Source organism: Pyrus communis, chromosome 5, assembly GCF_963583255.1.
Source record: "Pyrus communis chromosome 5, drPyrComm1.1, whole genome shotgun sequence".
Taxonomy (NCBI): domain Eukaryota; kingdom Viridiplantae; phylum Streptophyta; class Magnoliopsida; order Rosales; family Rosaceae; genus Pyrus; species Pyrus communis.
The window spans coordinates 11,166,247-11,238,335 of record NC_084807.1 but is presented as its reverse complement, the minus strand read 5'-3'; the positions used below and the strand labels follow the sequence as shown (position 1 = coordinate 11,238,335).

At 37.6% G+C, this 72,089-nt stretch overlaps 2 protein-coding genes and 2 pseudogenes across 2 annotated transcripts; 1 reads left to right on the top strand and 3 right to left on the bottom strand.

Annotated features, from left to right (window-relative positions):
* Positions 1 to 15,875: 15,875 nt before the first annotated feature.
* On the top strand, positions 15,876 to 16,805 carry LOC137733208 (AT-hook motif nuclear-localized protein 22-like). The gene has a single exon (XM_068472364.1). The coding sequence runs from the start codon at positions 15,876 to 15,878 to the stop codon at positions 16,803 to 16,805; it is 930 nt and encodes a 309-aa protein (XP_068328465.1).
* Positions 16,806 to 22,316: 5,511 nt separating this feature from the next.
* LOC137733923 (kinesin-like protein KIN-UB) lies at positions 22,317 to 29,991 on the bottom strand (annotated as a pseudogene).
* A 14-nt stretch (positions 29,992 to 30,005) lies between these two features.
* LOC137733922 (kinesin-like protein KIN-UB) lies at positions 30,006 to 30,926 on the bottom strand. Its single transcript, XM_068473138.1, has 3 exons — positions 30,666 to 30,926; positions 30,373 to 30,473; positions 30,006 to 30,229 (listed from the first exon to the last, which is right to left on the bottom strand). Exons 1-3 carry the CDS (start codon positions 30,835 to 30,837, stop codon positions 30,080 to 30,082), a joined length of 423 nt encoding a protein of 140 aa, XP_068329239.1. The 5' UTR covers positions 30,838 to 30,926; the 3' UTR covers positions 30,006 to 30,079.
* Positions 30,927 to 34,709: 3,783 nt separating this feature from the next.
* Positions 34,710 to 34,827, bottom strand: LOC137735776 (5S ribosomal RNA; annotated as a pseudogene).
* Positions 34,828 to 72,089: the final 37,262 nt, after the last annotated feature.

Genomic DNA, 72,089 nt, shown 5'->3' with positions numbered 1-72,089 from the left:
ACACACTTCATTCATTTCATTGATTCACTCCCCATTCCATCTCTCCATTCGATTCACAACACTTCACACAACACAAACACAACCCTTGTGCTGCAAATCCCCTTCCATTTCTGTGCAGTTTTTCTCCTCCATTGCAGCCACTATCCAACCACTTCCCATCCCTCCAAAACACTTCACATAATCCCCAAAGCTCACCTTAGACCTTGTGCTACAACAACGAGGAAGAAAAGAGTGCCTAAACGTTCATACAATTCAAGTTTGAGTTGTTGGAATGTTTAGGGGTTTCTTTGATTTCAAAGTTATGAGGAACTAAACCCCCTTTAGCTAGGGGGTGATTCGAAACTATGTTTATATTTGCAATATGAATTGATTAACTTTCGTTGGAATTTCATAAGTTGTGGATTCAATTTGTTTAACCGTTTGACTGATAACTTATTTATGAATGTTTATTAAGAATGCGCGCTTAATTTACATGCATGAATATGACGCTAGAATATAAGTGAATTTCACCTAATCGTTATGAACTTATATTCACAAGTAGTGGAGGTTGCTTATAAACAATCGCGTTAAATGAATTCTTGGCACGAGTTTCATGCTCATCATAGTAACGAATGCCTCGTCAACACTTATAGTTTTCATAATGCTTAATGATCTTTGATTGTATCTTTATTGTGCTTTTCACGTAAAGGACTTTTGGAGAATGTGGTGAATTGCGTTGCGTTAACCCATCCAATTCATTAACTTAAGGAGAACTTGACGGTTAATTTAAGCGGACCTAATTAACCCGGAGTGTTGAGTTTCATAATTTATCGAAAGACCAACTGAGAATCAATCTTGTATGCAAGTGTAACATGTGTGGAGAAGAACCCCTTGGCTATTCCATCATCCATATTTTCATCACATTCATATTTACGTTTTGCCTTTAATTACAATTTGTCCATTTAATTTAATCTCGTCCAAACACAATCCCCCCCAATCTTTTGTTAAGTCTTAATCATTCGTATTTGTTTTATTTTTGTGTTTTCGAGTATTTGAAGTCTTGTGTACTTGTTTTGAGTTCTTGTTAAGTAAGTTAAGTGTTTTAAAAATTAGTTTTATTTATTTGAATCAAGTGTTTAGCACCCCTAGTTAATCCCCGGTTAGAACGATCCCTACTTACATCATTACTACAATTGTCACAAATAGGGTTTAGTTTGTGTGCGTATAATCTACGTATCACTAGTCGCCGAGATTAATTTCCACCTCTCTGTGAGCCATACTTATAGATTTTGGTGTCACAACAACAGGAAGATCCTGTGCCTGTGGCACATTACTTTGGACTGGACTCTGAACTATGGGTGGCAAATTGGTAATCGATTTACCTATAGTTGTTTTCTTTATACTGACCATGTTTCCACGCTCATGAACTTCGTAGCCTCAGTACTAGGTCCTACCGAGCGTGCCAAAATGTAGACCCTAAAAACTACTTAGCCTACGTGGCGCACATGCCGAGTAATTAATGAGTTAACTACGTCATTAGGTTAAATACGAGACGTGCCAATTCATCAACCGTGCTCCGCTAGGGAATGAATGAGTGTTAATGTGGCATTGGGCGCATTGATGACTTTTGAATCTTACAACTGCAGCCAAGGAAGGAACACGTCTCGGCCTTCAGGTTCTATAGCCTGAACACAAGGCTGCTAGTTCTGTAAAGTTCACAAATCGTCAACACCAAGTTCGGGGGCAGTAATTATATTTGAGAATATAAGTACGCTGAATCGGTACCAGAATGTAGGGACACAAGCACCCAAAAGAGATGTGTGTCTTAATTGTAAATGTGGTTCGGCTGTCTGAGTGCCGAACTCTAAAATGCATTTGTGAATATCCAATCATAAAATACGCTGGGCTTTCTGTGTGCCAAACGTTGTCGTAACTTGGTAACACCATACTTCATCGATTAGGCTAATAAGATGACCTCTTCCAACAAGGACATAGGAAATCCTTGCTGAACAAGACTTGGATAGATAACCAGTCGGTCGCGAAGCAGTTCTGTTTATCAAAACTGAAGATACTCCTCGGACGGTTGATTCTACGACTCCAGTGCTATTTATCCAAACTGAAGACGTTGCCCGTTGCCAATATAGTGTTGTTTATCTAAACTGAAGGTATATGGGCGGGAAAAAGGGTAAAATAAATATCTCAAGGTATTAGAGAGGTTTCGCGTAGAGCGAGAGTTTGCGTATGGCAGTTTTGTGTGTTAATTTGGGAAGAGCTTGAATGATGCACTCCCCTCTCTATTTATAGTAGCAATTCCTCATGGCCAAAGTAGAGTTGCATTCAGACTTCAATTCCTTGATCAAATTCAAATAAGCTTTGGCCAATCCTGGTCCATGTAGAATTCTGAATCTAGCTTTATTATCACCTAGATTCAACCCTTGATTATTGGCATCTTTCCTTATTCGAAGCATAACTAGTCTCTAAGGATTCCTTGTTATACTAGGGCTCGACCATTCCTTTTATTTTAATGAAATTGTCACCTAATAGGACTCGATCGAATTCCAATGAGCTGGGCTCTTCTTGGGAATATTCTAAGATTCCTGATGTCCTATACATTGGGTCGAGGTAGATTATGGGCTCAGCCGAGAAATGTTATTTTTGGATCTAAACAATACTCTACAAAACTAAAATTATTTCTTTTTTGCAAAACCTAGTTACGTTACTATAAGTTACTTAATCACAGAATAAGAGAAATAAATACAAAAAATGTGTATTTAGTTGACAAAAACTTTTGAACGATCCATGACTAAGTTACGAGAGATAAATATAAAGGAATTAATGCCACGAAGTATTTTTCTGAAAGTTCAGCTAGCTAGATAAGCTTCAAAAGCTCAAAAATTAAATTTTTGTTGGCGGCTACTAAGGCAAGAACTTAGTGAAGAAATCTCAGGCTCTCAGCTAGTGCATTTGTATAGTATAAGGTCATGTGTTCCTGATTCCATATAAATTAATTTCTGCATGGATCAATGAAAGTGATGTGTGTGTGTGTGTGTGTGTGTGTGTGTATGCAGACTGCACTGAGAAGAAACATATGTCTGTTATCTTCAGTTGTAAGATCCAATTACACATGATGAAAAGCTTATAGCTATGCAGTATTAATATTACATGTTAATTGGGTTGGAAATAAAAGATTGAATTGAGAATGGGTTAATTCGAGTTGAAAAGCTATAATTCTCGGTCCAGTAATGATCCTTCAGGCCTGTGGGTTTTCAACCTTGTAAGGATTGATTTGACCGAGTTCTCATAGAAGTAGGACTGTGAAAGTAGACCTAGCAATTTCTTACACGACCAGTTAACAAGACACAAAAGCGACACGAAAATAACAAGTTTCGGATGAACACGATAACTAATTGGGTAGTTATAGGTCACCCATTAAGAATCCGTTAATAACGGGTCCTTAATATGTTTACACATATGTGACATCCCACATCGCCCAGGGGAGTGATCCTTATATGTATATTCCTATCCCTATCTAGCACGAGGCCTTTTGGGAGCTCACTGGCTTCGGGTTCCTTAGGAACTCCGAAGTTAAGCGAGAAGGGGGCTAGAGCAATCCCATGATGGGTGACCCACTAGGAAGTTGCTCGTGAGTTCCCAAAAACAAAATCATGAGGGAATGGTAAGTCCAAAGTGGACAATATTGTGCTACGGTGATGGAGCGGGCCTGGGAAGTGATCCGCCCCGGGCCGGGATGTGACATTTGGTATCACAGCCTAACCCTGGCCATGGTGTGCCGACGAGGACGTCGGGCCCCTAAGGGGGGTGGATTGTGACATCCCACATCGCCCAGGGGAGTGATCCTTATATGTATATTCTCATCCTTACCTAGCACGAGGCCTTTTGGGAGCTCACTGGCTTCAGGTTCCATAGGAACTCCGAAGTTAAGCGAGAAGGGAGCTAGAGCAATCCCATGATGGGTGATCCACTGAGAAGTTGCTCGTGAGTTCCCAACAACAAAACTGTAAGGGAATGGTAAGCCCAAAGTGGACAATATCGTGCTACGGTGGTGGAGCGGGCCCGGGAAGTGATCCGCCCCGGACCGGGATGTGACACATAAGTAACTCATGGTTAACCCGTTTCGACTCGTTAAGGAAAAAATTATTTTGATGATTTTAAAGTTAACTACTAAAATATACAATAGTCATAGTGTATTAATATGTACTATTATATTATTATTTTACATGAGTAAAAAAAAAAAAAAAATCTTTATTTATTTATTTTTATTATGAGAGTTTCCTATTATCATTATTGGGATAAATTTTATTTGGCCTATTGTCCAAAATTCAAATCAACTGGTATAGTATTAGTATAAGTAAAAAAACAGACTTTCAATTTTAGAGTCAACGACCTAACAAAGTTTTTTACTCTCTCTCATATAGTCATACTCATAAATGCTTTAGCTTCTTAAAAGTGAGATTAAAAATTTACAAAACACATTAAAAAATAAAAATATCAAAGTAATTTCGACACAAAAAAAAATATTATAAAAATACCAAACACATTAAAAAAATTATAATAGTAATTTACAACTACGAAAAAATGTGAAAAAAAAATTGTGCAAACACTCGTAATCATATCCTCTACACTTTGAGATGGGTACATCGTCATTTAAATTTTTAGAACACTACAAACCCTCATGAATAGTATTTTAGGAGAGTTCAAAATAAATATAAATTCATAATAATTAAAGTACAAGTGTGATAAATGTGAAAGAATATATAAACACTCGTGATTGTATCCTCCACGGGTAGACGATGGTTACACCATCGTTTAGAGTTTTAAAATTCTCCAACCCCTCATGAATAGTATTTTTTTATTTGAGTGAAAAACTAATAAAATTCATAATAATTGTTGTAGAAGTGTGAAAAATGTAAAAAAAAATGTACAATCACTCGTAACGATAAACTTTACAACTTTCATAAAGGAGCCAACTCCATAATCTGACACTGTGATTCATAAACCTTAGATTAATATTTAACCATTGATTGTTGTTTACGCTTTATTCTTCTCACCGAATTTTGTTTCTTAGACTTTTTTTTTTTTTTTTTAAAACATGATCTTTGAATGGTTAGGATCGTTGATATCATGTTCCAATATTTACGGTTAACTGAAATATGAGATGATGTTATATAGTTTCTAGAGACTTTATAAACTCCGAGCAATATTTTCAATAACAGTAAGACTCTGATCGTAACATCAACGATCTGAACCATTCATCTTCCTGCATCCTCTAAAAGATAATCTAAAAAAAAAAAATTTGGTGAGAGGAATGGAGTGTAAATGTAAACGACAATCAGTAGTTAAATTTTGACCTATAGTTTATGTGATTATAATGGCGAATTTCGAAGTTGAGCCATTCACGAAAGTTGTAAAGTTTGTCATGACAAGCATGTATATATATTTTTCACTTGTACATTAATTACTATTTATATGATACTTGAAAGATAAATGTATTTTTATTTGTTAAGTAATATTTATGTGACAATGTGGTATTATGTACTAATTTAGTATTATGTTTTTCATTTGATTATTTATTGATTTAAAATATATTTCATTCTTTAACGGGTAACGGGTAGCGTCATATTACCTGTTAATATTAATGGGTCAATTTTGGGTTGAATCATATTACCCGTTTACTTTTACGAGTGTTATATAACATGACCCGTTAAGATATTGAGTATGGCACAAAAATGTCATGAACACTAAAACACGGCACAAATGTCAGGTCTAGTGAAAAGATAAAGTTCAAATGTGGCCCAATCAAGTCCTTAGTGAACTAAAATTGCCAAGAAACAAAATGGGCTCTACTTATGTGCGAATTATTCTAAGGATCATAATTCATTCTTAATCAGATGAGAATGAATTAACCGCATAAAGGGACTAAATTCAAAATCCTGGTTTTAAATCAAGAAGTCAAGACTTGATAAAGGTGAACTTTGGCTAGAAAGAGATAAAGACAAACAATTAGGTAAATGTCAAGTGACATAGTCCTATCACAGATCGTCAATCCCTATAAATAAAAGAGGTTCTACAACATGGAAAGCCCATTCAACTCAGCAAACAAACTCAAGACTATAAAAAGCCATCCCTCTATGAAGAATACTAACTATCCTAACCTTACCACCTCCTCCCTGTGAGGGTCAACACATTTTCAATTTGGATAAGTATACAACACTGGAGCTAGTAGAACTAGACGATTTAGCAGCACTTTCAATTTAGACAAGAAACAATATTGTTTGTTGTCGATTGGTTATCTATCCAAGTCTCGACCAATGAAGAATTCTTAATTCTTTTGCCCAACGATGTTACTTCATTAGCTTCTTTGTGAAGGAAGGTGTTACCAGGTTCTGTGTTTGGCACATTGAAATCCGAATCTTTTATTGAACTTCGCAGTGAAAGGCAACCTTGTCTTCAGGTTTCCAGAACCCAAGGCCAAGAATGTTCCTTCTTCTGCCGTAATCACTTAAGTGCAAAGAGTTAGCAGCGCATTCGACACTACCACCACATCTTTTCTACTCATCCAACAGAGCTCGGTTGCAATTTGACATGCTCGCATTCACACGAAGGACGTAGTTAGGTCAATAATTACTCGGCCTACATACCACATATAATTTTTAGAGTCAACAACTATATATATAAAAAAATAAAAAATAAACATCTGGTTTTAAATTTAATATATAAACTGAAACTACGGTATGTATATGCACAAGATGCATAACAGTGATGAAGCCTAAAGTTTTTATACATTGTTAATTCTTAAGAGCAGTGCCTTCGTCACTTTATGATTTGAAGAAGGCAAATTAATAAAGTAGCATGAAAATTGAAGGTACAAAGGTTTAACAAATATATAAGGGGAAAACGGTTATTAAATTTTCTTTTTAATTACAAGCTTCTTACAGATGAAAATATATAAGAAATTTGTAAATTTTGAAGAAGAAAATTATATGCTATTAGAGCATTTCCTACGGAGAAATGCAAATTGAGATGGAAAAATACATTTACATCTCACTAAAAATTCGGGAGATGTATATATGAGTTTTGCTACAATTGAAAGAGATAAATTTGGGATCTCGTTAATTTTTCTCTCTTGGAGAGTTTCCCAGCCAAGATAAAATAAATGTCCATTTCAAGGGCATGATGCTATGTTTTATATATATATATATATATATATATATATACACACGATATAATAATGTATACTAAATTCATCTAAACTTAGAAATAAAAGATTTGAACTTAAATATAAAGAGAAACAACAATAATTTGATTGAACAAAGAAGGAGAGACATTCTCTTCGTCAATTCATCATTTGGCAAACGTGAGCGTTTTATTCTTTAAAACGTGATAAATATATATTGATTAGGTGATACCACTAAAGCTACCAATTCATTACAAGTGAGATTATCTTACCGCGTTCTATTTAATTAATTAGGTTAATTTCAGTTTACTACCTTCAATTTTCTTGGTTTTGAACATTTGGTACATGAAATTTTTTCTATTCCAGAGTGGTACCTAAAGTTATAATTGTGGGACATTTGCATACATACATTAAGATTGTTGTTAAATCAGCCGTTAATTGGTGACGTGGCACCCACATGGACAATGACTGGGCACCACATATCAATATGGGCCCACCTAAATATTTAAAAATTTATAAATTAATAAAATGGGTTAAACTTTGTTTACTACCCTTATGTTTCATGGTTTTTAACATTTAGTACATCAAGTTTTTATCATTCCAGAGTCATACCTAAGTGTTAATTTTGGGACAGTCTCATACATTCGTTAGTCAAACTATTAGTTCTCCCGTTAAGTGATGACGTGGCACCCATGTGGACAATGATTGGGTGTCATGTGTCATTAAAAAATATTAAAATAATTAATTTAAAAAAAAAAAAAACCATCATTTCTCCCCCCCGCCCGCCCCCAACCAAGAAGAACAAGAAAAAAAAAAAAAACCGAATCTACAACCCAGAAGAAGAAGAAGAAGAAAACAAAAAAACCAAATCTGCAACCCAGAAGGAGGAAGAAGAAGAAGGAAAAAAAAAATACAAAAAAATCGAATCTGCAACCCAGAAGAAGAAGAAGAAGAAGAAGAAGAAATAAATAAAACAGAAAAACTGAATCTGCAACCCAGAAGAAGAAGAAGAAGAAAAAAAAAAAAAAAAAAACAAAACAGCAACCCAAACCCAATTCGTCCCCCCCTCCGCATTCCAAATCTGCAACCCAACCCAGAAGAAGAAGAAGAAGGAAAAAAAAAAAACCCGAATCTACAACCCAGAAGAAGAACAAGAAGGAAGAAGAAGTAAGAAGAAGAAGGAGGAAGAAGAAGAAGAAGAATAAGAATAAGAAAAAAAAAACAGCAACCTAAACCTAGCTCGTACCCCCTCCCCCCGCAACCCACCTGCCTTCCCCCACCCCCCCCCCCCCGGGCCTCGCGACCGAGAACACAAACCCAAACCATGAACTGGGTTTTTTTTTTCTTCTTCTTCTAGGTTGGGGGCACCGGGGGGGGGAAGGGAAGAAGGGATAGGTTTTTTTTTTTTTTTCAATTTAATTAATTATTTTAATATTTTTTTAATGACATGTGGTGTCTAGTCATTGTCCACATGGGCACCACGTCATCATTTAATGGAAGAACTAACAGTTTGACTAACGGATGTATGAGACTGTCCCAAAATTAACACTTTAGATGTGACTCTAGGATGAAAAAAACTTGATGTACTAAATGTTGAAAACCACGAAACATACCCGTAAACAGAGTTTAACCCTAATAAAATTTAAAAAAAAAAATAAAATATGGGGCGTCGTCTTCTACATCACCTCACCCGCCGCTCCCACACAACCCTCTGTCCATTCTCTCCTCTGTGCCCACCCAATTCCGACTGCAACTCCAATCATTCCCGATCCAATTCTCCCAATCGTTCTCGATTAACCCTAATTTTAGCAAACCCTAGAGGTGCCGATCCCCTAAATACCATTGCAGAGAGGATCGATTTTACAACCTGGCACGAGAGCTCGTAACCAGGGCCGGTCTAGAGATTTTTGAGGCTCGAGATGACGTCAAAGAATGTGCCCTCATTTCATATAAAAAAAAATATTTGTTTTCACACGTAAAACATCGATAAAATTATATTTAAAAATAAAACACTTCAAACTCAGTAATTTAGAAATACGGAATAATTAATTTATTTTGTATCAAGAGAAGGAAACTAAAAAACTTCGGGCTCTCAAGTAGATAGAATATGAGTTTTGTTTTCCATCTGAACTTTTAAAGTGTTTTTGTATAAATTGTGAGTTGTTTTTTCTTATTTACTAACCTCGTCAATATAAGACTAAAAAAATATTAATGTTTTTGAGTCTTTAAGGATATGTATAAGTAATGAATGAACACTAAATTAAACCTTTTGATGACACGTAATATTATTTGAAAATTTGGTCTAAAAATTTAGTCTACGCATTATTTTTTGTTGAAGATTAAACTTGAATTGGAACATATATTTAAAAATAGCAACCCACATAGCTACTAGCTAGTAAATAAATTAACAACCAAATAAAAATTTGTTAAAATTGAAAAAAAATAAACATGCACATAGCATTTCGAACTTAGGACCTCTTGTTAATTTTAAACAACAAAAACCATTGCTTCTAATTAAACTTCTTGATCATTTAGCCAAATTTTATAAATTTATACTATTATGAAAAGAAATTTGTAAAAATTGGAATGTAAATAAGCACACATTGTATTTTGGAACCTAAGACCTCTTCATTCATTTTAAACAACAAAACCACCAGTTCTAGTTATACTCTTATAAAAACATATATAAATATATCACCTTAATAATTTTGGTGCCCCCAATTTTTTTGGGCCCCGGACGGTCGCCTTGCCCGCACTGAGCCTGGGCCGAGCCTACTTGTAACCAGAAGGCGGAGCAACTTCACAAAGCTCAGAGCAACGTCACGCCCAGCCCATCCTCTTCCTTGGAAGGCAACCCAATCGCGAGCTAGAGAACTGGACAAGGCTCGATGAGCCACCCAAGCCCGTTGTCGTGCCTGCTTTTGGGCCCGTTGAGAAGCCCTTGAGTAATCTCGAGCGGTTCTCGCAGTCGATCTCTCTGTGCATCCCCGCCCAGTACCTCTCTAAAGGTGGAGTTGCAAGGGATGAGTCAGAATTGGGTGGGTACAGAGGAAAGAATGGAGGGAGGTTTGGCGGGAGCGGCGGGTGAGGTGAGGTAGAAAAAGACGCTCAGATTCTTTTCGTTTTCTTTTTATTTTTTTATTTTTTAAATTTTATTAATTTCTTAATTTATCAATTTATTTAATATTTAGATGGGCTCATATTTACATGCGATGCTTAATCATTGTCCACGTAGGTGCCACTTCACCAGTTAACAACTGATTTAACAGCGATCTTAACAGATGTATAAAAGTGTCCCAAAATTATAACTTTAGGAACCACTCTAGGATCAAAAACTTCATGTATCAAAAACCAAAAAATTTATGAGTAGTAAACTAAGATTACCCTAATTAATTAATTAATTAAGTTCATCTCACATGTAGCTGAGAAGAAGACAAAAAAAGAAGAAAAAGACATCCTAAGGAGCATGGGTATCCGACGTTGGCCCCCGGAGGTAGACCTGGCATTCGTGTCGTATTTTCTGTGTTCGTGTCGTTTTCGTGTCATACATGATATCTTAACGGTTCTTGTCGTGTAACACCCGTTAAAATAAACGGGTAAAATGACCCGACCCGAAATCGACCTGATAATATTAACATGTAATATGACCCGACTAGTTACCCGTTAAGGAAAATATATTTTAAACCAATAAATAATCAAATGAAAAACATAATACTAAATAAGTATATACATACCATATTGTCACATCCAAAACATAAAATCTTATTTTTCTTTTAAGTATATTTTCGCTTACCTAAATTGATCAAATGGTAAAATTGGAAAATATTGGAATAGAGAAGGGGTTTTTTCGTCCAAAAAAGTTCTAATAATATAAGTGAAATAGAATCCAACGGTACAGATTTACAATCATTTATCTTACAGCTGTTATTTAAGTAAAGTTTTTAATAGTTTTTTAATTAATGTAGAAGTGTAAAAAATATATAAACGCTCGTAATGACAAGCTTTACAACTTTCATGAAGAGCTTAACTTCGAAATTCGCCACTATAATCATATAAATCATAGATCAAAATTTAACCATTGATTGTTGTTTACATTTACGCTTCATTGTTCTCATCAAATTTTGTTTTTTTTAGATTTTCTTTTTTGAAAACATGATCTATTAGAGGATGCAGGAAGATGAACGGTTTGGATCGTTGATATTATATTCAGAGTTTTATGGTTAGTGAAAATATTGCTTGATGTTTATAAAGTTTATACAAACTATATGACATCGACTCATATTTCAGTTAACCATAACTATTGAAACGTGATATCAAAGATCTGAACTGTTCATCTTCTTACATCCGCCAGATGATCATGTTTTCAAAAAAGAAAATTTTAAAAATGAAATTCAGTAAGAAGAATAAAGTATAAATGACAATCAATAGTTAAATAAAAATCGAAGTTGACCCTTTCATGAAAGTTGTAAACCTTGTCACTATGAGTGATTGTATTTTTTTTTTTTTTTTTACATTTTTTACAGTTCTACAATATTTATTATTAATTTTATTAATTTTTCCCTCAAATAAAAAACATTATTCATGAGGGTTTGGAGGATTTTTGACACACCCCGATCGAGATCAGGGCATGCTGGCCGTCACGTGGAAGTGACGTAACCATGTGCACAGTGCGGAAGCTAATAAAATAATAATGTAAATGTTACGAATAAATAAAAACTAGTCTTACATAAAGTAATAACAATAAGTGCAAGTGTAAGTGTGACGCTAAGTTCAGAGCATAAAGCCTAAGGCAGTCCAGGAGAAAACGATGTAACAAAAGTACACCCGAAGGTGGTCCTACGCTGGTGATCGTCTATCAGATATGCCGGGAAAATCCTCAGGGAAACCACCAAACGTGCTAGCCAACTAGAACCTGGAGGGGCGCAAAACAAAAGCGTGAGTGGGCCAAAAACAAAGCTTTTCGAAAACCATTTAATAAATAAGTTCTAACCCCTCACCGTAAAACCTGTATACTTCCCAGAAAATAGAGTATACATATATATATCATGCTCAAGAATATGCTATGCCAAAACCTCAAAGAAAAATGCAAGTGCTCAAGTAATCACACATCAATATCATATAATCTGCCAGCCGGAGTCACCTAACGTGACCTGTACGGCTGAATCTAGAGCTCAAATCTCAATCTCACTAACTAGACCTGCACACGAGTCGGAACCACCTAAAGTGGTATGTACGACAGGCCTGGGTGTAACATATATATACGCTCAAGTGCTACGATCACGTGAAGGTTGTGCGAATAATCGCGGGTCACCTACGAGTCGGAACCACCTAGAGTGGTATGTACGATAGGACTATGCACCTAACTTGGATCCAAGCTGAGCGTGTGGTGCGGGAGGTGAACATCACGTGAAGGACTGTGCCCAACTCTGGGCGGGAGCACTAACACCGGCGGTGCAGGTTATGAGCTCTCTATGCATCTCAAATCACTACTGAATGTAAACATAAATCACAACTCACCTGGCACTTACCTGTGCGTCCGCAGCACCAAACATACATATATATAAACAATTAACAATGCATAAATAACGGCAAAACTATAGGCATGGCATATAACGAATAAACGTTCTAAGTGAATTTCTGGGAAAATATAAGTATATAGGTATATACGGAAAACCAAAAGCCCACTCACTGGTACGTGGAAGTGTCGTAACCCCACTGCCTCGAGTGACCACGCTCGTCCTCGAGATAGGATTCACCTATATGCGAAACAACTATAAAAACGTTAATTTTAAAGCACATAACCAAACTTAAGAAATAACTTCTCATACAATGCTCAAATGGGGTGTATGAATACACCAACGTGATCTACTCAACCTCAGGATCATCCCCCACGCGCCGGCCAAGGCACGGCCACACGCGACGGCCACGCGCAGGCACGTGGCTGACGGCGTCAGTTAACGCCGTCAGGAATATTCCGTTAACTTTAACGGATTCCGTCAACGGCGTTAGGAATATTCCGTCCAAACTGACGGAATATTCCGTCGTCTTCTCCGGCGAGGCTCCGGCGCCGGAAAATCGGGAAATCTTTAAATCGTCCTATCTTCTTCGTTTTTCAACCAAATTTCACAAAATTGGTACCAAAATGAAGCTTACAATGAGAGGAACAAGATCATACCACTTTCAAGTGCTAAAATCCACGAAATCTCGCCTGGAAAATACCCCCAACTCCGGCCAACCTCGAAACTCGTGATCCCGACGTCCAAAACCTTCAAACAAACCACCCCGAGCCTCCTAAGGACCTCACCAAGCTTCCTACAAGCTTGAAATTCCCAAAAACATAAGAATTTACGTGTGCATGAACAGTACCAAAAATTAGGTATCCCGAGTTCGACGTGAAAAACGAAGGTATCCTTACCTGAAATGGGTATGGTTAGACTCCAATGGACCTCACGAGCATGGATATGTACTTTTTTTCTTCGATCTGTGAAGATTTCATGGGTTTTGGATGTGTGTCCGTACGTTTGGATGGAAATGAGAGGGAAAGGGAGCTCGGGACAGGGTGCAGGGCAGGGGAAAAGGGTGTGGGGTGTGGGAGAGTGTGTGTGTGGCCCAAAACATGCCAACGAAAACCCAAAAACATACCACACACGTAAAAATCACACTAGGGGCAAAACCGTCTTTTCACGCGTACGTTTTAAAATTTTCGGAACGGGCTGTCACAATTTTAAAAATCTAAATGATAATGTAAGTGTAACGATTATCTACTCGTGGAGGAATAATGATGAATCACGAGTGTTTATGTATTCTTTCACATTTTACATACTTGTATGTATGTCTTCTTAGTTCTTGCCTATACAAGTATTGTACTAGTTTATTTTAATTTTTGACAACGACATGTTAATGAATGATAATAAGGAACTCTCATAATAAAAATAAATAATGACTAAATTTTTTTTTTTTTTATAACTTATGTAGAATAATAATACAAAACTATATATTTAATATAGAATATATTGTATATATTAATATGGCTATTGTATTTTATAATAAATCTTTTAGTAATTAAACTTTAAAATTATCAAAATAATTTTTTTCTTAACGGATCGAAACGAGTTACCCACATGTTACCCGCGTGTATACCAGTTAAGAACCTGTTAATAACGAGTTCTTAACGGGTCACCCGATAATCATCTGATTAGTTATCATGTTGACCCGAAACCTGTTATTTTTGTGTTGTTTTCATGTCGTGCCACCTTGTCGTGTCTAAAACTGCTGGGTCTATCCGGAGGGAGGGAAAGTAAGACCGCTTCCAGCGTGCCCAAATTCCCTTAGGGATTGGCTATTAAATGACCCAATGCCCAACAATTGGCTCCAGCCCAATCAACTAGCTTGGGCTCCAAGCAAGCTCGATCTCTCCACTAGGCATAAATACACGGCCCCAACGCCTAAGAGACATAATACAAGGCTGACCTTATGGTGACGTCAGCCACTAATAAAAATTATAAAATACTAATATAAATTAATTAAAAATAAAATAAAATATAAAAAATTAATTAAAAATACTAATATTTTACTACGAATTGTCTTGACTATTCAGTTTGGGGATGAAAATGCACTTGAACAATTACAGTTCATTAGAAGCAATTACTATTTATTTTAGGGAATTGGTTGCCTCTAGACTAGGGAGCCTAGCAACACTGGAAGTGCGGTAAGAGACAAAGGAGATGAAGGTGGGACCCACACACCGCCATGGGCACGCTGTCTTACCAAAAAACCATCTGAAAATATGATTTCAATCAAGGGCATCCATCTACCAATCAAATTGAATCCATGATACCACATCGTACAGAGATTTTTCAGTGTGATTGGTACACAAGATGATACATCATGTGTCAGTGTATCATTATACAAATAATGAGATATATGTATTAAAAAATTAATAACTTAAAAAATAAAATTTCCCACCACTTACGTAAAAACACGTGATGTATTATCCATGTTCCAGTCAGAATAAAAAATTTCAATCCAGTTTAATTCCTCTGACCTAACCCTAAACAAATTTTTAAGCCAGCAAGGGAACGGCACTGCCATTCATCAACAAAAACAACATGGGAAAACCGAAAACCAAAAACCAAAAACTTCTGAAAAACAAGGCCAAACAACTCAACACTCTCTCTCTCTCTCTCTCTCTCTCTCTCAGCTCTCAAGGTTTCAAAAGTCTTCTCAATCAAAAGAAAAACCCCAAAGCCCAAATTCCAATCTTAGCAGTTCTTCCAACTCTCTCCCTCTCTCTCTCTCTCTAATACTTCACCTCTTTCAATTTCTTTCTTAATTATTTCTCCCAAACCCTTAACCAAGACCAACTACTTTCAATTAGCTTCACATGATAAAAAGATGAGCTGATGATGCATGAGAAGAACAAGTAACTAGAAGGAAGAAGATGATTTGATGATATCTCTTCAGCTCTTTCAGCTAAGTACTTGGTGGGTAATTATATGCCCTAAAAATTAAAACCCTTTCCCTTTTTATTTTCTGATAACAAAACCCTCCCTTTTCATTCTCAAAAGAAAGAAGGAAATACAAGAAGAAAGAAGAAGAAATCTCTCTTTCTCTCTCTTAATTCTCAAAATTTTCCTAGAGAAAGAAAGCTGTAGGTGCTTGAGCTAAAATTAGCTAGGTTTTGAGCAGTATAGAAGAAGATATGGATCCAATTGCAGCACGTGGACGTCCACTCCCACCTCCTTTTCTTTCAAGAGACCTTCACTTGCATCCTCACCACCAATTCCCACAACTCCACCCCCACCACCTCAACCACCAAAACTCCGAGGACGAGCAAAACAGCAGAGGAATCAACCGTGGAATCAAACGTGATCGCGGCGGTGGAGATGAGAACTCCGCGGGCGCTACCACCTCTCTGGAGGGAAAAGATCAACTGGGGTACACCAGCGCCGGAGAGGCCGAGATCACCAGACGGCCCCGTGGCCGCCCAGCCGGCTCCAGAAACAAGGCCAAGCCCCCCATCATCATAACCCGAGACAGCGCCAATGTACTCCGAACCCACGTCATGGAGGTCGCCAACGGCTGCGACATCATGGACAGCGTCTCGACTTTCGCAAGGCGTAAACAGAGAGGGGTTTGCATTCTCAGCGGCAGTGGAACCGTCACTAATGTCACTCTAAGGCAGCCGGCCTCTCCGGGAGCTGTGGTCACTCTACACGGCAGGTTTGAAATTCTGTCCCTTTCTGGGTCCTTTTTGCCGCCCCCCGCCCCGCCAGCCACGTCAGGCTTGACCATCTACCTAGCCGGCGGACAAGGCCAAGTCGTTGGGGGCCCCGTGGTAGGGCCTCTATTGGCTTCAGGGCCGGTTGTTATCATGGCCGGCTCTTTTGGGAATGCGGCTTACGAGAGGCTGCCCTTGGAGGAGGAAGAGGATCTCGCCGCGGCAGGGCAAGTACAAGGAAGTGGAAGGTCCCTCGGATCTCCAGGGGTTGGCGGGCAAGAACATCAACAGCAGCAGCAACAACTATTGCAAGATCCTAATGCACCATCGCTTTTTCATGGGATGCCACAAAGTCTACTAAACCAATTGCCTGCCGATGCATATTGGGGAACGGCACGACCTCCTTATTGACTGACTGATCAATTAAGCAAGAAAAAAGAAGTTTACTTGTGTTTTAAGTTTTCTCAATCCTCAGATCGATGGATCCCTTTCTTTCTCCTTTTTTTTGCAAATTAAACAGCTTTTGCTCATTCTTCTTATTTTATAAAATTTAGTTCTGTGTTTAATTAAATAGTTAGTTGAAGATGTTGATTAGTTGGTCATTATGGTATTAATTCATCGTCAATGGGTGTTTGGATTGAAGAATTGGATGTACAAAAATGGTGGATTTTGGTGGGGGGTTTGTTTTGGTTTTTTTTTTTATTAGTGGAATATATATAGTTACTTTCAATTCACCGCAAGTGATTGTAGCTGCATAGAGATGAAGCAGCAGCATGTTATGAAAAAGGTTGGCATCTATTTCACCTTTTTTCTGCAGTTCTTAATTGGGTGATTTACTCGTGTCTTACAATACCCTATTTCTCCTCCTTTATTTTCACTGTTAACAATCATCATTACACGACCCACACTTTCCTGTGTATTCCTTTCGACTCCCACGCTCAGAATTTTTATTTATTTTCCTTCTTCTCTTCATTGTTATTGTTAGAAGCAGTTACTGATGTTGTTGTGGAAGTTTTTTTTTTTGGTAACAATGCTGTTGTGGAAGTTAAAGACGCTTGTTGTAACTCTTAAGTTCGTGACTGTTTCAAGGTTGGTGAAAACGTCTTTTAATATCCCAAGAAAATGTGGTGGAGAGAGAAAGAGAGGCGGCCTCGGGGGTTTTTTCTCTGTCTGAATCTCTGACCGAGTGATTTGGATAGCTAGGGTTTTATTATGGAGGTGGTCGATCGACACGGACATTGGATACTGGGTCACACGTGCATTGCTCTGTAAAGCTCTTTTTCGAGGCAACAACCAGAACAAACTGACCTCAACTCTCACTCCCTCCTCTCTCTCTCTCTCTCTCTCTCTCTCTCTCCCTCCCTCCCTCCCTCCCTCTCTCTCTCTCACATTGGCTTCACAGAAGTAAAGGAATGGAGTGAATCTCCTCTCTCTCTCTCTCTCTCTCTCTCTCTCTCTCTCACATTGGCTTCACAGAAGTAAAGGAATGGAGTGAATCAAGCAGCTGAGAGAAATTAAGATCAGTAAATTTAGTTATTTATTTTTAATTAAAAAAACAAACTGTAGTACTGCTAGTTTTTTCTTGATTTTCTTTCTGTTCAAATATGCATGGTCCCCGAAACCCTAGCTAGCTCTGTGCTTCTCTATTTGGATTCTAATAGGTTTGTCTAGGCCCATTTCTGCACTTCATCGATCAGAGAGTACCGAGTCTCGTGTACTCTTAACTGGACATTACTAATTACCAGAGAAAGTTCCACTTATCTAATGTGTGTGTGTATGTAATATGTTTATGATTAGTACATGTCTTTGAGATTCTCTTCACTAAAATTTAGTGAATGAAGAATGTCTCCCTTGTTAATTTTTTTTATTTTTGTCAAACGATAGATTTGTTAGATTAGATGTTAGGGGGTGTAGTCAAACTAAAGATTTTAACGGATTTTAAAAATGATAGATTTTATAGGATTTAAGATGATTAAAGACTCCTACAAAATTCATATGGATTTTAAAGAATTTGAATGGATTGTGATGGATTGTGGTGGAAGGATTTGAAATCCTAGGGGGTGAGGTTGAATTCTTTTTAGTCTTAGTTATAGCTCTCAAATCCCACAAAATCCACAACTTATTGAAATCCTCCAAAATCTTGATTTTTTTAATACACTTAGATTTGAATGAATTTTAAAATCTTTTAATTGACTACACCTAGATTTGAATGGATTCTAAAATCTTTTAAAATCTTTTAATTGATTACACTTAGATTTGAATGGATTCTAAAATCATTTAAAATCTTTTAATTGACTACACTAGGATTTTAAAGTCTTTTAAAATCCTCTCAAATCCGAGTTCGAATCCACGCTGTGGTGAAAGAACAGCACTCCTCCTTACCACTATGGTAGACGGCCACTTGCTCTCCCTTATTAATTTACTTCAACTAGTTATTTTCCTCCCCTTTCTATTACTTAATTAATTTTCATTCATTGTTCTCCCTCATCTTTAAGATGGTGATGTGTGGCAGAAACCTTGTTTTGATTTTATGCTCCAAAAGAAACTACGTGAGGAAGGTAACTTCTTCAAGGTGATATGACGCAGGAAGCAATGAAAGGGTTACCAGCGTAATCCCTTGTAGAACAAAGTTATTTGAGTCCACCAGTTTGATAAAAATTTTAAAGGATAATTTGATTGAAAAAGTGAAAAGATGATTACAAAGCCATGGCTTAAATAAGCCTTTTACAACCTTTTGGAAAACTTAAAAGACTTAGGAAATTAAAATGAAAATAACTGACATAAAATAAAGCCCTTGAAACCCCAAAATACTCCATTTATTAGTAGACTGTTGCTTTGATGACTTTCTACAAAACCTCTTTTATGGGATTGAACACCTCTTCTACGACCGCACCAGAAATGAAAGTAGCGTTCATTCAACAAGAAAAGTTCAAAACATCAACTTTCGAGATATGACTGTAGCAAATAATCTATTAACACGTGAATTACCAATGGGAAGTGTTATTGGCACTTCAAAAATCTCATTCTACGTTCCTTACAAGTGTATTTTTCTTTCCTAATATTGAAAGTTTGGAGTGTATAATGAGATTTTTAGAGTGCTAATAACAATTCCCTTACCAATTCTCCAGTCACTTTTCTTTATTGCTCACCGCTTCCTTCTTTTAGTTTTATTGCACGTGAAATAATCGGATTTCTGTCTACATCATGATATAAACCTTAGATTCTTCAAAAATGGAATCTGTCCTCACATAATATTCCACACACAACTTATATCTACTATGCACAATCAGTATTCGAATCTTATATATGCCAAGAAATTGCATATATAATATTTCTAAAATCCCTTGTAAATTGTACACGCAAATATATATTTTACTACGCACAAACGAATATTAAAATTATTCATGTACCAACACAAACATCTTAGCTATATATATATAACATTTGATAAGCATCACTTGATCATCTTTGAAGTACAATCTGATCATGACTTTCTGTACAAATTGTCAATATTCTATTCTTGATATTTGAATTTCGAAATTGATAGCTACGTCTTCATCGATTCATGAACTCCTGCAGTAGAAGTATTTCATGATCCAAAAACGGCAGGCTGTCACCTTCTTCTGCTTTCCAACATCAGAAGAAACTGTTTGCATATATCATTTGTACGCGCAGTAGCTTTAAATGAATTCTGCTTCTATTCCGTTCCGTTTGATATGAAAGTTTTTTTTTTTTTTTTATTCTTCTTCTTACAATCTCAAGCTGGGATTTCCTAGTTGGGGAGTAATGGCAGATGACATCATCTTATGTAATACAAGTGGCACCATCCTGTTAGTTTAGAGTTAGGAGCGGTTGCTTACCTGTAAGTTAGCTATTTCTATAAATAGCAGCTAAGTACTTTGTATTCCTTCAGTGTGTAATAACAGAAATCATTCATCATTTGTTCATCTTCTTAGCTCTTCGATCCTAATTCTCAAATCCTATAATTCTAGCTGCACTGTTATGAAATTGGGCCCCGCCGGCCATCTTACTTGACACGAGTGTTAAATCTTGATAAAGATTATTAATTAGGCAATATATGTATATAGTTAGGCATGTCATCAATCTATTTTCAACTCAGATTAGGGTATAAGCTAACATTGATATATATGCATGCTTACAGGAAACTGATTGTTTAACTGAGGAATTGGTATGTTATGGATCATAGGTCTAGGTATTGGGCTGTGTTTACGTCAATGAAAATAACACCTAATTAATATATATTTCATTTATGATAGGATAACAATATATATTTCATTTATGAAAGGATCAAATACAAGACTCATATGACTAAAGAAGATATATAATTTCAAGATCAAGAGAGTACTTGTGAACGAAAATCTAAAAATACAAAATAATAATTGTAGATTGAAACACGTATGATCCAATGAAAACAATGCATGGATTCAATGTTGTAAAGGTCTTGTGAGTGATGAAAACTCTTAAAACAATCATAGCATATATAACAATTTTGTACCATCAAAGAGATGATAAATTCATTAGTGTTCCGCATACGGTTTACCTTGAATAGAATCTTTTAATAGTTATTACATATTATACGTGCACAAAGATATGTCCTACAAAACATTAATCATGATATATAAGCGGTAGATGTTCGTCCTTTCCTGTTGAATTGTTATTATTATAAAGATTGACGCTTGTTGAAGACCAAGTTATACATGCATGTTCCACAACCTATACCATAAACCTAAGTGGTACTATGTCCCTTCATTAGTTAAAATAAGTAGTCACTAAACTAAACTTAATCATGTTAACCAACTAGTACTATGGAGCTACAGCATGGCCCAATTAAGGGAGAGAAATGCATCTCCTTAATAAATAAATAAATATGGGAGATTTCAGGTTCGATGCTCTGAGGTAGTGAGTTTACTGGACTGTGGCCACAGGTAAGGTGAAATTTCTCATAGTCTCCCCCGACCTGGAAGGAGTGGATAATCATAGCTTGCCACCAGTTGTCCTCCTTTTCAACAAAAAAAAAAAAAAAAAAAAAAACAACAACAACAACAACAACAACTAGTACTAAGGTTAAATAGTATTCATTTTCACTTGTATATGAGAGGCCTCAACTTCGATTCACATAAAGGGTAATAAGGTGTCATATTTGTGTTGAGAATCATGTTCCCCCTTTTTTTAAATAAGAATATTCTCCACCCCTAAAGTAGAATATTGTTGTATAAAAAAAACAACCATATTTAGAAGACTGCTCATCTCTTGAAACAATTATGCAAGCAAGTCTTAGTCTTTATCCTTTAGCTACATAGCTCGCCTAACACAGAACTAACATTTACCTTGAAGCAAAATTAACCATATAGCATCCTTAGCGCATATATATATTGTTTTTGCAAACCAATGACAATCTCCCAAGACTTGCCCGTGTCAGAAGTTTAACTTTTGTTCTTTCTTTGTATTTTTAAGGTCTGTTCCTCTATCATTTATGGTTGGCATGTCGCTTGTATAGCAACATAAAAGGAGAGAAAAAGTTATTACTTAGTAATACGGTCTAATGATATTTCTTTTCATTTGTAAGTGAGAGATCTTATGTTTAATTAGCCCCAAAAAGCGAATTTAAGCTACATTATTACAACCCATTGTGAGGCTAAACCCACCATCTCCCCTTAGTGTAAATAATATTGTTTGTTAAAAATAAAATTAAAAAAGCTAATTATACACCGAGTTGGTTGATGACATTCTAATTAATTAATCTTTAAAACGGTTAGATCTTGTATAAACCCCATCTGTAGCGGGATCCTTTTCCCTTTTCTCTTCACTAAACAAGGCATCAAATTAGAAACCTTAATAACCCTAATTTTATAGTTAGCAGATACATTTAATCTTCAGACATACTCTCAGAGCTTTCTTCAGAGAAACCAATTGTCCGAAATGACACATTCTACATTTGTAGTTTCAAGTTATGAGAGTATTTACAACAAACCTTTACAACTAGAAGCTTATAATCTAAACAAGTTAGCATTTAACAAACTAAAGAATGACGACGTTTATCAATGCTTATACGAATAAATTAATTAATACAACATCGGAACAGACGTGCTGCCATTTTGAGCTTATGTACCTTATCTAACTGTACAATACCTGATTCGCCCTCATGCCGCAACAATTCCTTCCCTTCTGAATCCTCGCCTGCTTTACACAAATTGCGCAGAATTCAACCGATCATGTCCCTTATTTAGCGCGTAAGAATAATCAGACCAATTCTTGCCCAAGCCAATACAGAAGCATCACGAATTTGTGTGCGCATCACTCTCACGACTGGAGACGCTAAATATAACTGCGTGCTAAGTCATTAGTCTATCCGCAACCGCCGTATTTCAGCACGGAAAGTGGGGCTTGAATTCAAAGTCCGATGAGCAAGACTCCTTATGTCCTCTCGTGAACAGTCTCGGGAGATACGAACTAGCTCCCAGAGGGCACCTCCACTAATCATGTCCTTTGCATTCACCTCTGTGATTTGAATGCCCAACATATAAGTAGAAAGTCTTAAGAGATTTAAAGATGTTATTGAGGATCAGACCAATTCATCTACCATGTTGTGCTAAGTGATAGAGTGCAAGCTCAATGTGGCGCCGGATTGGTGCAGCCTCGTCATTAGCATTTTGTACAATCCATGGAAGTGCTCCATCTTCTATCAAGAAAGATCTTCCATTCTTTATCCCTACAGTAGGTCAGCATATTGACATTACACCACCAAACCACAACACGTATAAATCCTAAACCTGACATTACACCAAACATTGCGGGAACTGTTTATGGTATATTTCTGACAGAGGTTCTTACCTTGAGTACATGCTCGTGGCTCGCATTTTGCAAAGTTAGCAATTCCACGCACCACTTGGGAAAGAACATCAGGATGCCCACACCTCACAATTCCTAGCAACGCCTTGATACCACCTTCGAACATTAGCTTCATTTGTAGCTTATCTGAGGATGTCAACAAGATAATAACAAAGCAGGATATTTATATATACACGTATCATCATATTTAGGAAAAAATGCAGAGCAAACAAAGACAAATTTAAGAACGAACAACAGAAAACCCTTCCTCTGAACTCTGAAGCATAGAATTAGAAAATGGACATGTTTAGTGATTAGAGTAAAAAAGTTTGAATTATAAATATAAACCCGAGAACTAAAAGGAAAAGCAAAGTCTTCTTCAAATATTTTAAAAGGATTTGCATTCTGCTGTAATAAGCCAATGAAGCCATTTATGTCCGATTAATGCAGAGAGGTTATACATATTTTCTTTTAAGACCATCGGAGCATCACTGCAACCTAAAAGAAAGAATAACAAAAAGGCAAAGGCTCTAATGAAACAAGTAAAGAAAAGACAATGCAGTATACCATTGCCGCATAAATTAGCAATAGCTCCAGCAATCATGCGTAGGGTTTGAGCATCATCAGCATCAGCAGCTGTCGTTGCTAACAACCTAATCCCACCTTGCTCCAGTATAATTTCTTGATTAGCTTCTGCAATTCCAGAGAGGAAGCAACGTAGAAAACCAATATTTTAAAGTCAGACAGATACTTCTCAAACCCAAAAAGTAATAACATTCAAACTACAGAAAAAGCCCCTGCATTCTAAGAAAGAAGAACAGATCATTGAGCACTCACCATTCATTGCAAGATTCGCAATGGCAAAGGCTGCCACTCTTTGAACGGTTTCATCTTCAAAGCTTCTAAGAAGCATCAGCAAGGAAGTAAGACCACCAGCTTGAACAATCCTTTTCTGATTTGCCTCTGCTTTTCACATACAAGTGCACATAAACTCTCAGAAGGTTAAACTTCAAAAAAACAAAAAAAAAGCATACAGAGTATACAACTGTAACTTCAATTTAAGAGTCGCGTACTATTACTGCATAAACCAAATATTGATCTCTGTCAGATGCTAACCACTTATTTTTCACGAAACTGAATTTAAGATATAGGAAATCTGGATTACTTTTGTATAACAATTAAATCAAGGCCCAAAAAGAAAAAGTGGTTTTGGGGAAAGAACATACAGCTTCATAAAAAGAAAAATGAATGGTCTCCTGAGAATCACTTGTGTATCCAGAGACAAACTGGTTTTGGAGAAAGTCAAGGACTAGCAAATAGCAGTAACTCTACACACAGATTACCTTATCTTCAACATAATAGTTATTATATAAAGAACAAAGAATGATAAGCTATCTTCAATATTTGTATCAACCACTGCCGTTCCTCCACTAGCAAATGGGAGTACAATTCACATCTCCTGAATCAAGTAAGAATTTACTTTTCTGCATATGCATTTTACAACAAACGAACCAAAAACATGAAGGCAACCGCTCATGATGGATAACTGGGTTGATCGTTCCAATGCACTTATATAGATATAAACAAGATGAATAAAGGTCAGGAAAATAAAGGAAAAATACAATAGAAATAGATCAAGAACTTCTATGCTGCAATAAAGTAAAATCTCAAGATTGATGTAGATAAAACATGATACTGGAAGACATACCAAAATTGGCCAAAAGAAAATTTCCACCAGAGATACATCTACGCACCTTCAGCTGCTAAGTTGGCTACCACCTTTACAGCATGAATGCGAACATTAGCATCATCCGACTCGAGTAATGACAAAATCTTTTGCAATCCAACTGCTGCATTGATTGACAAAAACAATATGAGAGATGCCTCTGGATTAAAATGGTTGGAACAATATTGCATTTGGCAATATTTGTCGTTACCTTGTTCAAAGAGTGTGGAAACTGGTGCTTTCTGTCCATTCCCAGTGTCTCTGGGATAAGAATGCCTAACTGAAGGTGCAGAAGAATCTAGACCAGTAAACCCATTTCCAGACCTGCCTCTATCAAGACAACTTCTCGTCTATAAATACAAATAAAAGCACATATGAACAAATTCTTAGGTGTGGGACAAGATTCTTGAACTTGTTACATTATATGATTCTCAACATGAACATTTCATTCATGTTGAGCCGAGGATTTTTTCACATATAAGCACTCCAGGAAAGCAATTTTTTTAATGAAAAAAAGATAACTGAATAATCAATTTATAGGTTTGTGAAAGCAAAAGGCTCAAATACTTTCTTCACTGAGTTGAAAGTAAACAAACTAATTATGACTTTTGTTTACAGTTTCACAAACCAAATATAACTTTAGCATGGAGGAAAAGCTTTTATGTTAACCTCTCTGAATTACATACCTGCTCAGCTTCAAAATCTGACTGCAACAACTGACTGCGTAAAATTACTGATTCTTCTTCAAGTTTCTTCTTATGTTGAGCCTCCTCCTCCAGAAGTTTATGAAGCTTTAGAAATTCTGTATCTCCATCTGCCTAGTACACCAAAAATAATCCCAAATATGATATCAATATGCTTAGGGATTTTGAGAAGTCAGATGATGCGAGCAATACATAATCTACGAAAGAAGTCATACTTCTGATTGTGAATATAGCCCTAGGCTTTTAAGATTTTTCAGATCCTCCTCAACCTTTTCTCTTAGGTCAATTTCATTTTGAAGCAACTCTTGTAACTCAGCCACTTCGTTAGAAGGAGAAAGCCCGGACCCCTAAATAAGAGAAAAACAAATCAACTATATTATGTATTTGGTGGTCAGGAACAAAGGGTGCGCTTGGTTTGACAAATTGAATCTTCATTTTCAGTTCCTCCTTTTTTTGTAAATGCCTTTGGTTCAAGAAACTTTTTAAGAGAACAAGACAGGTGAAAGCACGTTTTACTAGAGAATTTTAAAATATTTAAGTAAACAAATTTTACTAACTTTAAGAGAATCCTGAAATTTTATAAACATCCTTGCAAGAGTGATATGTATCATGTTATTTACAGATATATGACAAACCAATAATTCTAACAATTACAGGTATATGGAAGACAAAATCTGGTGAATTGACTTCAATGCAGCATTCATAATAGAGCAATATATTTTACAAATTTCACTCAATGAGAAGATAATATGATTATTTAGGAATTATAAAGTCAATACATAAAAGATACATAAGTTCTGGATGATATTTAAGTCAAATGTCTAAGAGTCTTATAAACCAACAACTAACTCTAGAACTTTCTTTCAAGACAACACATTATAGCATCATAATGATTATTCAAAGGACTACCTCTCTGTTACATTTAATATCAACCAGGCCGAGGCCCATATGGTCTGGCTTCTGAATTGAGACCAACTTCTCCTCCTGCTCCTTAACAGCTTCCATATAATCCATTTGGCATTTTCGCCTCTCCTTCTACAGAACGGATAAAAAAATAAAAATAAAAACACTTAAATGTAGCAAAACCAATATGATTACTGATCACCAAATCTCTGTCAGAAGCCTGGTAGTATTAAAAAGGTAATAAAGAGAATCAATTAAAGAAAAACAAATGTAGTACTATAGTTTCAAGTCCATCAAGACCACTTAAGGAATCATAAAGCAGAATAAATAAAAAAAAAAAAACAAACCTCTAATGCATCGGCAAAGTTTCTTTCAACATCAGAGACACGTTTTTGTGCTTCTAGATTTATTCTTTCAACTTCATCCTCAAAAGCTTTGTGCTGCCTTTCATTTTCTGCAATAAGCTTGTCCACTTGTACTTCAAGCTTTCTTGACAAACTTTTGTAATCAAACTCTTCCTTAATTTTCAATATATTCTCCACCTTCATAGCCTGCCAATAATAAAAGAGCATATAGTTCATATCCCAACTAATCAAGAAACACTAACTGACAAAAAAATTTCATTATTGAAGAATAACTGCTCATATAGATAGAATATGAATTAAGTGGAATAATGGGGATGTTGACAGAGAGTGAGAACAAAGTACATGCTTCATGAATAGCGATGATGCATTTCAAATTTACCCCTTTTCTTTATAGGAGCTTATCCAATTAGTACAATTACATGAACTTTGACTTTGGTAAAGTACATATGATATCGATAACAAAACACATAATAGATGCTTCCTAATTCAAATTTTAGGACCACCAAATATAAGAACTGACCCTTTGTCCAAATAGTATGGTACTTGTAGTCTCTCCTCAATGACGTGGAGAAGGTCCAATAGTAACAAGTAATGAAGTCCTCACTGATCCTACAATTTGAAACAAATGTGAAGCCAAGAAAATGGTAAAACATAAATTCCTTTTAGCAAACATGAAAATATTCTAAACAAACCAATGTATTAAAAGCGTGAGGTGTGGGCGAGGCATCCGAGGGATAGCCCAGCCTAGGCTTGAGGCGAAGCCTCACGGGACCTAAATTTTTTAATATATACACTGAGCATACACATATATTATATTAAAAAAAAAAAAAAAAAAAAGATTATTAATCAATAATCACCCTGAACACACACATATATATACATACATTATATTATATTATATTATATTATATATATATATAATAGAGGATGAAAAGCACAATGAGCACACATATAACAATGCACGCAAACAGCACACACGTCCATTATATAAGAAAATAAAAATCAGAAAAAAAAAGGTAGAGAGACGATAGTGCAAGGAAGAGGTATGAGGCAATTAAAACCCTACCCAAAATTTGGGTTTGGGAGTTAAAAAAAAAAAAAAAAAAAGGAAAAAAAGCAGCCAAACAGAGACGCCTAGGCGCCTTGAGGCGCAACTCCGACAACTCCTTCCGCCCCCTCCCTCAAAACAGAGGCGGCAACCCTCACGCCCAACCTCAAAGGGCACCTAGGCACGCCCTGAGGCGAGCCTTTTAATACATTGAAACAAACAAACAAAATTAACAAAGCTAAGAATATCATGAGTTTTCACATGTCAATGGCAGTCATGGGCCTCATGGCTAGCATATCAAGTACTCTACTCAGCTCAAGGTTGCATTGACATAACAGACAGCTTACCTCCAAACGAATCTTTAAGCAACCTTGTAAGCTTTGAATCACGAAATGGAACATGAGTACGATTCTCTGCTAGAGAATTAATGCACTAAGCGATAGATTGATACACTTAGCTTCCTCTAACATATGTCCCTCACTTCCTGTCATAGAGGAAAAACAAAACTTTCACCATATAAGTGGAACTGGCCTTCATATGAATAAGGAACTCACATAATGACTTGTGAGATACACACGTATACACAAACATTTACACACATTTGCACAGACATGCTGACATGCATTGTTCAAAAAATCCCCACCTAGCACCGACTAGGCCCAGCCTAGGGACTAGGTTGCTAGCCACCGCCCCGATAAATTCCTAAGCATTGGAAGGCATCCGCCTAGAGCACCTAGACCCGCCTAGTTCGCAACTCTCACTTAGACAAAAAATCGATAACTTTCATTTTGCATTTTATTTTTTTAATAAAATGTAGGAAACTTGCCGACCTTACTTAGTGGGAAAAGGCTTTGCTGTTGTTGTTGTTGTTGTTATAATAAAATGTAGGAGACTTGTTGAATACTTGGATGAACTCTCATCATATGTTTGTTCCCCATGTTTTCAATATGTTCTAATACTTTACAATATATAGGTCATTTTGTTTTACAATCTATGTATCCCAATACGATTATGCTTTTTTAAGTATAAATAGACAGTTATTAATACGATATCTAATATATTTACTTAAATCCGCCTAGGCCCCAGCCTAGCCGCTTAGGCGCTAGGCCCCAACCCACCGCCTGACTAGCACCTAGCGTCTTTTAGAACCTTATGTATAATAAAAGTTAAAACTGATAAAAGGTCACAAGTTGGGATACACACCTGATTTTTGTATACGTTCGGAACCTGCCAAATCTACCACAACGAGTTTGCTTTTCCGGACTAGTGGCTTGAAAGGCTTGGTCAAGTGAGTGGGGTCACCATTTTCACTTGCAACACATATTCTCTTCCAAAGACAGACCTATTGACCTGTACCTGCATTAAGGCACTTATAAACATCAAGATTCCAATTATGTTATACTGAAACAACCTGGTTACCAAATAGAAACTATGACATGATCATGACCAAAACAATTAACTATATGAATGAAAATAAACAGATACTGGACAGTCAACTATTTTACCATCAAAATCGCATGACTACGAGACGATTCAGTGTTCAATTTTGTGTTAGCAGCTACACGATGAGCTTCCCCACATCTTAATAACTCCAGAAAACTTTGCTGACTTTTGATCTCTACAATAGTGGCCCCAGGAACTGAAACATCACCAGTTCTTGGATCTTCCACAATGGGAATATTATCATTTGCTGGATCAAGCAGATCCTGTAGGGTCTCCATATAAAGCTATAAAAAAAATTCGGTTGACAGAGAATGTTAAGCTTCTGAACAATCACAACTAGACATAAACAGAAAGCATTAAGAAGATCAAACCAATAATGGGACAAGGGTCTAACAACCTGCAGGTACGATACAGAGATAGAATCAGTCTCAGGAGATATATCTGCCAAAACACCCTCCATTGAACGAACCCTGATTCCACGATCAGATGTATCTCCTTCTCCGACCTGTCCAAGAGTAAATGTTTTCCCTGTACCTGTCTGACCGTAAGCCATAACCATGCCATTGTAACCATCTAAAACACTCTACACTAACAAAAAGGCAACTATTCAGTTGTTGCGCAATGTCACTACAAGATAATGGAAAATACTACATGGACCATAATAGAAAATAACCCTCCACGACAGGCTTGGCAACAACTTCATAGACACGCTTCTGTGATACATACTCAGTAAGCATGTCATCAAACTCATAGGTATCCAACTCCCAATTGTTCTTTCGAAGTTTCAACCTTTTAAGCTGTGCAGTAGAACAAATATCAAACACTAATAGCTACACCACAAACACCAAGAATCTGAAAATAAAACTTATAAAAGAGATAAACCACCGGGATTCCCAAATTAAACTTCGAAAAACACTACGGAAACAAAATTAGCAATTACCTCTGGCTGCAACTCCACAGAGTCAGCAAAATCAGCATCAGCCATCATCTCCTGTGCATTTCTGGGCCTCAACCTTACAGCTACTCGAACTCTTCCGGGTACTATTCGATTCAAAATAAGTTAAGCAACAGGCATACAAGCAACATTTCATTTACTCATTTGCATTTGCCATGCTTATTCTATTACCTCAAATTTTCCAAATTCTAAACATTTATTTAAATGATTAATTGAAATAATGCTTCCATTTTTCTCCAAAATTCAATCGAATCCCATTTGGGGAAACAAAAACTGACCTCCGTCGTCCTTGGAAGCTGCGGAGCCAAACAGCGCGGGACTGCTCCGGTGCAAGGCAGATCCGGGAGATTGAGAAGGAGGGAGCCGGGACTTGAACGATGACGTTCTGAAATTAACCGGGCGATCCAGCTTCACGGCACCCCTCTGCACCACATAGTTTCGCGAAGCCATGGACTACAGAAGTGCAGCAAAAATTAAGAAAGGCATTCACGTGTGCTGCTCTGCTGCGTGTCGGAAGTTCGGGCTAATGTGTTGGTGGCGGTTTGATGGTTTCAAAAGTGTTGGAGATATGGAGTGAGGGAGAGATGTCGGAGGTGGGGCCCGGTGAGGGCCACTGTGTTAAAGAAAAGACAGAGACCGTCGCAGTTAGGTGGGGTCCCGCTTAGACCTGTAAAGAGATCGGGTTTATTAGTTTTGGGTCGAGTTTCATCCGATCCGTTAAGTTAACGGGTCATTCGAACCCAATCCGTTAAGCTAACGGACCACCTAAACCCAACCTGTTAAACTCATTGATCACCCGTTAACACCCATTAACAATTTTTTTTTTTTTTTTTTGGTTTAATTTTACATTCCAATTCAAATTACGCATTTTAATGTACAAACAAGATCTCACATTCAGATTTCATTTACAATAGTTGGCGGTGCATTTATGTTCATCCTTTTCAAAAATCCAACACGCAATGCCAATTGCAAAACCAATGTAATCAATCCACTTTGACAGTTACCTCCATTATCCATCCTTTTCGTTGTTTGACAGAGACCTGCCATGACCTTCTTCAAGTCCGAGACAGAGAAGCACTTGAAGGAAGGATCCTGATCCGGCAAGCCAGAGGATGAGTTGCTGCTATTGGAGGAGAAAAGCTTGACTCGCTCTCAGGAAAACGGCTAAGACGAAGTGTCAGAGCCACCAGAGGAGGAGAAACCATCGTCTGTTGCCATTTTGAACCGGGAATGTAGTCATGGAGCATATCGGCGACCTCCTTGAAGTTGCAGAGATAGGCTTTGAGTTTGTGGGCTTCCTATTTGAACTATTGAAATTACATAAAAGCCCTCATTAACCTGTGTTAACGGGTGCTAATGGGTTTCACAGGTTGACCCAAAATGACGCATTATTTAACGAATTGACTCGTTAATAACCCGACTCGTTAAATACTCACCCGAATACTAATTTTAACGGGTCGGGTTTAAAATGCCAGTCTAGTCCTGCTGCTTCTTCTTTTTTTTTTCTTTTTTTTTAACGAAATCATATTGTCTATACTAATATCATCTCCAACCTTTGGCCTAAAACCTAAAAATTTTAGCCCAGAAAATTTGGGTTTTAACCTAGAAACAGTTTTTCTGCTCAAACCCTTCTGGCCTAAAATTTTAGCCCCAGATTATTAAAGAATGAATTTAGACTATTTTTTTTCTTAAAGTAATTTTTTAAAATAAAAAATTATGTAGACTATCCTAATTTAATTTTATAAACATTTTAACCTAAAAATATTTAGATTCTGACAAATACTGAAAAATCACTAATTGACACCATAAAACTCGTTAAACACTATAAAAAATATGAAACAAATGAAAGATTTTTTTTTAATTACTTTAGCTGTTAGATTTAAATTTGAACTGTTAAAATTTTTTTTACTGTTAAATTTCATCAAATTAGATCTTAACAGTTGAATTCAATGAATTTTTAAATATAAAACTAAATAAAATATACATTTATGGTGGGCCAGCCCCACTAATCATAGGCTAAATTCGGCTTCCAATTGAGTTTTAGGTTTTATGCCACATTTTAGCATTGGGTTGGGTTGGGTTTTGGGTGGTGGTGGGGGGGGAGAGGGATAGAAGTGAAAATTTGAGTTTTAGCCCAGAGTTGGAGAAGGCCTAAGGCCAACTCCAACCCATGGCCTAAAATAATTCCCCCTCTATTCCTCATCTAATCCATTCCGACCCAAGTTCTAATTTGGACCTAAAACCTAAAACCTAAAAAAAAAGCTAGATTTAAGCCAACTCCAACCCATGGCCTAAAACCTATTAAAAAACAAAAAAAAAAAAAAAAAAAACAAATTTATGTCAGGATTTAGGCCAAGATTAATGGTGGAGCCCCCACTCACATGGATGTGTCTCCCACTTGTCTGCCAATAAAATTGAGTCCAACGACTCTTTTGGTTGATCAATGACTCACATTCAAATGGGTTGTTGGTTATCCAACGGTCCACATTTAATTTAGTTAATATTCTCCCACTTGTCTGCCAATAAAATTGAGTCCAACGACTCTTTTGGTTGATCAACGGCTCACATTCAAATGGGTTGTTGGTTATCCAACGGTCCACATTTAATTTAGTTAATATTTTTGTCTTATATTTATAAATTTATTGAATGAAACGACTAAGATTGAATATGATCAAATCTAATGGTCCAAAAAAAAAAAAAAAAAAGATTTAACGGCCCAAATTTAAGTTCAATGGTTAAAATAATTATAAAAAATTATTTAACTCAAAATTCACCCAAAAAATTTATAAATACCTATATATTTGTTGAAACATTCACACAAAAACTCACTTTTCTCCTACAATTCTTTCAATTTTTCTTTCTACCATCTTCCAAAACCATGTGTTTGCTCATGTGTCTTCTGTTTATACATCTCTATTATGTGTTTCATATTCTTCTCTAGTGTTTCATGTGTCAGTTTAATGATTTTTCAATGTTTATCGGAATTTAAATATTTTTAGGTTAAAATGTTCATAAAATTAATTTAGGATAGTCTACATAATTTTTCTTTTTTTTAAAAAGTTAATTTAAAAAAAAAAAAAGCCTAAATTCATTATTTAATAATTTGGGGCTAAAATTTTAGGTCAGAAAGGCTGGAGCAGAAGAACTATTTTTAGGTTAAAGCCTAAATTTTTTGGGTTAAAAATTTTAGGTTTTAGGCCAAGGGTTGGAGATGGTCTAAAGGAATGGATGGGGTTAGCAATATAGTGGTTTAAATTTGCTTTTGGATAGAGAATAGAATCCAAAGATATCTCATCCACAAGTGCAGAGAAATACAACTAGGCCGTAGTACTAAATGGCCTAAATAAAAATTTCAACGGTAAATATTTTTAGTGTTTTTAATTGTTAAATTTTTAATTAAAAATATAAAAATAAAGATTTAACGGTTTGGGTGCAAAATTAAGAAAATGTGTCTTTGTCATTGTATCTGGTTGCTTGTTTGGGTGTTAGACGTGTAAGAGGAATCATACGACTATTAAATTGCAATTGCACAATAGTTTAACATAATTTCAATAATTTGATTAGATTAGGCTCCGTTTTATAATTATTTGTTGTCAAATTTTATTTTCTATTTTTAGGGTTTTAAAATTAAAAATTAAAATTTTGTGTGATACGTACTAACAACTACTTTGTAAGTTAAAAAAAAAAAAAAAATTGTAACGGTTATTAAATGTGCCATTAATTGACCAAAAGGGCCAAGACAACGTATCTATTGCTTACAACCGAATTCAAATTATTTTCCATAAAATAGTATAGTGCAGAATATCAGATTGTCAAACAAAACTAACTCGAAATTAAGTGGCATAAATTTTTTGAAAGTAACGACATGTTTTCATTTATAGAAAGGAATAAAGCTCAAAACTGAGACAAGACAACCACAAAAGTGCCAACACAAACAGCAGGGCAACCCAACTAGCTATGACGATCTTCTACTAATTAGTCAACAATAAGGTATGGGGGTTCCTCGAACCAACACCAGCCACGATCAACTTGAACAACAAAGCTTGCCAAACAATGAATTGCAGAGTTAGCTTGGCGACGCGTATGGGCAGAAAAAGTTCTAGTGATCTGCAGCACAAGAGCTTTAGCGTACTCCAATGTGTCCTATGGGAGACAAGTTGGTTGGTTTGGAGAGTTGCTAAGGTTTGGAAAACAAAATTAATAGACTTTTCCATTTTTTTTCTTTCAACTCCCAAGCACGGGACTCAGTTAAAAATGACGTCTGTCACAAATAAGCTGCTAAAAATACGTAAAAAGAATAATGAAATCTAAAAAGGAGGTGGGAGATGCAACACAAGGACTTCCCAAGAGGTCACCCATCATAGTACTACTCTGACCCAAACTCGCTTAATTTGGAGTTCTGATGGGATTCGATGCATGTGAGTTGGTATGATCGCATCGGTTAGTCCATGACTCGTAATTGTATATAACCATTTCTTTGGCCACGCCCCATGACTTCATAACCTTATGCATGTGCAAATCGGCCCGACCTTTCTTCCCACGAGTGCCGTTAGATATTATTATTCAATTAGTCGTCCATCGTCGGGTCCCAAGAGCCCCGCAACTCCGAAATGAGATAGTCAAATTAATATTATTATGGAAAATAAAAACGAGGTGGGGGATATAACACGACCTATCCTAGTACTAGTTTCGTCCAAACTCACTTAACTTTGAAATTCTTATGGGATCCAGTGCATGTGAGTTGATAAGATCGCATCCATCAACCTATGACACACCCCATGACTCTAAATACAATAAATCTATTAAAAAAAAAAATACAATAAAATTTCATAAAATAAAATGGACCAAATTTAGCAACCTCAAAATAAAGTGGACCATATAGCAACCTCAAATAAATACAATAAAACTATATAAAAAAATACAATAAAATTTCATAAAAGATAGAAACTAAAAGAAAAAAATAATAAATAAAATAAACACGCATGAGTCTTCCGGTCAGTAAATGGTACAGTCACCACCACCGTACAAAACTTTAATAAACAACCCACACACAAAGGAAGATGGATTCTCTCCCCTCCTAATCTCTCTCTCCTTCATTCCCCTCCTATTTGAACGGTTACAGTTTAACCACATCAACATTTTATATTGATTTTTGGGACGTTTTTGACACACCCCTGATGCGAGAATTATACGCACACAAATTAAACCCTCTTTTTGACAATTGTAGTATAGATATAAGTAGGGATCGTTCTTAACCGGGGATTAGGAGGGATTGCAAAATCACTTGGAAACTGACTCAAAAACGTAAAATAAAGTTTAAAACACTAAACTAGACTCAAAGAATGCAAAACTAAACACTTAAAACACTAAAACAAACCAAAAGACTCAAACAGCACCCAAAACACTCAAAACTGCCTTAAAAACACTTTCTGGGCAGTTTTGAGCACTTTGGTGAATTTGGACGAATTTGTGTAACAAATTGAATCAAAACACTTATAAACACAAACTAAGACACTTTTTAACTAAATTGGACACTAAAGCAAAGGGAGATTGAGGTTTTGACGAAGTTAAACTAAATGCACAGATTGTAATTTAAAGGCAGAATGTAAATATGAATGTGATGGGAATTGAATGGATGGAAAACTAGCTAAGGGGTTCATCTCCACACATGTTATACTTGCATATAAAACGATTTCCAATTGCTTTTCAATAAACCATGAATTCTCAACGCCCCAGATTAACCGTGAATTGCACTAATTAACCCTCAGATTTTCCTAACGTTATTGAATTGGATGATTGCATACGACAACCCAAAACATTCCCCACAAGTCCCCTACATGATTGCATAATAGAGATACAAGCAAGAATCATTAAGTTCTATGAAAACCATAAGCATTGACGAAGCACTTGTTACTATGATTGCATGAAACTTATGCCAAGAATTTACTTAACGTGATTGAGATCATCAACCTTTACTACTTGTGAATATAATTCCATAACGATTAGGTGAAATTTCCTTATATCCTAGCATCCAATTGATGCGATAATTATACGCACACAAACTAAACCCTATTTGTGACAATTGTAGTAATGATGTAAGTAGGGATCGTTCTAACCGGGGATTAACTAGGGATGCTAAATACTTGACTCAAATAAATAAAACTAACTTTTAAAACACTAAGACAAACTAAAAGACTCAAAACAAGTTTAAAAGACTCCAAATACTCAAAAACATAAAATAAGACAAATCAAATGATTAAGACTTAACAAAATAAGGGGGGTGATTGTGGTTGGACGAGATTAAATTAAACGGACAGATTATAATTTAAAACAGATAGTAAAGATGAATGTGATGAAAATATGGATGATGGAATAGCTAAGGGGTTGTTCTCCACACATGTTACACTTGCATACAAGATTGATTTTCGGTTGGTCTTTCGATAAATTATGAAACTCAATGCTCCAAGTTAATTAGGTCCGCTTAAATTAACTTTCAGATTTCCCTAGATTCGTTGGATTGAATGGAATACGCATTACAACCAAATTATTCTTAATCAAAGTCCCTAACTATGGAATACGCATGATAGAGACATTCAACAAAGATCATTAAGTTCAATGAAAATTATAACTGTTGACGAGGCATTCGTTACTATGGAATACGCATGAAACTTATGCCAAGAATTCGTTTAACGCGATTGTTGATAAGTCACATTCTGCATGCATTTTTATCTTCCTTATTTGGCGTCTTTGTGATTGTTTTGGATTAAACTAGTTGCATTTTACATTATTTGGTGTTAGTGTGCAGCCAAGTGTGAATTTGGATCACTGGGAAGGCACATGAAGTAAAAACATTCCAGAAAAGATGTGAAGTGTTAAGAAATGCAATTCGGCCATATTGGGTGATTCTAAACAAGGCAAAATCATTGAAGTCAGCTATGTGGTTCCAACATCAAAACATGCATTCACATGCATGTCTCAACCTTGGCCGTGTGTTCCCATATCATCCCATCACTTTATGCACTTCTAGCACCAAGTCAGATTGTGCATTCCACTACTTGTCCACCTCCCTTTTGCGCCAAAAACACCCATTTCCATCACTTAATTCATTTCAGCCATTTTGACACCAACAAACACAATCATTCCATTCCGTGCAGATTCCATGTTTTAACACCCAAAACATCCCTCACATGCATGACTCACAATCTGACCTTACACTCCATTATCTTTCTCCACTTCATCTTTGCAGAAATTCACATGCATTGTGATTAAACAAACCACTCCTTGCAACCATCATTTCAGAAATCCAACTCATCCCTTTATCCATGCCGTGTGCCTATTTCACCTTTCCAGAATTTGTACAAACAATTCACTTTTGGCAGATTCCACTCACTTGTTGCAGCAAGGGCACATGCATTTTGATTAAACAAACCACATCTTTGCAGACCTTGTCTATGCCGTGAGAACAACACCTCAGAAACCCATTCAAGTCCAGCTCATTTGATGCCATTCCATCACTTATGCACTGCCATCTGAGTTAAACATTTAAAAGATCCAATCTGATTGTGTAAGACACATTTTTTTCTATAAAACAAGGCTCACTTGACACAACAAAGGGTTCCGCAAGTTTTCTTCTTCAACCAGTCCATTACACACCCATAACCTCTCCCATTTCACTCCATTCTCTATCCATTTTCTGTCCCAAGGGCAGAAACCATTCAACCAAGCCATTCTACCTTCATCCGCACCACATTTGGAGAAGCAACACCAAGGAACTCTTCAAGGACTTCAACATCAGTTTTGCTTCAAGGGTTTCTCCTTCTTAATCATATGTTCACTCATGTTATTTATTTTTATGTTAAACCTTTGTAAACATGAAGTGTAACTAATCTTCCTCTAGGGATTCGATGTAACCTTGCAAAGTTTGCCATGTAATTAAGTTAGAATGCTCAGTTTGTCCATCTATTTCTTGTTTCATTTTCTGTTTTAATGGTGACTTTGTGTGTTGATTTTAATGTTTGATCATCATTTGAATTAATCACAAAGTTGTGTAGCCAAGATTAGAACACACATCATGCATAATCTTGGTAGATATGTGAATGAATGAAGGGAGTGTTTAGCACACATCCTGCCGAGTTATTCCCTTTGGTTTTATGAAAGTTTCTTGTACATTACATAATCTTGATTATGAACCAAAGTTGCACATCACAATTATGTTCATGATTAGAGACATTTGATCAAATCCACACATCATATGGTTGATCATATCCAAGTGAAACAAACTCAAGAAATAGGTAGATGAATGAGTACAAACTAACTTGACAAACATGGACTTAGTTGAGCAATGGTGAAACCGAATCCCTAGCTTCATTTCCATTGATACTATCCCATTACATTAGTTGTTGATTCATTTATTTGTGTTTACTTCATTTTCTCATGCTTTCAAGTTACAACAACAAATCTGTCTATTTAGACTAGTTTGATTCATTTCCAAATCTGCCTAGTTTGTTTAGTTTGATTCATTTCTTAGAGTTCTTGCAAAACAAGTAGTTACATAGGTCCAATTAGTCCCTGCGGATTCGACACCCTTGCTTGTGCCATTATACTAAATATATTCTAGCATTAGGAAGGAATTATACATCACCAATTGTTTATAAGCAACCTCCACTACTTGTGAATATAAGTTCGTAACTATTAGGTGAAACTCACTTATATTCTAGCGTAATATTCATTCAAACGGTTAAACAAATTGAATCCACAACTTATGAAATTCCAACCAAAAGTAATCAATTCATATTGCAAGCATAAACATGTATTTTGAATCACCCCCTAGCTAAAGGGGGGGTTTAGTTCTTCATAACTTTGAAATCAAAGAAACACCTAAACATTCCAACAACTCAAACTTGAATTGTATGAACGTTTAGGCACTCTTCTCTTCCATTACAAAACAAAGAGAATTGAATTTAAACATTGAAATCAAAGAAACACCTAAACATTCCAACAACTCAAACTTGAATTGTATGAACGTTTAGGCACTCTTCTCTTCCTCGTTGTTGTAGCACAAGGTCTAAGGTGAGTTTTTGGGGGATGAGGAGTGGTTGGAGTGGTTGGAATGAAGAGAAAATATGCAAAAAATGAAGGGATATGCACGGCAAGAATGGAGGATTTTGTGTTGTGTGTTGTGTATGAAAATGAGATGATTTTCTTGTGAATGAATGCATGGGTTTTTATAGGGGGAATGGGAGAATATGCATGTGAATTAGGTTGTGAAAGCATGTGGATTAAAGGGGTGTGAATGCATGTGCAATGAGTAATGAAATAGGAAAAGCATGGTTGAATGATTAAATGGCTGAATTGGATTAAAGAATGGGAGTGATGCACGGCAAAGGAAATGGTTGATGTGTGAATGTGGTTGATTTGTGGTGCAATGATGAAAGGCAAAGTGCACGTGCAATGTTGGAAAATGAATGTGTGATGGTGTGATTGAATGATTTAAAGGGGCATGTGGGTGAATTAAAGGATGGAATATGTGGTGCAATGATGAAGTGGGAAGTGGAAGAATGTGGCTGAAATGGTTGAGGAAGGCACGGCATTGAGTTGTTTGTTTGTGTGAAGTGTGTGTGAATGCATGTGAGTGCATGTGTGTGTGAATGGTGGTAGCTAGGGTGAATTATGATGAATGCATGTGGAATAAAGATGGAGAAGGTGGTGTAATGATGAAATGGAATGGCTGAAAATGCAAGGGGGAGTGCAAGGCACGGCAATGGGTGTTTCTTGATGGTTTTGGGGTTGTGATGCATGTGAATGCATGTGGCTAAGGGTTGTTGATTGGGCTAGAGGTTTTGCATGGCTCAAAGGATTGTTTGATTGGGCTAGGCCCTTTGTTCTATGTCCAAAGTGCATACAAGGCTTTCAAATTCGTCCAACACTTTGGCTCCAAGCATATGCTATCCATTCCAAGCCCAATTTTGCTCCAAAATGCTCCAAAATGCATCTTTTTGCTTCCTTAGCCATATGAACCTAAAAACACACGAAAATGGCTTAAACTACTAAAATAACTATGAATTAACAACATAGATGCACGAAAACAAGCTAAGTAAGTCGCCTAAATATGCTCCTATCAAATTCCCCCACACTTAGCTTTTGCTAGTCCTCGAGCAAAACAAAATAATAACAAATAAACAAAACGACACTAAACAAGTAAAACACAACCTAAACCTTCCAACAACCGTCTTAGGGATTTCCAATGCACATGACAAATTAAAAATCATTATTCTCACAGATTTTAGCCATCTTTACACTTAAGTACATTCTTAATCATAGTCACCACATACTAGTTCACAATTAAGCAATTAAAACACATTTCAACTGTAGTAACATGCTTTAGAGAATTTACTCAATTCCTTACTAGAATGCACTCTATTTTCACACAGATTTTCTGACTACACACCCTACACTAGTTATATGTGAGAGATTGATGTAAACATGAAAGATTAGTATCTCACATATGTTATAACAAAGAAAGCATTTTCTGGAGTTAATAAGCATGTTTAGATATGATCTCAAGAATGGAATGCTCCTACTTAGATGCGAGAACCAGTGACACCATAAGCTCATATCAATTCCAAACTCCACATTATTGAACACATAACGATCAAGATAGAAGCATAAGGGTTGTAACGGGGCTAAAGGTGTTTGGCTTAACAAAGAAAGGATAGGGAAAACAAACGTTCTTTAAGCAATAGTGAGCAAAGTATTGAATTAGGCACTTAGAATTCCCTTTAGAACGCAGAAGTCAACTTTGAACACCCAAGGGGAAGTCACACAAAACTTAGGGCCATATTCAAACTTTTTGGGCCCTTTCTTCAACAATCACACTTGTGAGTCCATTCTCACTTATTTTTACTCTTTTTCTTTCTTTTCTTCTTCTTTTTCTCACATTTTATTTTAATTTTTTTTTTCGTGCTGATAGGAGCATATTTATGCTACTTAGTTGTGTTGTTTCCTTACACTTAGTGAGTTAATTACTATGTATTTCAGTCTTTTAAAGTATTTTCGTGTGTTTTTAGGTCCTAATGGCAAAAGGAGCAAGAAAGTGCATTTTGAGGCTATTTGGAGCATTTTTGGGCATGGATTGGATAGCTTAACAATGGAGCAAAGAGGATGGACGAAATTGAAGACTAGAAGAGCTAGGAAAGGCTACAAATTTGGTGGAAGAAGTTCTATTCCAATGAAGATAAGGAAGAAGCAAGAAACAAGGGATCTTATCCAAACCTTATCTTATCCAAGTCTTATCTTATCCAACCTTATCCATACCTTATCCTATCCTATCTCTAACATTATCCTATCCTATCCTATCCAAATCAGATTGGGACCTAAACCTAGCTACTTAGGGAGAATCAATTACACATTTAAGCACATAATTCAGTTTCTAGAAGCCTTATCCACTAAATTGCCGCAAGAACTCCATTCCTTGTAGGGTTAGGAATTACAATCCTTTTCCTACACAAATATCATGTATCCTTGGCCCTTTAGGTTTAGGAATCTGCCCTAAACCTTCCCTTCTAGAAACCTTATCTCAGCCCTATACATGTGCCGCACCAAAAACCTTCTAGAATCCCTAATTCCTAGCCGAATTCCCTATTTCCAATCCCCTTTGGTTTCTGCCTTAAGATACCCCTTTTTCAATAGGATTAGGCAATCCTTTTCCTACACTAAGTGTGCCAAACTATAGCCTATATAAACAGCCTTGCCGTGCCATTTAATCATCACCATCCCTTCACACAACATTCATACATCCCTTCAGAAATCAACCCTTGCCGTGACCTTGCAACCACCCATCCATCTTTCCCCTACTTCCATACATCCATCCCAACCTCCATACACCACCATAACCCCTTGCCGCACCTCCATATATACCTAAAACCATCCAAAATCCAGAAAATCGTCCACAAACTCACCATAGACCTTTGTGCCGTGACCTAGCAAGGAGAAGGAGAAGGAAGACCAAGCCTTGGGCGTTTGTACATTCAAGTTGGAGTGTTGGACGTGTCTAGGTGTAATCTATCTTTTATTTTCAATGTTTAAATCTATATTGCTTTGTTTTGTCATGAACATGAGAGGCTAAACTCGTTTTAGCCTAGGGATGCTTTGAAGCCATGATTACAATTATAATATGATTTGATTAATTCCAGTTGTGATTTCATAAATTGCGAATGCAATTTACTTAACCGTTTGATGGATAACTTATTCTTGTATGTTTATTAGGGAGGCCTACTTAATGTGCATGCTTGAATTTGGGGCTAGAATATAAGGGTGTTTCACATAATCGTCACAAACTTATATTCACAAGTAGTTAAGGTTGTTTTCACAATCATGTTAAGTAAATTCCTAGCATGCGTATCATGATGGCATAGTTACAAGTGCTTTGTCAATACTTATGGTTTCCATTGAACGTAATGATCTTTAACCGTATCTCTATTATGATGTCATGTAGGGGACTTTTTGAAGAATGCTTTGGGTTGTCGTATGATGTCATCCAATCCACTAACTTAAGGGAAATCTGAGGGTTAATTAGTGATGTCACGGTTAATCTGGGGTGTTGAGGTTCATGGTTTATCGGAAAAGCAACTGGAAATCAATTTATGTTAGAAAGTATCATGTGTGGAGAAGTATCCCTTGGCTATCCCATCATCCATTAGTTTTTCTTATTTTCGTCCAAAATCTGTTTTAAAGTTTTAAGTCACTTGTTTTCTTTTAAATTCGTCCAAAATCAAAACCCCCTTTCTTATTTGTTCCAAATCTGTCCAAAAGAGTCTTTTTGAGTCTTTAGAGTCAAAACCAAGTGTATTTTCGTCCAAATTAAGTCATAGAGTCTAAATTGAGTCTTTTAATCAAGGAGCTTTCGGCTTCGGGAATGGCCAATGCCGCACCTTTGTGCATCCAATACCCAAGGGCGGCTCAAGACAAGACCGACGAATTTGAATTGAAGTCAAGCTTGTTGCACCACATTCCAAAATTCCATGGATTATCCATGGAAGATCCCAACAAGCATTTGAAGGAGTTCGAGGTAGTGTGTTCAAGCATGACTCCAGTTAACGTTGATGGTAGCATTTTGAAGATGAAGGCCTTCCCGTTCTCACTTTTGGAGAAGGCCAAAGATTGGTTATATGAGCTAGCACCCGGAACGGTCACCTCTTGGGAGAGCATGAAGAGGGCGTTTCTTGAAAAGTTCTTTCCTACTTCAAGAGTCATTCTCTTGAGAAAGAAGATTAGTGGAATTCAACAAAGTCAAGGGGAGTCTTTTCCAACATACTATGAGCGTTTTAAAACCTTTGTTGCATCATGTCCTCAACATCAAATGAAAGAGGAGCTTCTACTTCAATACTTCTATGAAGGTCTTCTTCCCATTGAAAGACAAATGCTTGATGCTTCGGCGGGAGGAGCGTTGGTGGATAAAACCCCTATGGCAGCCAAGAACCTTATTGCAAACCGGGCTCTCAATGCACAACAATACGAAGGAATTGGGCAAAGGGACCCCCCCACGGCAACAAGTGAATGAGGTAAGTTCTCAATCCGACATTCAAACTCAATTAGCTAATCTTACTTCTCTTGTGTCTCAGATGGCCGAAGGAATGAAGATCCAAAGTCCAATTGTATGTGGCGTATGTTCTATTCAAGGTCATCCTTCGGAAAAGTGCCCTCAATTGATTGAGAATGGGGGATGGGAGAGTGCAAACGCCATTGGATTTCCAAGCCAAAATCAGCCAAGGAATGATCCATATTCCAATACATACAATCCGGGTTGGAGAGACCATCCAAATTTCAAGTGGAGGGAGCCTCAACAACCTTACCAACAAGGAGGCTTTAGGCAGCAACCCCCGGGGTTTTACACCAAACCCCACGGCCAAGACCAAAACCAACCCCAATCCGCCCAAAACCATCAAGGTACATCTTTAGATAATGCTACAATTCTTAAGTTACTAACTAGTTTGTCTCAGGGGCAAGAAAATCAAAACAAGGCAATGCAAAACCAAGACAAAAGGGTGGACCACTTAGAAAAGCAAATAGGGCAGATTGCGGAGTTTGTGGGACAATTCCGAGACCAAGGCAAGCTTCCAAGTTCAACCATTGTCAATCCAAAGGGAGGGTTCGAATCTGCCAAAGCAATTACTTTGAGGAGTGGAAAAGAAGTTGGCACTACATCCACACCACCCAAAACAAGTCCTAATGAAGATGAGACGTTGCAACATGAAGAGAAGGCTCCAAACATGCCCACGGCAAGGACACAACATCTATTGCCGCAAGCATCTAAGGACACTACTTCATCCAATACATCCCATTCGGCCACCAAAGGTAAGTTAAGTTCAAATTTGATTAATTCTAACCCCGTTCCACCCAATGTTCCTTTTCCTCACAGATTTTTGCAAACAAAGAAGGAGGAGCATGAGAAGGACATTCTTGAGACATTTAGGAAAGTTCAAGTCAATATCCCACTCCTAGATGCCATAAAGCAAGTGCCCAAATACGCTAAGTTCTTGAAAGAATTGTGCACTACAAGGAAGAGGCCATCACATAAAGAGGTAGTAAGGGTAAGTGAGAATGTTTCCGCTGTTTTACAAAGAAAATTACCACCAAAGTGCAAAGATCCAGGTAGCTTTACAATCCCTTGTATTATTGGTCAAACTAAGTTCGAACATGCTATGTTAGACTTAGGAGCTTCAATTAACGTCATGCCATACTCTATTTATGCTTCAATGAACCTTGGTGAATTGAAAAATGATGGTGTGATTATTCAATTAGCCGATAGATCTAATGCCTATCCCAAGGGAGTATTGGAAGATGTTTTAGTGCAGGTGAATAATTTGATCTTCCCGGCGGATTTCTATGTCCTTGAAATGGAGGAAACTACCCATGCTCCATCCTTGCCGATTCTTCTTGGGAGGCCATTCATGAAGACAGCACGAACTAAGATAGACGTGTTTAAAGGCACTTTAACAATGGAATTCGATGGGGAAGTGATTGATTTTAATATTTCTGAAACTATGAGATTTCCTAATGATGATCACTCATGTTTCTCTATTGATATTCTTGATTCTTTGGCGCAGGCACACCTTGATCAATTACATGGCGATGCACTTGAAACGGTCATTACAAATGGCATAGAATTGAAGGATCACATGGCTGCCACCATAGCAACCCACGGCACACAATTGAACACCCATGCCGTGGCCTTTGATGAAGATGTAATTGAGACCGTGGCAGCCCTAGAGTCATTGCCACGGCTCCAAGGTAAGCACCCTAGTCCAATTTCAATTCCAATTACGACTAATAAGTTGCTTCCTTCTATAGAACAACCACCTACACTTGAGCTCAAACCATTGCCAAATCACTTGAAGTATGTGTTTTTGGGCAAGCAAGACACATTGCCCGTCATTATAGCTTCATCACTCACGGCACAAGAGGAGGAGAAATTGGTGAGGGTTCTCAAAGAGCACAAGACGGCCATTGGGTGGACTTTGGCCGATATCAAGGGTATAAGTCCTACCACATGCATGCATCGAATTCTCATGGAAGAAGGCGCCAAACCATCAAGGGAAGCCCAACGTCGACTCAACCCACCAATGATGGAAGTAGTGAAGAAGGAAATCATCAAATTGCTTGATTGTGGCGTCATCTATCCCATCTCGGATAGTTGTTGGGTTTCACCGGTCCAAGTGGTTCCCAAGAAGTCCGGAGTCACGGTGGTGAAGAATGAAGAAGATGAACTTGTGCCTACACGTATTCAAACCGGTTGGAGGGTGTGCATTGACTATAGGAAGCTAAATGCCGCAACAAGGAAAGATCACTTCCCTTTACCATTCATTGATCAAATGCTTGAAAGGTTAGCCGGTCATTCTTTTTATTGCTTTCTTGATGGTTACTCGGGATATAATCAAATTGTCATAGCACCGGATGATCAAGAAAAGACCACCTTTACTTGTCCATTTGGTACTTTTGCATATCGTCGTATGCCATTTGGTTTATGCAATGCACCCGCCACTTTCCAACGATGCATGGTAAGTATCTTCTCCGATTATGTTGAAAAGATAATTGAAGTATTTATGGACGATTTTAGTGTCTTTGGGGACTCATTTGATGATTGTTTGCATAATCTTACTTTAATCTTGCAAAGATGTATGGAAACTAACCTTGTTTTGAATTGGGAAAAATGTCATTTTATGGTTAAACAAGGCATAGTTTTGGGCCATATCATCTCTGAAAAAGGAATTGAAGTTGATAAGTCTAAAATAGATCTTGTACGCTACTTACCCTCTCCTACTACGGTTAGAGAGGTTCGTTCTTTTCTTGGCCATGCAGGATTCTATAGGCGATTTATCAAGGATTTCTCCAAGATTGCACAACCCCTATGCCGTCTCCTACAAAAAGAAGTGGCGTTCGAGTTCAACGAGGAGTGTGAGAAGGCATTCAAGCTTCTCAAGGACAAGCTTACCACGGCACCTATCATCCTTCCACCTGATTGGACGTTGCCTTTTGAGCTCATGTGTGATGCATCCGATTATGCAATAGGGGCTGTTTTGGGTCAAAGGAAGAACAAGCATTCCCACGCCATCTACTATGCTTCTAGGACCTTGAACGATGCTCAATTAAACTATTCTACCACTGAAAAAGAACTTCTTGCCGTTGTATTTGCTTTAGATAAGTTTCGTTCATATTTACTTGGCACTAAAGTGATTGTATTTTCTGACCATGCAGCTCTTAGGTACTTATTCACTAAAAAGGAGGCTAAACCACGGCTCATTAGATGGATGCTTCTTCTCCAAGAGTTTGATATTGAAATTCGAGACAAGAAAGGGAGTGAGAACGTAGTTGCTGACCATTTAAGTCGTTTGGTGTGCAATGAGGACTCCTTACCCATCCAAGAGACTTTCCCCGATGAACAATTGCTGTCCATTAAGGTATGTGAACCTTGGTATGCCGATTTGGTCAATTTTTTGGTGTCAAAACGTGTTCCAAGTACCCTAGCAAGGCACCAACGTGATAAATTAAAGAAAGAGGCACGGTTTTATGTATGGGATGACCCATATTTGTGGAAGTTTTGTGCAGATCAGATTGTGCGTCGTTGTGTGCATGATTGTGAGTTTAATTCGATTCTAACATTTTGTCATACTTATGCTTGTGGTGGACACTTTGGCACACAACGTACTGCCCTTAAAGTATTAGAATGTGGTTTTTATTGGCCAACAATCTTTAAAGATGCTAGAACATTTTGTTTAACTTGTGATCGTTGCCAACGAATGGGAAATATTGGTGCAAGGGACCAAATGCCGCAAACACCTATCTTTAACGTTGAAATTTTTGATGTTTGGGGCATTGATTTCATGGGTCCTTTCCCATCTTCGTTTGGCTTTACTTATATTTTGCTTGCGGTGGATTATGTCTCAAAATGGGTGGAAGCCAAAGCCACCCGTACTAATGATTCTAGAGTTGTTGCAGATTTTATAAAGACTAACATTTTTGCTAGATTTGGGATGCCTCGAGTGCTTATTAGTGATGGAGGCTCTCACTTTTGTAATCGTACCATTGAAGCACTACTCAAGAAGTATCAAGTCACACATAAGGTTTCAACACCTTACCATCCCCAAACCAATGGCCAAGCCGAGGTGTCCAATAGAGAAATCAAGCAAATCTTGGAGAAGACCGTTGGACCAACAAGAAAAGATTGGAGTGTGCGTTTGGAGGATGCTTTATGGGCCTATAGGACGGCATACAAGACACCAATAGGCATGTCCCCTTTTCGGCTAGTGTATGGCAAGCCATGTCATCTCCCCGTGGAATTAGAGCACAAGGCTCATTGGGCGATCAAGACATTCAATATGGACATAGATGCGGCTGGAATGCATAGGAAGTTGCAATTGAATGAACTTGAGGAACTTAGGCGTGAAGCATATGAGAATGCGTGCATTTACAAGGAAAAGACCAAAGCTTTTCATGACAAGATGATCCGAAGCAAAACATTCTCCATAGGGCAAAAAGTTTTACTTTTTAATTCCCGCCTTCGTTTATTCCCTGGTAAGTTACGTTCTAAATGGATTGGACCTTTTGTTGTTACTAATGTTTTTTCACATGGCGCAGTTCAAATCCAAAGCTTGAGGAATGGCCAAGAATTCAAGGTGAACGGGCATCGTTTGAAGCCCTATTATGCAAATGTTGAAGGGCAAGTTGTGGAGGATATCACACTCCATGCCGTGGGCTCCAAATGAGGATAAGAAGACGGTTCGTCCGGCTGCACGACGTTAAAGCAAGCGCTTCTTGGGAGGCAACCCATGCATTCAACGAGAGAGGATGTGGGCAATTCACCAATTCAAGCTACAAAATCAGATTTGCGTTCCTCAATCTCTATCTCTTTATTAGTTTTATTTTGTCATGTTAGTTCGTTTATTTTGTTTGTTGGATGTGAGTCTTTGTGTGAAACATTGAGGACAATGTTTGATTTAAGTGTGGGGGGGTAAACAAAGTGTTTTTCATGCAAATTCGTGAGATTTTATCACCCATCATTTCTAAAGTTGTTTCACACTGTTTTTAAGTGTTTTTAGAGTGTTTTGAAGTGTTTTTATGTCTTTTGGTCAGAAAATCCGAAAATTTACAAAAAAATTACAAAATAGTTTGAAAAACCCAAAAAGAGTTGTTTTTAAGTTGTTTTTGTGTGTTTGTTTGTGTCTTAGGTCACCTTCCAACACAATGATGAGGATTTGGTTTTTAATTGCATGACTATTAAAGAATGTTGTAAACATGGCTGGAAGATGATTTATGCTTTGGTTTATGCCTGGTTATGGTTATAATTTATGAATTCACATGTAATTACAAAGATAAAATCAGTTTTTGTAACATGCTTGAAGGAAGAAACTCAAACTAACGCTACATCCTTGAGAGACTTGAGCCTATAACGTTCTTTGGAGAGTATAATCTATGATTTCTTGTTTTCTAAAGTCGTTGCATGATCTCATCATTCTTTGCTTGGTTGCTATTTAGAATGCATTTCATTATAGTTCCAAATACTAGAACTCATGCCCATTTCATTCAAAGCATGATATTGATTGCATAACATACAATAAGATGAAGTTGTTAGTCAAGCCAGAGCCAAAAAGCCTATCCCTTTTCATATGTATTGTAGGATTAACCCTCTTGAGCCGTTTCAAAACCTATTTTCGTTGTTAGCCACATTATCCTCACCTAGCCTAGAATAGGACTTTCCATACCTTGGTTCTTAAAGGATAAGTGAAGCACGACTTAGAGTGAACTCCTTTGGTCAATATATGGTAGAAAACAAGTGTGGGGGAAGATGATAGGGCACGAAAAAGAAAAAAAAAAAAAGAAAAAAAAAAAAAAAAAAAAAAAGAAAGAAAAGAGAAGGAAAGAAGAGAAATTCGTAGAAAAATCAAAAGAAAATAGAAAAGTGTTCAAAAGAAAGAAAAGGAGTTGAAAAATAAGTGAGAATGAACTCACAAGTGTTGGTTGTTGAAGGAAGGGTCCAAAAGAGTGAATTTGACCCTAAATGTTGCATGAATCTTCCCTTGTGTTTAAAAGTTGGTTTTTTTTGCCATTAGAAGTGAGTTTAAGTGTCAATTTCATTACTTTGCTTACTATTGCTTTAAGAACGTTTGTTTATCCTTACCTTTCTTTGTTAGCCAATACCTTAGCCTCGTTACAACCCTCAACTTCTATCTTGATGTTATGTGTTCAATATGTGGAGTTTGAATTTGGTATGAGCATATGGAATCACTGGTTCTCGTTCTAAGTAGTAGCATTCCATTCATGAGATCATATTCATGTCATTGTCGTAAATCCAGAAAATGCTTTCTTTGATATAACATATGTGAGTATTAGTCTTCATATTTACATCAATCTTCTCACATATAACTAGTGTAGGGTGTAAAGTTAGAAAATCTGTGTGAAAATAGAGTGCATTCTAGTGAGGAATTGAGGGAATTCTCTAAGGCATGTTACTACATTCGAAACATTGTTTTAATTGATTATATGTGAACTAATAGGTAGTAACTATGATTAAGTGTTTGTTGAAGTATGAAGAAAGCTAAAAACCGTGGGGATGATGTTCTCTAATGTGTCATGTTCGTTGGGAATCCCTGAGATACATGTTGGAAGGTTTAGAATGTGTTTTGTTTTGTTTTTGATTTATTTCGTTTTGCTTGAGGACTAGCAAAAGCTAAGTGTGGGGGAATTTGATAGGAGCATATTTATGCTACTTAGTTGTGTTGTTTCCTTACACTTAGTGAGTTAATTACTATGTATTTCAGTCTTTTAAAGTATTTTCGTGTGTTTTTAGGTCCTAATGGCAAAAGGAGCAAGAAAGTGCATTTTGAGGCTATTTGGAGCATTTTTGGGCATGGATTGGATAGCTTAACAATGGAGCAAAGAGGATGGACGAAATTGAAGACTAGAAGAGCTAGGAAAGGCTACAAATCTGGTGGAAGAAGTTCTATTCCAATGAAGATAAGGAAGAAGCAAGAAACAAGGGATCTTATCCAAACCTTATCTTATCCAAGTCTTATCTTATCCAACCTTATCCATACCTTATCCTATCCTATCTCTAACATTATCCTATCCTATCCTATCCAAATCAGATTGGGACCTAAACCTAGCTACTTAGGGAGAATCAATTACACATTTAAGCACATAATTCAGTTTCTAGAAGCCTTATCCACTAAATTGCCGCAAGAACTCCATTCCTTGTAGGGTTAGGAATTACAATCCTTTTCCTACACAAATATCATGTATCCTTGGCCCTTTACGTTTAGGAATCTGCCCTAAACCTTCCCTTCTAGAAACCTTATCTCAGCCCTATACATGTGCCGCACCAAAAACCTTCTAGAATCCCTAATTCCTAGCCGAATTCCCTATTTCCAATCCCCTTTGGTTTCTGCCTTAAGATACCCCTTTTTCAATAGGATTAGGCAATCCTTTTCCTACACTAAGTGTGCCAAACTATAGCCTATATAAACAGCCTTGCCGTGCCATTTAATCATCACCATCCCTTCACACAACATTCATACATCCCTTCAGAAATCAACCCTTGCCGTGACCTTGCAACCACCCATCCATCTTTCCCCTACTTCCATACATCCATCCCAACCTCCATACACCACCATAACCCCTTGCCGCACCTCCATATATACCTAAAACCATCCAAAATCCAGAAAATCGTCCACAAACTCACCATAGACCTTTGTGCCGTGACCTAGCAAGGAGAAGGAGAAGGAAGACCAAGCCTTGGGCGTTTGTACATTCAAGTTGGAGTGTTGGACGTGTCTAGGTGTAATCTATCTTTTATTTTCAATGTTTAAATCTATATTGCTTTGTTTTGTCATGAACATGAGAGGCTAAACTCGTTTTAGCCTAGGGATGCTTTGAAGCCATGATTACAATTATAATATGATTTGATTAATTCCAGTTGTGATTTCATAAATTGCGAATGCAATTTACTTAACCGTTTGATGGATAACTTATTCTTGTATGTTTATTAGGGAGGCCTACTTAATGTGCATGCTTGAATTTGGGGCTAGAATATAAGGGTGTTTCACATAATCGTCACAAACTTATATTCACAAGTAGTTAAGGTTGTTTTCACAATCATGTTAAGTAAATTCCTAGCATGCGTATCATGATGGCATAGTTACAAGTGCTTTGTCAATACTTATGGTTTCCATTGAACGTAATGATCTTTAACCGTATCTCTATTATGATGTCATGTAGGGGACTTTTTGAAGAATGCTTTGGGTTGTCGTATGATGTCATCCAATCCACTAACTTAAGGGAAATCTGAGGGTTAATTAGTGATGTCACGGTTAATCTGGGGTGTTGAGGTTCATGGTTTATCGGAAAAGCAACTGGAAATCAATTTATGTTAGAAAGTATCATGTGTGGAGAAGTATCCCTTGGCTATCCCATCATCCATTAGTTTTTCTTATTTTCGTCCAAAATCTGTTTTAAAGTTTTAAGTCACTTGTTTTCTTTTAAATTCGTCCAAAATCAAAACCCCCTTTCTTATTTGTTCCAAATCTGTCCAAAAGAGTCTTTTTGAGTCTTTAGAGTCAAAACCAAGTGTATTTTCGTCCAAATTAAGTCATAGAGTCTAAATTGAGTCTTTTTAGTTGTTTTTGGTTGTTTTGAGTCTTCAAAGTTTGTTTTGAGTCATATAAGTTAGTAAGAGTCTTGTGAGTCTATTTAAAGTGTTTTTAAAACATATTTTCACATCTTTGAGTCAATTTTCATTAGATTAGCAATCCCTCCTAATCCCCGGCCTAGAACGATCCCTACTTATATCTATACTACAATTGTCGAAAAGAGGGTTTAATTTGTGTGCTTATATATTTCGCATCACGTGCCTCCTTTAAGACTTATGCACATACATACACACAAAAATCCCTTCCCCCACACTTATTTTCTGCAACATATTAATCAAAAGGAATTCATTTAAGTCATGCTCACTATACTTCAAGAACAAGGGTATAGGAAAGTCCTACTCTAGGCTAGGTAAGGGGTGATGTGGTTAGCAAAGAAAATAGGCTAAACGAGGCTCAACGGGGTTAAAACTAATATATACGAAATATGGGAAGTAAGGCTATTTGGCTATGGTGGCAACAACACAACTTCATCTTGATATATATTATGCAATTCAATGTCATGCTTTGAATGAAACAGATATAAGTTCTAGCATTTAGTTCTATCATGATACAATTGCATTCTAAGTAGCAACCAAGCAAGGAATAATGAGATCATGCAACAACTTTAGAAAACAAAGAATCACAGAAAATAACTCTCCAAAGAAAGTAATGGCTCGAGTCTCACAGGGATGTAGCGTTATTATGAGTTTCTTCCTTCAAGCATGTTACAAAAACGAATTTTTCTTTTATGATTGCATGTGAAGTCATATGTTATAACCATAACCAAGCATATACCAAGAGTAAATCAAACTTTTCTCCATGTTAATAACTCTTTTTAACCGTCATGCAATTACAAACCAAATCCTTATCATTGTGTTGGAAGGTACCCTAAGACACAAACACATAAAAACGACTCAAAACACTCTTTTTAGGCTTTTTAAAACATGTTTTTCAAATTTTTATGTGATTTTCGGAGTTATAAAAACAAAACATACTAAAACACTGTAAAACAACTTAAAAACACCTTAAAACAGCAAGGAACAACATTTGAAGTTATGGGTGATAAAATCCCACGAATTTGCATCAAAAATACTTAGTTACCCCCCCCCCCCCCCACACTTAAATCAAACATTGTCCTCAATGATTCAAGCTTAAAACACACCAAACAAAAGTAAACACATAAACAGCAACTAAACATACTAAACATGGCAGAATGTAATTAACAAAGAGAAGAGTTTAGGGACGCAAATCTGGTTTTGGAGTGTAAATTCCCTCTTCTCCTTGGTGATTGCATTGAGGCTTTGATCTTTGTGATTCCACAGGCTTACTCTTGAACTGGTTTCCGCCCATCGTTGATTTTCCTTTGTGCTACTCTTGAACTGGGCAGCAGTATTCAATTGGTCTTCCCCGAAGGTCTGAGCTTACCCCTTTGGTCTGTTTCTTTGTTCAATCTTTCCAATTCGTATTGAAAAGGGTTGGAGGATAACTCAGCCTATGTTTGTCTCCACATGCTTCAATGTATCATTTTCCCTTGCCTTACTTGCTCCGTTGAAGATGACTGCTCGAGAGCAACGCTAGGTAAGCAATCAGGAATGGATCTGCTGATTGCTTCTTTCACTTTGCCATGCGAGTAAGAACAAGGACAAAGAAAAGGACAGGGAAAGAGCATGATATGAGATACTTTTGCTTTAGACCTTGATGATATGAGATACCTTTGCTTTTGAAGAAACGGCGAATGAAGCAGCACATGTATTTGTTGTGGTTGTCTCCACATGCTTCGATCGACCGTTTCCTTCTGCCTCATTTGTACTCCAGGTTTCTGGTATCTTCTTTGGGGGAGAAAAAATTGAGTATTTCAAGAGGCTTTGCTGGGAGTGCGCCCTCAGAGGTGAGAGCGAGTTGGGCATTTTTCTTCAGGTTTGCCTTGCCAAAAAAAAAACGAAGGTCAACATATATAGAGATAATATCAAGTGGTGGTATTGTTCTTTTACCCTTGTCGACAAACGTTTTGATCCCGCAAATCCGGCTTTTTGAAATAGTGGCGCCTCTTCGATTTCTGAACGACGCCCCTTCGATTTCTGAATGACGCCCCTTTGCTTTCTGAACGACGCCCCTTTGCTTTCTGAACGACACGTAGTAGTGCGGATGCGGCTCCTTTTGACAAAGCTGCACGCGTTTTCTGAAAAGCAGAGAAAGCGTCGCCGAACTTTGCGCTTGTCGGCTAAAGATGTGTAGTTGCGATGATGGCCTCCACGTGTTGTCTGAAAAGAAGAATTCTTTTGACAAGGTTGAACGCGTCTTCTGAAAAGCCGAGAAAGCGTCGCCAAAATTATGCTGGAAATTCCGGCTTTTTGAATCGGTGGACGCGTCGCCTTGGCTTCTTATAGATGTATCGATCACCGCCAACAAACACACTCTGAAGATTTCCCATTCTTGAAAATCGTCTCCGGCCCTTTGAAAATTAACTCCATCCATCCCAACTCTTTGAACACTTTTGAAAAATGGCAAACCCATCGAACCTTAGCTTAGAATTGAGTCTCAGCAGTGAAACGGGCGCGCCGCGTCAAGGTAACGTATGGCGCCCTTCTTTCTTATCTTCTAACGGTCCTCTTTCAGGTGAAGACTCCGTGATGCAGGACGCCACAACAGCTACAATAGTAGCTAAGAACCTCCTCACTCCAAAAGATAGTAGGCTGCTGTCAGGACGGTCCGATGAGTTGGCCGTTCAAGAATCCCTCGCTCTTAGTGTTCAGTGTGCGAGCTCTGTGTCCAACATGGGCCAACGCCTGCTTGCTCGCTCCCGTCAGGTTGAATCGTTGATGGCAGAGGTGGAAAGTCTCAAGCAAGAGATCAAGCAGCTGAAGTATGAGAATAGAAGTTTGCACGTGCTTGCAAACAACTATTCGTCGGGCATGAAGAGGAAGCTTGATGAGCTGCAAGAATCCGAAGGTCGAATTCAAAGTGACCGTCAAAGGCTTGCGGCTTATCTCCAGAGGCACCTTTTTCTTGGGTCATCCAGCGTTTGGCCAAGTATTGAGGCCTGGAATGCTCTAGCTCCGATGCCTTCTGCTCCGATGCCTTCTGCCCCTATGCCTCCCCCTTCTATGCCTTCTGCTTCGACGCCTCATAGTGGGGCTTCAAGTAAACGCCCTTTGTGAAGGCTCCATCTTTCTTTGTTTAGCAGTGCCTATCAATAAACCAAACATTTTCTCAATGTTACAATCATAGACTCACACAATTAATAAACAAACAAACAATAACAACTAAACAACCTAACAAGGCAGAAACGAAATAGCAACAAAGAGAAGAGTTTTTAGGAATCTGGAATTGGAGTGCTTTCTAAGTCTTCCTTTGTTGAATGCATGGGTTGCCTCCCAAGTAGCGCTTTCTTTTACGTCTTGCAGCCGGACGGTACCTCCGTTTAAGCTTGACTAGGTTCCACGGCATGGAGGGGTACCTCCTCCACGACATGCTCCTCAAACGTCTCGTAATAGGGCTTCAATCGATGCCCATTCACTTTGAATTCTTGCTGCGTCCTTGAACTTTTGATTTGTGCTGCACCATGAGGGAAAACATTAGTGACAATAAAAAGACCAACCCATTTGGAACGCAACTTACCCGGAAACAACCGAAGGCGAGAATTGAACAACACTTTCTGCCCAATAGAGAACGTCTTGGCACGAATCATCTTGTCATGGAATGCCTTCGTTTTCTCCTTGTAAATCCGGGCATTCTCATATGCTTCATTTCGGATTTCATCAAGCTCACACAATTGAAGCTTCCTATGTAAACCTGCGACATCAAGGTCCATATTGAATGTTTTGACGGCCCAATGTGCACGATGCTCTAATTCGACGGGAAGATGGCATGGTTTCCCATAGATGAGCCGAAAAGGTGACATCCCAATGGGGGTTTTGTAGGCAGTGCGATACGCCCACAATGCATCGTTTAAGCGCAAACTCCAATCCTTCCTTGTAGACCCCACGGTCTTCTCAAGAATCTGCTTGATTTCCCTATTCGAAACCTCGGCTTGCCCGCTCGTTTGAGGATGATAAGGTGTGGCCACCTTATGCATGACATTGTATTTCTTGAGCAACGCCGCGATGGTTCGATTGCAAAAATGGGAACCTCCATCACTGATTAGCACTCGTGGCATTCCAAACCTTGCAAAAATGTTAGTTTTCACAAAATCTGCAACCACTCGAGAATCATTAGTTCGGGTGGCTTTTGCTTCCACCCATTTCGACACATAGTCCACATCAAGCAATATATACAGAAACCCATGTGACGAAGGAAAGGGACCCATAAAATCAATACCCCAAACGTCAAAGATTTCAACACTAAAAATGGGGGTTTGCGGCATTTGTTGTTTAGGACCAATATTGCCCGTTCTTTGGCATCTATCACAAGACCTGCAAAATGTTCTAGCATCCCTAAAGATGGTAGGCCAATAGAAACCACATTCTAACACCTTAAGTGCTGTTCTTTGAGTGCCAAAGTGTCCCCCACAAGCATAAGTGTGACAAAAGGTTAGAATAGCATTAAACTCAGAATCGTGCACACACCTACGTATAACTTGGTCAGGGCAATATTTCCACAAATACGGGTCATCCCACACATAAAACCGTGCCTCTTTCTTCAATTTATCACATTGGTGTTTAAGTAATTCACTAGGAACATGTTTAGACACTAAATAATTCACCAAATCAGCAAACCAGGGTTCACTTACCTTGACGGACATCAGTTGCTCATCTGGGAATGTCTCTATGAGAGGCACGGCATCCTCCTCATGCACCATACGGCTCAAGTGGTCAGCCACCACGTTTTCACTTCCTTTCTTGTCCCGGATTTCGATATCGAATTCTTGGAGAAGAAGCATCCAACGAATGAGTCGTGGTTTGGCCTCTTTCTTGGTGAACAAATACTTCAATGCTGCATGGTTAGTATAAATAATAACTTTAGTACCAAGCAAATAAGAACGGAATTTATCTAAAGAAAATACAACAGCAAGAAGTTCTTTTTCAGTGGTAGAATAATTCAATTGTGCATCATTTAAAGTCTGAGAGGTATAATAGATAACATGCGGCCTCTTTTCCTTCCTTTGCCCCAAAACAGCTCCTAATGCGTAATCGGAAGCATCGCACATAAGCTCAAAAGGAAGGCTCCAATCCGGTGGAACTATGATAGGGGCCGAAGTTAGCATTTCTTTGAGGTGATTGAACGCCTTCTCACACTCCTCGTTGAAGTCAAATGCCACATCTTTCTGGAGGAGACAGCAAAGAGGGTTTGAGATCTTGGAGAAGTCCTTGATAAATCGCCTATAAAATCCTGCATGATCAAGAAACGAACGAACCTCTCGAACCGAAGTAGGAGAGGGTAAGTAGCGCACAAGATCTATTTTCGATTTATCCACTTCAATTCCTCTTTCAGAAACAATATGCCCTAGAACTATGCCTTGTCTAACCATAAAGTGACATTTTTCCCAATTAAGCACAAGGTTAGTTTCTACACATCGTTTCAAAATTATTGTGAGATTTTCCAAACAACCATCAAATGAATCACCAAACACACTGAAATCATCCATAAATACCTCAATAATCTTTTCCACAAAATCTGAAAAGATACTTACCATACACCTTTGAAACGTGGCCGGAGCATTGCATAAACCAAAAGGCATGCGACGATAAGCAAAAGTACCAAAGGGGCACGTGAAAGTTGTCTTTTCTTGGTCATCCGGCGCTATGACAATCTGATTATATCCAGAATAACCATCAAGGAAACAATAAAAAGAATGACCGGCTAACCTTTCAAGCATTTGATCAATGAACGACAAAGGGAAGTGATCCTTCCTTGTGGTGGCGTTGAGCTTCCTATAATCAATGCACACACGCCAACCTGTTTGGATACGGGTTGGCACAAGCTCATTCTCGGCATTCTTCACCACTGTCACTCCGGACTTCTTTGGAACACATTGCACCGGTGACACCCAACGACTATCAGAGATCGGATAAATCACTGCACAATCAAGAAGTTTGATAATCTCCTTTTTCACAACTTCCATCATTGGAGGGTTGAGACGGCGCTGAGCCTCTCGAGTTGGTTTAGCCCCCTCCTCTAGAAGTATGCGATGCATGCACGTAGTCGGGCTAATTCCCCTAATATCGGCCAAAGTCCACCCAATGGCCGTCTTGTGCTCTTTCAACACTCGGATCAATTTCTCCTCCTCTATGGCGGTGAGTGATGAGGAGACAATGACGGGCAATGTCTCGTTGTCTCCCAGATAGACGTACTTTAAATAATCGGGCAACGGTTTAAGCTCAAGTACGGGTGCCTGAATCACTGAGGGTAACAACTTATTAGTGGAAACTGAAATTGAAATTGGGTTAGAAGGCTTACCGTGGTGTTGAGGTAGTGACTCAAGGGCAGCCACTATCTCGGCCTCCTCCACACTTCTAGGCACGGCAAAACCAGATTTTTGCCCAATTCCTTGTGAAATTGTTGTTTCAAGTGTATCCCTCTCCAAACAATCGAGAAAATCCTGCGCCAAATCATCAATTATATCAATAGAAAAGCAAGAATGATCGTCCTTAGGAAATTTAATACTTTCAGAAAGATTGAAATCAATGACTTCCCCATCAAATTCCATCGTTAAAGTTCCTTTAAACACATCTATCTTGGTGCGGGCTGTTTTCATGAAGGGCCTCCCTAATAGAATCGGCAATGGGGTGGAATGGGGTGAATCCTCCATGTCAAGCACGTAGAAATCCGCTGGAAAAATCAAGTTACCAACCTGTACCAAAACATCTTCCAAAACATCCTTTGGATATGCATTAGAACGATCGGCTAATTGAATTATCACACCATCATTTTTAAGCTCACCTAAGTTCATAGATGCATAAATAGAGTATGGCATAACATTAATCAAAGCCCCTAAGTCTAACATGCATTGTTCAAACTTAGTATTACCCATAACGCACGGAATTGTAAAACTACCCGGATCTTTGCATTTAGGGGGTAATTTCCTTTGTAACACAGCAGAGACATTTTCACTTACTTGAACCACCTCTTTGTTTGAAATCCTTCTCCTTGTTGTACAAAGTTCTTTTAAAAACTTAGCATACCTCGGGACTTGCTTAATCGCATCAAGGAGCGGAATATTAACTTGAACTTTTTGAAAGGTCTCTAGAATGTCCTTCTCAGCTTCTTCCTTCTTTGATTGCCTAAACCTGCCAGGAAAGGGCACATTTAGTGGAATAGAACTAGAAAAAGTTGAATTGGGACTTACCTTGGTGGTTTGGAATGGTTTAGGAGGACTAGATGAATTCGGCAAGGTTTGGTCATCCTTGGCCGTGGGCTTTGTGATAGAAGCATATTTAGGCGACTTACTTAGCTTGTTTTCGTGCATTTATATTGTTAATTCATAGTTGTTTTAGTCGTTTAAGCCATTTTCGTGTGTTTTTAGGTTCATATGGCTAAGGAAGCAAAAAGATGCATTTTGGAGCATTTTGGAGCAAAATTGGACTTGGAATGGATAGCTTATGTTTGGAGCAAAAGGAATGGACGAAATTGAAGGATTCCTAATCCATTGCAGCCACATGCATTCACATGCATAAATCAGCCACATGCATCTCCCATCACCATATCAGATTTCCATCATATTCACATGCATTCCATCCTTTAAAACATTGCACATGCACTCCCTTTAATTAATTAAGCCACATGCACTCCCATCCATTTCATCATTGCAGCCAACACATGCTTTCACATGCATTTTCAGATTGTCCCCTTGCACATGCAGCCACATATTCATTGCACATGCAATTCCAACCCACATGCATCCTTTAATCATTCAAACATGCAGCCACATTCCCTCCTAGCTGTCATGTTCCCCCCATTTCACCTATAAATAAGCATTCATTCTCATTCATTCTCATTCATTCTTCCACATTTCAGAAAACAATCCATTCACCACAGAAATAAGGCCTTTGTGCCAGAAATTCATCCATTCCAAACACTCTTCCATAAACTCATCCATTGCAGAAATGTAGACATCAAACCACCCTTGTGCCATGCCTTCCCTATTAATCCAAACACCACTCCCCAAACCATTCACACCATCAAACTATCCTTAGACCTTGTGCTACAACAACGAGGAAGAGAAGAGTGCCTAAACGTTCATACAATTCAAGTTTGAGTTGTTGGAATGTTTAGGTGTTTCTTTGATTTCAATGTTTAAATTCAATTCTCTTTGTTTTGTACGTATGAGGAATGGAAGAGAAGAGTGCCTAAACGTTCATACAATTCAAGTTTGAGTTGTTGGAATGTTTAGGTGTTTCTTTGATTTCAAAGTTATGAGGAAATTCGAAATATATGTTTATGCTTACATTTTGATTTGATTACTTCTAATTGCGTTTCATAAGTTGTGATTCAATTTGTTTAACCGTTTGATTGATAACTTATTTATGTATGTTTATTGAGAGTGCACGCTTAATTTTCATGCATGAATATGACGCTAGAATATAAGTGAGTTTCACCTAATAGTTACGAACTTATATTCACAAGTAGTGGAGGTTGCTTATAAACAATCGCGTTAAACGAATTCTTGGCATAAGTTTCATGCAATCATAGTAACGAATGCCTCGTCAACACTTATAATTTTCATAGAGCGTAATGATTCTTGCTTGTACCTCTTCTATGCATTCATGTTGAGGACTTGTGGGGAATGTTTTGAATTGTCGCATGCATCATCCAATTCAATAACGTTAGGAAGATTTGAAGGTTAATTAGTGCATCACGGTTAACTTGGGGTGTTGAGAATTAATGGTTTATTGAAATGCAATTGGAAATCATTTTATTATGCAAGTGTAACATGTGTGGAGAAGAACCCCTTAGCTAGCTTCCCATCCATTCAATTCCATCAAATTCATCTTTACTATCTGTTTTAATTTGAATCTGTACATTTAATTTAATTTCGTCCAAAACTCAATCCCCCTTTACTTTATTGTCTAATTTAGTTAGAAAGTGTCTTAGTTTGTGTTTATAAGAGTTTTGATTCAATTTGTTACACAAATTCGTCCAAATTCACCAAAGTGCTCAAAACTGCCCAGAAAGTGATTTTAAGGCAGTTTTGAGTGTTTTGGGTGATGTTTGAATCTTTTGGTTTGTTTTAATGTTTTAAGTGTTTAGTTTTACATTCTTTGAGTTAGAAAGTGTTTTAGTTTATGTTTATAAGTGTTTTGATTCATTTTGTTACATAATTTCGTCCAAATTCACCAAAGTGCTCAAAACTGCCCAGAAAGTGATTTTAAGGCAGTTTTGAGTGTTTTGGGTGATGTTTGAATCTTTTGGTTTGTTTTAATGTTTTAAGTGTTTAGTTTTACATTCTTTGAGTTAGAAAGTGTTTTAGTTTATGTTTATAAGTGTTTTGATTCATTTTGTTACATAATTTCGTCCAAATTCACCAAAGTGCTCAAAACTGCCCAGAAAGTGATTTTAAGGCAGTTTTGAGTGTTTTGGGTGATGTTTGAGTCTTTTGGTTTGTTTTAATGTTTTAAGTGTTTAGTTTTACATTCTTTGAGTTAGTTTAGTGTTTCATACTGTTATTTTACGTTTTTGAGTCAAATCCAAGTGGTTAACAATCCCTCCTAATCCCCGGTCCAGAACGATCCCTACTTGCACCTATACTACAAATGATAAAAAGAGGGTTTAATTTATGCGTGTATAAATCTCGCATCAAATTTTGGCGCGGTTGCCGGGGATTAGAAAATTTGCTAATCCCTTGGATTGTTTTATTTTCGTTTGTTTTTATTTTTATTCCATATTCTTACTCTTATTTTGTTTCTTGTTTTAGGTACTAGTTTATGACTCGGAGTTCTCATCCGATTCGTGAACGTATCCTGGAGTGATTGGGTTCTTCGTCCGGCTACAAGACGTAAAAGAAAGCGCTACTTGGGAGGCAACCCAATGCACTGAAAAAAAAAAAAAAAAAAAAGTTTCATATATTAAATAAAATACTAAACATGGAGAAAGATGGTGCTTCACAAAGGTTGTTTACGTGAAGCCCCACTACGAGGCGTCGGAGCGGAAGGCGTCGGAGCGGAAGGCATCGGAGCGGAAGGCATCGAAGCGGAAGGCATCGGAGCGGAAGGCATCGGAGCAGGAGGCATCGGAGCGGGAGGCATCGAAGATAGAGCATTCCAGGCCTCAATACTTGGCCAAGCGCTGGATGAGCCAGGAAAAAGGTGCCTCTGGAGATAAGCAGAAAACCTTTGACGGTCGCTTTGAATCCGACCTTCAGACTCTTGCAGTTCATCAAGCTTCCTCTTCATGCCCGTCGAATAGTTGTTTGCAAGCACGTGCAAACTTCTATTCTCACACTTAAGCTGCTGGATCTCTTGCTTAAGACTTTCTACCTCTGCCATCAATGATTCCACCTGACGGGAGCGGGCAAGCAGGCGTTGGCCCATGTTGGACACAGAACTCGCACACTGAACACTAAGTGCGAGGGACTCTTGAACGGCCAACTCATCGGACCGTCCTGACAGCAGCCTACTATCTTTTGGAGTGAGGAGGTTCCTAGCTACTATTGTAGCTGTTGTGGCGTCCTGCATCACGGAGTCTTCACCTGTGAGAGGACCGTTAGAAGATAAGAAAGAAGGGCGCCATACGTTACCTTGACGCGGCGCGCCCGTATCACTGCTAAGGCTCAATTGCAAGCTAAGGTTCGATGAGTTTGCCATTTTTGAAAAGTGTTCAAAGAGAAGGGATGGAGTTAAATTTCAAAAGGCCGGAGTCGATTTTCAAGAATGGGAAATCTTCAGAGTGTGTTTGTTGTGGTGATCAATAGCTCTATAAAAAGCCAAGGCGACGCGTCCTCCGATTCAAAAAGCCGGAATTTTCGGCGTAAGTTAGGCGACGCTTTCTCGGCTTTTCAGAAAACGCGTTCAACTTTGTCAAAAGATTTCTGACAAAGCTGAAAACACGTGGAGGCCATCATCGCAACTACACGTCTTTAGCCGACAAGCGCAAAGTTCGGCGACGCTTTCTCTACTTTTCAGAAAACGCGTGCAGCTTTGTCAAAAGGAGATGCATCTGCACTACCATGTGTCGTTCAGAAAGAGAAGGGGCGTCGTTCAGAAATCGAAGGGGCGCCTGCTCAGAAATCGAAGAGGCGTCGTTCTGATTTCGAAGAGACATTTGTCGACAAGGGTAAAAGAACAGTACCACCACTTGATATTATCTCTATATATGTCGACCTTCGTCTTTTATGGCAAGGCAAACCTGAGGAAAAATACCCAACTCTCCCTCACCTCTGAGGGCGCACTCCCAGCAAAGCCTTTCGAAAGACTCAATTCTTTCTTCTTCCCCAAAGATGATACCAGATGCCTGGAGTACATATGACCCAGGAGGAAACAGCACAACAAATACATGTGCTGATTCATTCACCGCTTCTTCAAAAGCAAAGGTATCTCATATCATCAAGGTCAAAAGCAAAAGTATCTCATATCATGCTCTTTCCCTGTCTTTTTCTTTGTCCTTGTTCTTACTCGCATGGCAAAGTAAAAGAAGCAAGCAGCCGGCACTTGGAGTCAATCTTCCGATCTGGAGCCAACTGCCTGGAATCTATTCCTGATTGCTTACCTAGCGTTGCTCTCGAGTAGTCATCTTCAACGGTTGATACACTTCCGGAGAAGGGACCACTTCTGCAAAGGGGAGCGAGTAAGGCAAGTGAAAATGATACATTGAAGCATGTGGAGACAAACATAGGCTGAGTTATCCTCCAACCCTTTTCAATACGAATTGGAAAGATTGAACAAAGAAACAGACCAAAGGGGTAAGCTCAGACCTTCGGGGAAGACCAAAAGAATCCTCCAGCCCAGTAGCACAAAGGAAAATCAACAAGTGGAGGAGACCAAAAGAATCCTGCTGCCCAGTTCAAGAGTAGCACAAAGGAAAATCAACGATGGGCGGAAACCAGTTCAAGAGTAAGCCTGTGGAATCACAAAGATCAAAGCCTCAATGCAATCACCAAGGAGAAGAGGGAATTTACACTCCATAACCAGATTTGCGTCCCTAAACTCTTCTCTTTGTTAATTACATTCTGCCATGTTTAGTATGTTTAAATGCTTTTTGTGTGTTTACTTATGTTTTGTGTGAATCTATGCTTAAAACATTGAGGACAATGTTTGATTTAAGTGTGGGGGGGTAACTAAGTATATTTAATGCAAATTCGTGGGATTTTATCACCCATTACTTCAAATGTTGTTCCTTGCTGTTTTAAGGTGTTTTTAAGTTGTTTTAGAGTGTTTTAGTATGTTTTGTTTTTATAACTCCGAAAATCACATAAAAATTTGAAAAACATGTTTTAAAAAGCCTAAAAAGAGTGTTTTGAGTCGTTTTTGTGTGTTTGTGTCTTAGGGTACCTTCCAACACAATGATAAGGATTTGGTTTGTAATTGCATGACGGTTAAAAAGAGTTATTAACATAGAGAAAAGTTTGATTTACTCTTGGTATATGCTTGGTTATGGTTATAATGTATGACTTCACATGCAATCATAAAAGAAAAATTCGTTTTTGTAACATGCTTGAAGGAAGAAACTCAAACAAACGCTACATCCCTGTGAGGCTCGAGCCATTACTTTCTTTGGAGAGTTATTTTCTGTGATTCTTTGTTTTCTAAAGTTGTTGCATGATCTCATTATTCCTTGCTTGGTTGCTACTTAGAATGCAATTGTATCATAATAGAACTAAATGCTAGAACTTATATCCGTTTCATTCAAAGCATGACATTGAATTGCATAATATATATCAAGATGAAGTTGTGTTGTTGCCACCATAGCCAAATAGCCTTACTTCCCATATTTCGTATGTATTAGTTTTAACCCCGTTGAGCCTCGTTTAGCCTATTTTCTTTGCTAACCACATCACCCCTTACCTAGCCTAGAGTAGGACTTTCCTATACCCTTGTTCTTGAAGTATAGTGAGCATGACTTAAATGAATTCCTTTTGATTAATATGTTGCAGAAAATAAGTGTGGGGGAAGGGATTTTTGTGTGTATGTATGTGCCTAAGTCTTAAAGGAGGCACAGGAAAAAGAAAAAAAAAATGTGAGAAAAAGAAGAAGAAAAGAAAGAAAAAGAGTGAAAATAAGTGAGAATGGACTCACAAGTGTGATTGTTGAAGAAAGGGCCCAAAAAGTTTGAATATGGCCCTAAGTTTTGTGTGACTTCCCCCTTGTTGTTCAAAAGTTGAGTTTTCATTCAAAAGTGAATTCTAAGTTAATTCAAATGCTTTGCTCGCTATTTCTTTAAGAACCTTTGTTTTCCATATCCCTTCTTTGTTAGCCAAACACCTTTAGCCCCGTTTCAACCCTTATGCTTCTATCTTGATCGTTATGTGTTCAATAATGTGGAGTTTGGAATTGATATGAGCTTATGGAATCACTGGTTCTCATCCTAAGTAGTAGCATTCCATTCATGAGATCATATTCATGTCATTATCATAAATCCAGAAAATGCTTTCCTTGTTATAACATATGTGAGTGTTCGTCTACATGTTTACATCAATCTTCTCACATATACCTAGTGTAGGGAGTGTAGTCAGAAAATCTGTGTGAAAAACGAGAGTACATCTAGTGAGGAATTGAGGGAATTCTCTAAAGGCATGTTACTACATTCAAATCATGGTTTTAAATGCTTAATTGTGAACTAGTATGTGGTGACTATGAGTAAGAATGTACTTAAGTGTAAAGATGGCTAAAATCTGTGGGAATAATGATTTTTAACTTGTCATGTGCATTGGAAATCCCTGAGACGATTGTTGGAAGGTATAGGTTGTGTTTTGTTCGTTTTGTTTTGTTTTTGGTTTCTTTTGTTTTGTTTTGCTCGAGGACTAGCAAAAGATAAGTGTGGGGGAATTTGATAGAAGCATATTTAGGCGACTTACTTAGCTTGTTTTCGTGCATTTATATTGTTAATTCATAGTTGTTTTAGTCGTTTAAGCCATTTTCGTGTGTTTTTAGGTTCATATGGCTAAGGAAGCAAAAAGATGCATTTTGGAGCATTTTGGAGCAAAATTGGACTTGGAATGGATAGCTTATGTTTGGAGCAAAAGGAATGGACGAAATTGAAGGATTCCTAATCCATTGCAGCCACATGCATTCACATGCATAAATCAGCCACATGCATCTCCCATCACCATATCAGATTTCCATCATATTCACATGCATTCCATCCTTTAAAACATTGCACATGCACTCCCTTTAATTAATTAAGCCACATGCACTCCCATCCATTTCATCATTGCAGCCAACACATGCTTTCACATGCATTTTCAGATTGTCCCCTTGCACATGCAGCCACATATTCATTGCACATGCAATTCCAACCCACATGCATCCTTTAATCATTCAAACATGCAGCCACATTCCCTCCTAGCTGTCATGTTCCCCCCATTTCACCTATAAATAAGCATTCATTCTCATTCATTCTCATTCATTCTTCCACATTTCAGAAAACAATCCATTCACCACAGAAATAAGGCCTTTGTGCCAGAAATTCATCCATTCCAAACACTCTTCCATAAACTCATCCATTGCAGAAATGTAGACATCAAACCACCCTTGTGCCATGCCTTCCCTATTAATCCAAACACCACTCCCCAAACCATTCACACCATCAAACTATCCTTAGACCTTGTGCTACAACAACGAGGAAGAGAAGAGTGCCTAAACGTTCATACAATTCAAGTTTGAGTTGTTGGAATGTTTAGGTGTTTCTTTGATTTCAATGTTTAAATTCAATTCTCTTTGTTTTGTACGTATGAGGAATGGAAGAGAAGAGTGCCTAAACGTTCATACAATTCAAGTTTGAGTTGTTGGAATGTTTAGGTGTTTCTTTGATTTCAAAGTTATGAGGAAATTCGAAATATATGTTTATGCTTACATTTTGATTTGATTACTTCTAATTGCGTTTCATAAGTTGTGATTCAATTTGTTTAACCGTTTGATTGATAACTTATTTATGTATGTTTATTGAGAGTGCACGCTTAATTTTCATGCATGAATATGACGCTAGAATATAAGTGAGTTTCACCTAATAGTTACGAACTTATATTCACAAGTAGTGGAGGTTGCTTATAAACAATCGCGTTAAACGAATTCTTGGCATAAGTTTCATGCAATCATAGTAACGAATGCCTCGTCAACACTTATAATTTTCATAGAGCGTAATGATTCTTGCTTGTACCTCTTCTATGCATTCATGTTGAGGACTTGTGGGGAATGTTTTGAATTGTCGCATGCATCATCCAATTCAATAACGTTAGGAAGATTTGAAGGTTAATTAGTGCATCACGGTTAACTTGGGGTGTTGAGAATTAATGGTTTATTGAAATGCAATTGGAAATCATTTTATTATGCAAGTGTAACATGTGTGGAGAAGAACCCCTTAGCTAGCTTCCCATCCATTCAATTCCATCAAATTCATCTTTACTATCTGTTTTAATTTGAATCTGTACATTTAATTTAATTTCGTCCAAAACTCAATCCCCCTTTACTTTATTGTCTAATTTAGTTAGAAAGTGTCTTAGTTTGTGTTTATAAGAGTTTTGATTCAATTTGTTACACAAATTCGTCCAAATTCACCAAAGTGCTCAAAACTGCCCAGAAAGTGATTTTAAGGCAGTTTTGAGTGTTTTGGGTGATGTTTGAATCTTTTGGTTTGTTTTAATGTTTTAAGTGTTTAGTTTTACATTCTTTGAGTTAGAAAGTGTTTTAGTTTATGTTTATAAGTGTTTTGATTCATTTTGTTACATAATTTCGTCCAAATTCACCAAAGTGCTCAAAACTGCCCAGAAAGTGATTTTAAGGCAGTTTTGAGTGTTTTGGGTGATGTTTGAATCTTTTGGTTTGTTTTAATGTTTTAAGTGTTTAGTTTTACATTCTTTGAGTTAGAAAGTGTTTTAGTTTATGTTTATAAGTGTTTTGATTCATTTTGTTACATAATTTCGTCCAAATTCACCAAAGTGCTCAAAACTGCCCAGAAAGTGATTTTAAGGCAGTTTTGAGTGTTTTGGGTGATGTTTGAGTCTTTTGGTTTGTTTTAATGTTTTAAGTGTTTAGTTTTACATTCTTTGAGTTAGTTTAGTGTTTCATACTGTTATTTTACGTTTTTGAGTCAAATCCAAGTGGTTAACAATCCCTCCTAATCCCCGGTCCAGAACGATCCCTACTTATACTTATACTACAATTGTCAAAAAGAGGGTTTAATTTATGCGTGTATAAATCTCGCATCACTTTGCTCCCCGTGCTTCTTCTTGCAACAACTTGTCCTCCTCGTCTTGACTTGATTTGGATGTATTTGAGTCCGTTCCAACCTGTTTACCACTTCTCAACATGATGGCCTTAGCGGCTTCAAATCCTCCCTTCGGGTTCATAACGGTTGAACTAGGCAATGTGCCTTGTTCTCTAATTTGCCTCATAAACTCGGCAATTTGACCCATTTGCTTCTCCAAATTATCCACCCGTTTGTCTTGGATTTGTCTCTCCTTATTTTGAGTTTGTACTTCCTGCGTCAAAGTAGTAAGTAACTTAACAACTTGATCATTATCCAAAGACATACCTGAGGTTGTTGGGGTAGATTGCACTTGGTTTTGATTGGGGATGAATGGCTTTGTATAAAAGCCCGGTGGTTGCTGCCTAAATCCTCCTTGTTGTTGGGGTTGTTGAGGATCCCGCCATTTGAAATTTGGATGGTCCCTCCAACCCTGATTGTAGGTATTAGAGTATGGATCATGGCGTGGTTGATTTTGGTTCCCAAAACCCACGGCATTGGCAGATTCCCAACCTCCATTCTCTATTAACTGAGGGCACATCTCCGATGGATGCCCTTGCATTGAACACACGCCACACACTTGGTTTTCTTGTGGTTTTGACCCCTTGACAACCTGAGACACGAGAGAAGTAAGATTAGCCAATTGTGACTGAATATCAGAAATTACACTCACCTCATTCACACTTTGTTGTCTTGGCCCCTCTCTTTGTCCAACACCTTCATATTGTTGAGCGTTGTGTGCTCGGTTGGCAATTAGAGCTTTGGCATCCATTAGAGTCTTGTCCACTAATGCACCACCCGCCGAAGCATCTAGCATTTGACGTTCCATGGGAAGGAGTCCCTAGTAGAAATATTGAATGAGCAGCTCCTCCTTCATTTGGTGCTGTGGACATGAAGCAACAAGTGATTTAAAACGTTCATAATAAGATGGGAACGACTCACCTTGATTTTGTTGAATGCCACTAATTCGTTTCCTCAAGAGAATGATCTTTGCAGTGGGAAAGAATTTCTCTAAGAATGCACGTTTCATACTTTCCCAAGAATTGACAGTTCTAGGAGACAATTCAAACAACCAATCTTTGGCCTTGTCCATAAGTGAGAATGGAAAGGCCTTCATCTTCAAAATACTCCCATCAACGTTGATGGGTGTCATACATGAGCAAACTACCTCAAATTCCTTAAGATGTTTGTTAGGATCTTCCATGGACAACCCATGGAATTTAGGAATATGATGTAATAAACTAGACTTAAGTTCAAATTCTTCTGTCTTACCTTCAGCTGCCGTAGGGTATTGTATGCATAAAGGAGCGGCATTGCCCATACCTGAGGCAGAGAGCTCCTTGATGGTCCGATTTTCCACTGCCATGGTTGGTACTTCTTCTTTAAATTCAGGTTCGGGACTAGGAGGATTAGATGCTTGTGATTTCTTTTTCCTTCTCAAAGTCCTCTCGAAATCACCGTCAAAGTCGGAGATATGCTCACGAACAGGTTGTGAGCTACGGGTCATAAACTAGTACCTACACACAAGAGTAAACAAGATAAGTAATCAACTTAATAGACTTGGCAAAAAAAAAACAAAACACATACACACGGTGCAAAAAAAAATTAAAACAACACAGAAACTAAACAATTTAAACAAGACTCAAGATAAGGGATTAGCAAATTTGCCAATCCCCGGCAACGGCGCCAAAATTTGATGCGATAATTATACGCACACAAACTAAACCCTATTTGTGACAATTGTAGTAATGATGTAAGTAGGGATCGTTCTAACCGGGGATTAACTAGGGATGCTAAATACTTGACTCAAATAAATAAAACTAACTTTTAAAACACTAAGACAAACTAAAAGACTCAAAACAAGTTTAAAAGACTCCAAATACTCAAAAACATAAAATAAGACAAATCAAATGATTAAGACTTAACAAAATAAGGGGGGGTGATTGTGGTTGGACGAGATTAAATTAAACGGACAGATTATAATTTAAAACAGATAGTAAAGATGAATGTGATGAAAATATGGATGATGGAATAGCTAAGGGGTTGTTCTCCACACATGTTACACTTGCATACAAGATTGATTTTCGGTTGGTCTTTCGATAAATTATGAAACTCAATGCTCCAAGTTAATTAGGTCCGCTTAAATTAACTTTCAGATTTCCCTAGATTCGTTGGATTGAATGGAATACGCATTACAACCAAATTATTCTTAATCAAAGTCCCTAACTATGGAATACGCATGATAGAGACATTCAACAAAGATCATTAAGTTCAATGAAAATTATAACTGTTGACGAGGCATTCGTTACTATGGAATACGCATGAAACTTATGCCAAGAATTCGTTTAACGCGATTGTTTATAAGCAACCTCCACTACTTGTGAATATAAGTTCGTAACTATTAGGTGAAACTCACTTATATTCTAGCGTAATATTCATTCAAACGGTTAAACAAATTGAATCCACAACTTATGAAATTCCAACCAAAAGTAATCAATTCATATTGCAAGCATAAACATGTATTTTGAATCACCCCCTAGCTAAAGGGGGGGTTTAGTTCCTCATAACTTTGAAATCAAAGAAACACCTAAACATTCCAACAACTCAAACTTGAATTGTATGAACGTTTAGGCACTCTTCTCTTCCATTACAAAACAAAGAGAATTGAATTTAAACATTGAAATCAAAGAAACACCTAAACATTCCAACAACTCAAACTTGAATTGTATGAACGTTTAGGCACTCTTCTCTTCCTCGTTGTTGTAGCACAAGGTCTAAGGTGAGTTTTTGGGGGATGAGGAGTGGTTGGAATGAAGAGAAAATATGCAGAAAATGAAGGGATATGCACGGCAAGAATGGAGGATTTTGTGTTGTGTGTTGTGTATGAAAATGAGATGATTTTCTTGTGAATGAATGCATGGGTTTTTATAGGGGGAATGGGAGAATATGCATGTGAATTAGGTTGTGAAAGCATGTGGATTAAAGGGGTGTGAATGCATGTGCAATGAGTAATGAAATAGGAAAAGCATGGTTGAATGATTAAATGGCTGAATTGGATTAAAGAATGGGAGTGATGCACGGCAAAGGAAATGGTTGATGTGTGAATGTGGTTGATTTGTGGTGCAATGATGAAAGGCAAAGTGCATGTGCAATGTTGGAAAATGAATGTGTGATGGTGTGATTGAATGATTT

Excerpts from the sequence above, each read along its gene's own strand:
- LOC137733208 (XM_068472364.1), top strand. The coding sequence starts at position 15,876 with ATGGATCCAATTGCAGCACGTGGACGTCCACTCCCACCTCCTTTTCTT.
- LOC137733922 (XM_068473138.1), bottom strand. The coding sequence starts at position 30,837 with ATGGCTTCGCGAAACTATGTGGTGCAGAGGGGTGCCGTGAAGCTGGAT. Across the intron at positions 30,474-30,665 it reads AGCTTCCAAGGACGACGGAG|TACCCGGAAGAGTTCGAGTA; the intron begins GTCAGTTTTTGT and ends TGAATCGAATAG. Across the intron at positions 30,230-30,372 it reads CTGTGGAGTTGCAGCCAGAG|CTTAAAAGGTTGAAACTTCG; the intron begins GTAATTGCTAAT and ends TCTACTGCACAG.